General features: G+C 37.0%; 2 protein-coding genes across 3 annotated transcripts; one reads left to right on the top strand and one right to left on the bottom strand.

Moving 5' to 3' along the window:
• Positions 1-4,307: 4,307 nt before the first annotated feature.
• On the bottom strand, positions 4,308-10,689 carry gba3 (glucosidase, beta, acid 3). 2 transcript variants are annotated; one of them, XM_065288919.2, is made up of 5 exons: positions 10,450-10,665; positions 7,803-8,027; positions 6,619-7,418; positions 6,269-6,392; positions 4,308-6,045 (listed from the first exon to the last, which is right to left on the bottom strand). In XM_065288919.2, the coding sequence occupies exons 1-5, from the start codon at positions 10,535-10,537 to the stop codon at positions 5,834-5,836; spliced, it is 1,449 nt and encodes a 482-aa protein (XP_065144991.1). In that variant the 5' UTR covers positions 10,538-10,665; the 3' UTR covers positions 4,308-5,833. The 2 variants fall into 2 exon arrangements, with proteins under 2 accessions (XP_065144991.1, XP_065144993.1); XM_065288921.2 differs by having other exon boundaries at positions 4,309-6,045; positions 10,475-10,689.
• A 1,405-nt stretch (positions 10,690-12,094) lies between these two features.
• Positions 12,095-60,289, top strand: adgra3 (adhesion G protein-coupled receptor A3). The gene is made up of 19 exons (XM_065288916.2): positions 12,095-13,163; positions 22,870-22,941; positions 27,501-27,572; positions 34,011-34,082; positions 37,894-37,965; positions 38,411-38,571; positions 41,971-42,184; positions 42,607-42,771; positions 43,617-43,818; positions 44,054-44,203; positions 46,411-46,572; positions 48,181-48,381; positions 48,610-48,817; positions 49,729-49,937; positions 51,038-51,162; positions 51,365-51,488; positions 51,662-51,807; positions 54,540-54,635; positions 58,455-60,289. The coding sequence occupies exons 1-19, from the start codon at positions 12,943-12,945 to the stop codon at positions 59,932-59,934; spliced, it is 4,152 nt and encodes a 1,383-aa protein (XP_065144988.1). The 5' UTR covers positions 12,095-12,942; the 3' UTR covers positions 59,935-60,289.
• The last annotated feature ends 659 nt before the right edge of the window (positions 60,290-60,948 follow it).

Below are 60,948 nucleotides of genomic sequence, written 5' to 3' on the forward strand. Positions count from 1 at the left end.
TGACTGCATTTTGATAAAAGCTAATATAAAAGGGAAATTGAAACAAAAGTAGCCCCTCTTGAGAATAGTTCAAGATCACAACTATGTTTAGACATTAGAAACTAGATCACAAACTACAAAGCAAATGTTGTGTATTATGAGGCTAAAGAGACAAAACACATTTATACATTTTAAAGGTATAAGAGATAAGTAATATCTTTTACAAAAACTCATTGACTCATGGGCTCTATTCATCAGACGTTCTGTCAGGCAGGCGCCACATGTTGTCCTTGCCAAAGTACCAAACAGCAGCAGCTGGCATTCTCAACGGCTCCATCACCATCCCGTCCACCAATCCATCACGTTTGAAGAAGAGAGGCTGTAATTCACACTCAACCCAATATCTATTTTTAAGGTTTAGCCACACAGTCTTCCATCTACCACAGAGTTCCCAAACCAGCATGGTATCCATCTCTTATCTGCCACGGAGGGGGGCCGTAGGACAACCTCTTCCGGCATGGCATCAGTCCCAGTGTCCCACTTACTGCCATCAGTCACTGTCTGAGCTGATAGCTCCATGTGTCAGCCGTATGAATGACTGTCGCTTACCTGTACAGACCTGCATGCCAATAGAGTTGGAGGGAATAGTGGTCCCGTTCATGTAGGCCTATGTGACATCGTCAATGATGGGGACCTTATAAAACAATAATCATTTAGGCTGTAAAGTATTTGTTTTACTCCATAGGAGGGTGAATATGAGAATTTGGGTGTTCAGAATGATAAAAATGAGGACATTTATACGGCCAATATTAATCTTATTCCCACTTTAAAACAGATGAATTCGGATGTTTGGGAATTGTTCTCGGACTATTGCTTCGCCCAGTAATCTTTGCAGCCTTTTAGTTTAAAGCTGATGGGGGGTTTAGTGTTTAAAAAAGGATCCTATACAAACAAAGGCCCTGCCGTATCAATTGAGAATATAATCCTATCATTATTTGGGCAGCAGGGAAACCTCTTTCAGCCACTTAGTTGATGACAGTTCTCAGTGAGTGCCTATTATTCAGGACTAAATGGAAGTGAAAATGTACATGCCACAATGAACCGGCTGTTGAAAGTACAGTCGCCTTGCCAGCAGAAATGGCAAATCCCTTGTAATTGTGCCATTAGGGTTCCCATTCACTTCAACCCAAATCGTCCGCAGTCAGTTGATTGGCAGTAGAAGACAAGTTACTTTCTTTGGTGTCTACAGTTTTATCTTGTATTTTTTCTTGAACATATCCTTCTGTAAAGTGTGCTAGCCTTCAATTTACCTCTGAATGCTACCGTAATTCACATGACAATCTGAAAGGTTTTAGCCGTAGGTTAAGGCTGTTAACTGCATCAAAGTTAAAGGGCAAATAAAATCCAAACGGTCACAGTCGCCATTAAGTATTTAAGTGTTATTGCGTGAAAGTATATATATCGCTGCCATACCAATGGTACCATTATAGTACCAATAGTGCCATAACAACAGCTATAAAAAAGAAAACCAATTTTTGTGAATGCTTACTGACCGAATGTTTGCTTCTGTTGACATATCAATTTCTTTATATAGAGTTTCTAATAATAAATAGGGGAGAATGGGGACATTTGCAACACTTATTTTCCTTCAGTTTTTCAGAGGCTGTTTGAATTGGAAAGTCAAAATTTAATGTATTAAACCTAGATCACTATGCTACCAACCCACAATGCTGTAGCATGTTAAATTGTAATAATATACATACAACATATAGTTATATAGACAAAATTAAATGTTGCAACTAGCCCATGTAAGGGAGAGTCATCAAAATGTAATAAAAAAAATTGAATTTTTGTTATTTTAGTAGGGTCTTCACAAAGTTAATCTGGCTGTGTAAAGACAAAGACTAATAGGAAAAAAAAACTTTTTTTTGTTAATTATTAAAATAAATGTGAACCTTTGAGTAGGGATCCACAGAGGCAGAAATAAACAGGTCAGAATATGTGATATGAAATGATGTTTAATGTTTTTATAATTTTATATTTATCAACAGAACTTTCTTTAGTCAATTTATATTGAAACTGGTAAGTTCATAACCATATTACCCAGGTTAATCCACCAACTGTGCACATTTGATAAGGTTTGCTAAAGTATACATGCTGGACACATAAATTGTTGGAAAAAAAATGTATGACTGGTCAAACAGAACTGAATTATTTAAGAATAACTTGAATTATTTAACACTCAAATAGTATAATTATTGTTTGAATGAAAACATCCAGACACCAAGAACTTAAAGTTTTGGTGACATCAGACCTTGTTTTAATATTGGCATATAATACTTAGTTTTTGCTACACTGTTTCTTTTTGAAAGTTTTTAGCAGAGGTCTGTGGTGCTCCATCTAGTCATTAGACTTTAATAATATTGACTTAGATGGTTTCATCAGACGCACGTGTGCTGACGCAATATACGTCTGGATCCGAACATTACTTCAGGTTTCGTTTTTTTAATGTTACTAAACTGATCTTTTGAACAAATGCCTCGTCGAAAATAACAAATGTTTTGGTTTCCTATGTAATCTGCGTGTTATTTTTTTGCTTGTAATATAAACAAACTAAGTTTAAATTGCTTTGTTGTTATTTATTCTTAGCGGAGTTTACTGGAAGTTACGTTCGGACCACGACAGCCGCTTGTTTATGTTGTTACTGCTGAAACCGTCTATACATCCCAGAATTCAATAGGCTTAGATAGATTAATTATTATCTGGTGATAGGCTATTATATAATGTGATTTTAAGAGTTGATATAAGTGATACGTGACCCTGAACTACGTTAGGGTCAATTTTTTTATACATCATTTGAAAGTTGAATAAATAAGCTTTCCATTCATGTACGGTTAGGACAATAGCACCTTATTTGGCCGAGATACAACTATTTAAAATTGTCAAATCTATAGGTGCAAAAAAATCTAAATATTGAGAAAATCACATTTAAAGTTGTCCAAATAAAGTCCTTAGCAACTGCATCCACTCACAACATTAAAATTTTTATATATACTTACAGTAGGAAATTTACTAAATATCTTTATGAAACACGATCTTTACTTAATATCTAAATGATTTTTGGCATAAAAGAATAATCGAAATTAAAACATGTAGAAACTAATGCATAAAATTACATCCTAATGCAAACCCGAATCTAACCCCGACCCCAAGCGACAATGATTTAAAAATAGGAAAAAGCAATGTGAAAAAAATATATAAAATGACACGATAAAGAAAGTCGTCCCACAGACACGAAAAACTATTTATAGAAATTTGTGCGGTGGCCCGAAAAACAGCGGAAAATCGAGTCAATAACACAAATACATTAATCAAATATTTTGTGACTGTAACATGAACTGCCGTGAGATATGGTAGAACCATGCTACTTATTACCGAATTTAATCTCTGCAATCCTAATCTGTCATTTATCTTAATGAAACACTTTAAAACGGAGTCATTTGTTTACTACTGTGGTTATATCTTAAGACTTTCTTTATCTCCCAGAATATGTGTTTCTAACTTTAGGACTGTCTTTAAATACCCTGCTGGGCTTCTTCCAGTAGTGGATACTATCAATCATCACTTATAGTCCAGGCAAAATAGCGTTTTACGACAGACTAATTGTAAAATAATTTTTTTCACCATAGATCATTTCTATGAGGTGTCCAGAACAACATACTAAAAGTCCTAAGAAATCCTAGTTGAGGAAATATGTTAATTTCTCATCAATCCGAAATGTGTGTCAATAAGGCCATACTACAGTACAACCCAATGGGGCTATTTTTTTCCTTTACTCCTATCAAAATGAAACTTTACACAATGAAAGTACCCATGAAAAGTAAATTTTTTTGTATTACAAGTTGCTTTGAAAATTAAATTTAATATGCAAATAAGCTATACACTAATCGAATATGCCCAAAATACACCCAAAAGTAACTTTTTGGTATTACAAGTTTCTTTTGAAATGAATTTGAATATCCACATGAGCTTTACACTTATTTAATATGTCCTAATTTGCATAGGCAGAAACATCATTCATATGATAAATATATCGGCCCAATGTTCATCCAATCATCCTGCTGCTTTTAGACTGGCCTCTAACCTGAAAACTGCCTGGCTTGGTAGTTCCTGCCAGCTGTATAACCCCCACCGGTATAATCTTCAGGGTCACGGAGGAACACAAGCCTCCCCACCACAACAAGGTAGCAACAGAAGGGGAGGCCTTTTTCGTGTTTTACAGACAATGAGAACTGCAGGAAGCTGTGCTAGGATGAAGTCCAGAGTTTTGAATAGAATTGATTTGGAAATAGTTAAGTAGCAACTAAATTATTCAGTTAATTTATATTAGGCTAATGAGTTCCCTTGCTGCTGAATATTTCATAAACTCTGTCCAAATGTAACAAGTTGGGTCAAATTAAAAATGTGCCTCTATTAATTTGTCATCTGTACAATTGTCCGTCATTGAAAATGATGGAATGTTACAATAAATTAGACAAATGACTCAGTAGCAACTTTGTGTATGACATAATTTTTTTTGTGAATTCTTTTATATGATTTTTAACTTGTAACATTATTTATTTTCAAACTTTATTGGTTAGACTTCCTACTCGGGTTAATACATCACACATTGATTTAAAACAACAAAAATTAAAATCACTTACATATCTATTAAAAATCTAAGATTACATTTACATTTATACATTGGGCAAACGCTATCCAAAGTAACTTACAGTGCATTCGAAGTACACTTTACAGTATATCCATGATCATTACACTACTCAATGCTCCTCCAACTAGGCATGGGCCAGTATAAGATTCTGGCGGTATGATAACCTTTAGCCAAAATACCATGGTTTCATGGCGTTGCGGTATTGCCATGGCAACACTAAAATGTGTTATTTTCAAATGCCAGATAAAAATAAAGCCTTTAAATTATAATATGCTTTCAAAAAATATATAATATTTTCGTAATGTATATTAAATGTAAACATCAAATCAATCACATGACTTAATGATATATTGAATTTTGTATAAACAAAGCTCATACCTTAAAAACGATATCACAGAACTTTTTATTGGTTTTGAAACCTTGACTGTTTAAAACCTCGGTATACCTTGAGACCGGTAACTGACCCACGCCTACCTCCAACTGAGTGATGTTTCATCTCAAGCTGCGTTTCAATATTGCTACCAGAATGCCATATATGATATTTTGAGGCCCATGAAGAATGGCTAAAGTGTCTCTTTTTGAAGATTTGTGATCTCATATTTCACTTTATGAATTTATGGAGGCCAGCTATAACCTAGTAGATGTACCAATAAAGAGATTAAGCGGTCTTCAGTCATTTCCTCACATGGCAGTTTGTGGCGGCGATTAGGTTTAGCATAACCCCATTTCCGATAGTAATTACACGGGCAATCTACCTAAAGCATAATTCTGCATGACCATTACATTGGTTGGTGTAAGATTACATTATTTTATCATGCACATTCTCATTTTGCAATGATAAATATGTCCGTGCAATGCCTACAGACACTGTAGGAGTCATGTTACACATTTGTAAACAATGCACAAGGCAATAAACCACCACAACATGATACTCCGGCAATACCAAATTTTGACCACATAGAGGCAGTACAGACCAACAAAACAGACACCAGAAGCTTCATGCTTCTGTGATGATGTAAATTTCTTCATAGTGTTCTTTGATCATCATCATCACAGTTACAAAATACAATAATTATACTTTTTAAATTAAAACCATTGCATTTTTTTCACCATTGTTTCATTGATTTCGTTTCTAAATGTGTACTAAACTAACTTTGATTTGGTCTGTGAGTGATGTTTGGATATCACAGCAGCATACTCCCTTCCAGAGCGGTAAAATGTGCGCTTTAGCTCAGGTGTGGAGAAATCCACGTGAAACAGACCAAAGCGCAGACGAAAGCCTTCTGCCCACTCAAAGTTGTCCAGTAGAGACCAGGCAAAATATCCCTTTACGTTCACTCCTTCTTGACTGATAGCTGGTAAACAGACACATCATCCAGATCATTCTTAGCCTGGAGCTCCATTCAGTTTTTTCAGTATTTCATGTACATCTATATATAAAATGCCATTAGTTTGCATCTCAAGGCTGTAGGATACACATAATGTTACCAGTTAAGTTGCAGGAACGCTGTGAATGTTTAACTTAATATTAATATTAACCCAACAAAAATGTATTAGTGTTGCATAATCATACAATACCTTTGCCTACTTCCTGCAGTGTGTCCTGATAAAAAGTACACCGGTCATCATCTTCTTTTTGAACCGGCCCACTCTGCGAAAAGCCATTTTCGGTGATATAGATGGGCAGACTGGTATAAGTGTCCTGTAAAAAAAGCAAATATAAATAGTTTGATTAATGTACATTTTATATTGTATGCATTTTGCAGATGCTTTTATCCAAAGCGACTTTCAGCACATTACAAGGTATACAATTTTTTGTCTTCCCTGGCTTCGAACCAATGATCTTTGGTGTCACTACAGTAGCACATTTCGGCAATCACTCTAAATAATCTCAAACTGTATGTCAATCCATTTGACCTTTGAAGTACCTTTATATATTTTAACAACTTCCGCAATCCGTCAGGGACAACAGCCAGCCAGTAGATCCCACTTATGGGCCATGAGGGATCAGTAACACCTTCTGCTCCTTCGTCACCAGTAAAACTGAGCTCACGAGCACCATTCAGATTTTTCACTTTTCGAGACGTGTAGTAGTTCAGTGCAAAGAAATCAGCTGTTCCCAGCGGAGACGGCTCGTCTTTAGAGAACCGAGGGAGCCGTGGGCCCTGGTTGTATCCCAATTCCAAACTCCTAGCCTCAATCCTGGACTTCATGGATTCTGGGTAATCTCCCGTGCCAAACACAGGGCACGCAAACCAACCCAAAGAGAAGGCCAAGTATCGCTCTGTGGCTGCGACATCTTTAGGACAGCCAGGATCCAATGGTTCTGCCCAGTCGCTATTAAGGGCGATAGATACTTGCCCTCCTTGTAAATGTCTAAAATCTGAATTATAACTATGCCAGGACTTGGCGTGGGCCCGCAGCATGTTATGACCCACCAAGTAGGCTGATATTCCTGGCTCTTTGATCCCAGGAGCAAAGATGCCATCCTCATGGCCTAGTTTGGCATAAACATAGGGCTCGTTTACTGTGATCCAAAGTTTAACTCTGTCCCCAAAAGTCTTAAAGCAAAACCTGGCATAATTTTCAAAGATGTCTGCAATGTCTGTTGATTGCCATCCTCCACAGTCCTCTAAGGCTTGAGGTAAGTCGAAGTGACACAACGTGACCATAGGGGTGACATCACTAGCGATCAAATTATCGATGACTTTGTTGTAGTATTCCACGCCTAAAATTGAAAGAAATTAAGGTCAAATACATAGTAAAGTAACTATAAAATGTTTTAACAAAATGTCAGAAGAGTGTTCCAACTATTTACGCATTTTATTTTCTAATTCTTTTAATTCTGTTTTACTTCATTATTTTTTTTATTTTACTGTCTATCTTATTTTCTTGTACATCTTCCAATACATTGTTGCAAACAAGACCTATATAAGCATTAATTACTTTTTACTTAAACACTTCTATAATCTTTTTAACAAAGTTTGCGACTTATAAAAGTGACTTCTACAGAATCATCAATCGTTTGCACAAATGTAAATGTAAAATGAGACTTTGGCTTTGGTATTTGACTTTCTGGACCCCACACACAGTGCAGTTTCACAAGGAGCACCTTTCAGATTGACATGATTTGTGGTGCCGTCAGGAAGGATCCGTGCCCAGGATATAGACAGACGATAATGTGTTAGTCCAAGCTGCAGGATACATTTTAGGTCCTCTTCCCAAAGTTGATAGCTGTTGCAGGCTACATCACCAGTCTGGTCTTCAAACACCTTTCCTTTAGCATGACAGAATGTGTCCCATGTGCTCGGCCCTTTACCATCCATATTCCAGCCCCCTGTAAGATAGTTAAAAACTAAATGGAGCTTTTTGGAAATTGCTGACCTTGGGAATTTGAATACTGTTGTCTGACCATGTAACAATCCATACAATCACAGTATCTAACCTTAACAAAAATAACTGTGGGTAGTACCATATTACTGAATGATTACCACGTTCATAAACCTTGGTATTTTAATGGTACTTCAATATAAAAAAAAAATGGAATCAACAACAAAAAATCCAATTTATTACATAAGTACTAAATAAATTAAATATTTACTCAAAAATAAATGATTGAATAAATAAATGAAACATTTATTTATAAACTAAATGAGGTTAATGTTTGTGAACAAACTTAATGTTGGCTCGAGAAAGCCTGATCTAAAAGTTCAAAAATAGTATAAAGTTTGATGAAAAGTAGATAGAGAGAAAGAGAGAGAGCGAGAGAGACCTATTATGTGTTTGTATGTGTTGTGTGCATGTGTGCGTAAGGGCTTCACAATTAATTAAAATTTGTGCTCCATTTGTGCTCATTTCTGTGCGTTTCGCCAGTATGTTTGGGCACCAAATACAGTGGTCAATCAGAGATTTTGCAATTGAGAAGTTGACGTGTCCTTTAGGCATAAAAGTTAACACACAAAGTTAAATCTAATGCTACGTACACATCCAAACGCGGGGCATCGTGTTACTCGCTCTAGATTACTCGCAGGATTCAAATTTTTTGGTCGAGTTGAATATTTTCAACATGGGCGAAGACGCGTTTGAGGTGAATAGCGTGTGTTTTTCGTGGTAAACGCGCCACCCATATCGCCCCACGCGAGGACGCGTCTGATCGCATCTTTGCATTGACTTTGTATGTAATCTACTCGCGCAAATCGTTGAACTCGCGTCTGGTGTAAACCCACAGTAAGTAATCTAGAGCGAGTAACGCTATGCCCTTCGTTTGGGGTGTACGTAGCATAAGGGGTTGTGCACACCAAAACTTTTAAACGCGGCTGAAAATGCCTGGAGGACACCGAATGCCAGCTGTTCTTCAGCTGAGTGCTTTGGTAGCTCTGATTCTTCAGCTGTGAGCCAGTTAGGTTGCGGTGGTAATGTCCCACCCATCCTACGCTGTGATTGGAAGGCTGTGTGAGAACTGACATTGACGAGCGGAGCTTTTCACTCAAAGTTGAATATTTTTTAACTATCAGCGCTGAGCGCGGAAAAACCGTCGAGCACCGGTTTCCAGCACGGAAGAAAACCGCAAGCTGCAAGCTTATTTGAAAAACGCAGAGCTTCCATTGGAAACAACTGAAAACATGCGCCTGCCGCGGGCGTAAAAGCTTTGGTGTGCACGCCCCCTAAGAGTTGACAGCTGAAATTTAAAACAAACATTCAACCCGAAGATTCTATGAATGTAAGTCTATAGCATTTTTTAAGACGTTTGAAAGTCCGGTTTAGGAGAACCGATCCCTTAGAAAAAATAAAGAAACCAAATTCAGACCAGTTTTTCAGATTTGTGCAAAGTTGGTAGCTGTAGCTTGAAAGCTCTAAGGTAATGTTGTGCACACCAAATTGTTTATGGCGGCGGCCGGCATATGTATTTGAATTGTTTCCAATGGAAGCGCTGCACTTTTTAAAAACACCAGTAGCTGGTGCGTTTTGTCCACGCTGAGCACCGAGAGTTGAAAAATATTCAACTTTGGGTAAAAAGCTCAGCTCGTCAATGTCACTTCTCACTCGGCCATACAATCACAGTGGATCAGGGGTGGGACAAATATGAATACAACCAACCGGCGCATTGTTCAACGACTGATAAACAAAGCAGAAGTATCATAGCAACAAAAGTTGAAAAAAGTTGGCAAGAGCCTACAGTAGGCGTCCGCCTGCCATTTTCAGCCGCGTTTGGTGTGCACGCCCCTTAAGAGGAGTTACAATTGATCATTTTACTACCAGAAGAATAATGATAAAAAGTTGAAGAGAAACAACAGTATGTTGGTTTTCAAGAGCCAACATAATAATTTATTTTAAACTGAATGAACACATCAAGATATTATTTCTAAACTAATTAATAAGTTGAAATACCAGGGAACTTTTGGCTAGTTAAATTTACTTTAATATTTACTGTAGCACAATGTAGTAAAATTCATAGATAGTAACAGTGTTTTAAATCTCACCAAATTATAAAGTTCAGGATTTACTACAGTTTTTCAATTTACTATAGTTAATCCTACGGAATACTGTAGTAACGTTATACATTAATATTAATGATATACTACAGCATACGATTTACAACAGTAAACTATAGTAAATACCAAAGTATATTACAGTATTGTATTGTATTGTGGGATTGGCTATTTTGATTCTTATTTATTCCACATTACTAATAAACATGACAACCGCGATGTTATCTCACAGTTAACCTTAGTTATCTAACTAAGTACAGTAAACCATACCTTTGATCACGAGCATACATTTTACCTTCAATTTGATATGCAGATGTCGAAGCTCCCCATGCAAAGTCGCTTGGAAATGCGCTAACATCCAGAGCAGACATGTTTAAACGAATGATTGTTTAATGAAAGCTACACAATGTTAACTCACTGTTAAACTGAATTAATAAGCACTAATAATATTATCCTGTTTCTCTATCTTCTGCATCGACTTTCGAAAAGTTCCGCTTTATGTAATGCGACGTGTACGTCATCACGCACTGCGCGTGATGTCACTACGCAACCTCCACGATGTGGTGTTGCTAAATTTAAATGTTTCGGGAATGATTTATGAAGGGTGTTGAGAGACTGTGGGAAATTAAAATCTTTGGTGATGAAGGTTCATGTTTATTGGTGACGAATTGGATGTTGTTTTTATACAGATAAGTAAACATGTGGTTTTAGGCACAACTAAAAAATAGAAAACATGAATGAAAACCAAATAGCCCAAGGTTGAAAGACCTTTGACTTTAATCTGTATGAGGAAGACTGATGCTACCATACAAAACCAAAACATCTCCACTCGACTTACTGTCACAACACACAATGTATTGTTCTATGAAGGGAGCCAGACTACAGCTTTTTTACTACTCCCAACCAGTCTTAACTTGTTTGTAGTGCCGTGTGAAGAGTCCCTTTTGTGAGGGCCACAAAAACAAATGAGAACAATGGCTCAATGATCCTTCAGTATTGTGTTGCAGAACCTTAAAAGAAAAAAACTTTAATGCAGAAACTGCAGAAATTGATCAGTTTCTGTATACATTTATTTATTTTGCTAAAAAAGCTTAATTTTTTTAAGTTTATTCAATTGTGACTCACTTGCAATGTGCCCTGCAATGTATTTGTAAAATGTATTTGCAAAACGCCACATATCTTTTAGTGATTATATAGTCAATAAATGCCTGTAATTTAAATGTATGGAAATTAGAAAATGTTTAAATATTATTATTAAGAAACATATCATAAAATAAGAAAATATTTTCAATATTTTTGAAAAAGTGTTTTCATGCCAAACCCAAGACTGTGGTCACATCTTGACATTTTATGTTATACCTTTCTGTTAATAATAAACCCTCATTAGAACTTAATTAAACTATAGACTCAAGAAAGGTCATTTACAAGAGGCGGCAACAGCCTATATTTTTCCTTAGCTGAAATGTTGAACTCAGGTGATTTAATAACACATCCAGGAAAGCTGAATCATAGTTAATTGGAATTCCCTGCAGCAGATGCTCTTTTACTGCAAAGTAGAAAACAGCACTGCTTAAAGATACAAGAGCAAGTATGTAGAAAAATAAAATGTAAACATAAAATAGAATAAGACATATTAAAAGAAAGAAAGGAACAATAATAGTGTATATTTATCATCATCATTATCAGAAAAAAATCCACCAAGAAAAATGTAAAATTTAAGCAAAGTATTAAGATATTTTTATTCTTGTAAATAAAAAGATACCAAAATGTTAAAGATTGTGGTTACTGGTGGAAATAGGAACATATGCCTCGAAGCGAAGAGTTTAATTCACATTTCATAAAATGACACACTTCCCAAAGGTAATAGCAGCAGCAGGCACTGGAGTTGAGACCAAACCAGGGGTGACGTCACGGGAGGAAATGGAACCTGAAGCCTCGGGCTCACAGTCACAGAACATGCTACACTTCTCTATGGACTGAACATATTCACGGTTTTACGCTCTCACAGACTTCCAGGATCCACTTTTCCATTTGGAGTACACTTTCAGCCTGTATCTCTGGAAGAACGTCCTTTCTGTCCCGATTGGTGACTGCATTGAAGCGCATATGGAACAATCTCAAAGTAGAGCGCAACTTTTCGCCTTCAGTTTCCAAATTGCTTTTATTGTTTGGCTTGTGGATATATAACACAGATTTGTTTTAGAGACGTGTAAAATAACTACCGCATTTAACCGTGTCGCGAGTCACGTTTTCTTGCGGAGCCTGTCGTACCGAGTGCAATAAGAAAAGTTTACAACCGAATTTGCTTAAGTTTGTGAGACTGTTATCTCTCGGGATGGCTGCAGCTTATTCAAATGGAGAGGCGAGATTTCCACACTAACTGGCAACAAAGAAAATGTAACGACTTTGAGAGGCATTATATATATCAGTTGTTCTTTCGCGCGAAACGCTGAAAACTTGCCTTGAAAAGCTGGAGACGGAATGGAGCGCGAGCTTTTGGAAAACAAAGACCGCGACCGTGGGACTGTTTAATGTGGATTTGACGATAAATCGCTTTGGTAACATTTTGTCGACGCCTTGTCGAGGTCAGTATTTTGACTATGACTTAAAACTGTCGTCTCGCGTCTCTGACTGTTTATGGCCAATAATAACTGGCACGCATATCGAAAGGTTGTGTTTTGATAAGGACGCCGAACGGAATTCTGGGATATTTATATGCAAATCGAATTCACAATCGCTTGTAAATTTTAAGAGAAAGGAGTAATGTCGGTTGGCGCTCTTTGCGTCCTGCTCTTGGCTTTCGTGCTGTTTGGAGGCGTGAACGCTTTGGGATCATCTGAATGTAAATCATATGATGAGCGCTCCAGAAGCGCTGGGAAAAGCCCTCCGTCCGGGGCCACGCTGGACAGGAAGGTGGTCTGCAGTAATTTGGAGCTCCATCAGGTGCCACCCACTGAATCATTCCCTAACAGGACAGTCTCACTGTAAGTCAACACTCATCTAACATGCTTATACACATTTTAATAGTTTACAAATACTCTTATGAACCATTTTTGGGCATTTTACAGTAATATTTAATGATGTTCTACTGGTTCCCATCTGCCTGATAAACTCCCCCCAATTGTACTCAACCTTTAGAGACCCACAGGGACCATTAAAGTTTCCTTTAAAAGCAATAAAACTATTCATTCATTCTAACAGAAAGTTTTAACTAAATGTTTTTAACCACAATATGAAATGTCAGATGTCAAATAGCCATGCAAGGTTTAAAAAAAATAATAATTATTTTTTCAGTTAAGTAAGCACTGATTTCAGAATTGTCACATCCGTAAAAGAGAAATGGGACATCCATAACATTGTTTATCCTCATAAATGCTCAAAAAAAAAAAAAAAAAAAAAATTCTGCAGGGTTACCAAAAAATTGGTACATAGGCTATATACCAATATTTAAATATGGTGTGAGTTGTTAATTGATGTTTATGAATGCATATCTGAACCCATAGTTTGTTAAAATGCAATGCAGTAACTCACTATATTTCACTCGCTTGTGGTGGATATTTGACATTTAAAAATAATGCTGTTAATGTAAATTTTTGTGTTAAAGGGGTTTGTCACCATAAAATCAGGTTTATACAGACACTGCCTGCTTGTCTTGGTTTTCATTCCAACTAGGGATGCATAACGATTAATCGCAATTAATCTAGAGCAGAATAAAAGTTTTTGTTTACATCATATATGTGTGTGTGAACTGTGTATAATAATTATGTATATATTATGTATATATATAAATTTTAAGTAAATAGATATATTTATATATTAAGTATTTATATTTAAATATAATATAAATTATACATAAATATACAAATGTATATGCACATGTAAACATTTCTTAAATATGTACATGCACGTGTGTGCATTTATCTAGACAAAGTTATTATACACCGTTCACACACATATGATGTAAACAAAACTTTTAAACTGCTATAAATTAATCTGAATTAATTGTTATGCATCCCTAATTCAGACTGTATGTCAGGGGTCATAAAGGTGTATATACTGTACATGTAGTACAGTGTGATACAAGTCTTTCATATGAACATTGCAAGCAAAACAGCATCAGTTTTAAAAAGTGGCTTAGCTTCCTTTTGTGCTCTGTGTGTGGCTGTTTGTTCAGCATTATCAGGGTCTAAATGAAAAGCTGTCCACGTGATGGTGTCTTTCAGAGATGGACGTCAGGCATGTCCAAATGCCTGAATGCTACTTTCGTCTTTCTTCATGCGGACGTGCAGAGTACGCACTGAAGACAGGAAAGAGTGGAAGCAGAGACTTTGACCTGGGGGAAATAAACAGCGATAGCATACACCGGTGATAGATTTAGTGCTGCTGTTTTAAAACGCTTTCAGACTGTAATGTACACTTTAAACATGATCTTGGATTGAGAATACGGACAGTCATTGTTATGGTTTACTTGTGTTTCTCAATAGTGGGAAACCTTTGAAGTTTGTAAGTTGGTCTACGTGAGTCAGAAGGGTAATTAAAAATCAGCAGTGTCAGTTTATTTGGTCTGTATACAGGAAGTCTTAACATTACAATGGGCAATCTAAACATATACTTGTCTCAGTTACAGTAAGGAAAGAGGCACATGGGCGTAGCATGTTTACAAAAAAGCTTTTCAGGGACAGCTGACTATAGTTCTGTTTTTTTGGATGAAGTTTTTTGGTTTCTCCTGTGAAGGGCTTGCCAGTAGACATATGGTGAATGAATGTGGCATTTCTGGACCTACTGGACACTCTCTTTGACCCTAAAAAATCAATTACCTTCTGGAGCCTGGTACAGGAATCCCTTTACCCCACACATGCATGTGGGGTTGGCAGGTTTATGTTTAGAAAGTGTTCCCATATAGTAAACCTCTTGAACTTTAACTGGCAAGTAAGACAGTTGTCAATAGTTTAAGAAAAACTGATGAAAGAAATGGCATTCATTCCCTGCAGGGTTTTAGGATCTGCTCATTTAAGATGTGTAGGATCTCCTAAAATTACTGTCAGCCTCCAATTTTGAGTATAAAAGCTTTTCCTCTGGGTTAGAAAAGTGACCTGTGCTGGATGGAAGTTGACACTGGTGCAGTTTAGTTTTCTTTCTGTAATATTTTGGCATTACTGCTTATGAATGGTTTAATGACTGCTGCTGTTTCCTGTAGTGCTTTAGGAAAGTTAAATACTTGGGTAAAGATTTTGTATCTTAGTATCTGTTGTAAAAGGATATTGTGTGTGTGCAGCTGTCTTTTTATGTGAGCTCAGTTGTAGAGCTTGTGTTTCTCATAGGGAACTGTTGAAAGCTACACCTGGATGAAGTTGTTCTCCCCAAAGCACACCTGGTAACTGTAGAAAGACAGCTTGGGATTGATATTCCTAGTTTAAAGTAATGAAGAAACCTTTCTAGCTGGTTTAATAATAAAAGGACGGAAGATAACGATATGGAAAAATTAAAGGAATAGTCCATTTTCTTATAAGAAAAATCCAGATAATTTACTCACCACCATGTCATCCAAAATGTTGATGTCTTTCTTTGTTCAGTCGAGAAGAAATTATGTTTTTTGAGGAAAACATTCCAGGATTTTTCTCATTTTAATGGACTTTAATGGACACCAACACTTAACTCAACACGTAACAGTTTTTCTCAAAGTTTCAAAGGACTCTAATTGATCCCAAACGAGGCATAAGGGTCTTGTCTAGCGAAACGATTTTCATTTTTGACAATGATTTTGGATGACATGGTGGTGAGTAAATTATCTGGATTTTTCTTTTAAGAAAATTGACATTTTTTAAGAAAATGGAAAATGGTTTTGGTGCACCTTTAAAAAAGATATAATAGTCTTCACAAAACATTTAGCCTCAAATGTGTTTGTGAATGTTGTGCTCTTAATAACATGTCTTTGTCGACACTTGCTATTTTCTTTATGAAGGCATATATTGGGAATTGGGATTATAGAGTTTTATTGTGAATGATTTTAAATAGACGATGCACTGCAGGTATTTTTGCTTAATGTGTCTTATTAGACATACATTTTATTTTCAAATATTACAACTTTAGGGGGCTAGTTTCCCAGACAGGTTTTATATTAATCCAGGGATAGGCCTTAGTTATAATGGGCCATTTAAGTAGCTTTAACAACATACCTGGCAAAAAAAACATTACTGGGGTGTACATCTGGGACAAACCAATAGCATTGATATATGTTAAGATATGTCAGTGCAAGATGTTTTTAAATTAAGGCAGCTCAAACATGCATTTTAGTCTGCGACTAGGATAAGCCCTGTCTGGGAAACCGCCCCTATATCAGTCCAAGTTTTTATTCAATATTAAAGCGACCGACACTTTAAATTTAAATCAAATCCATAACCACACATCTTCACTTTATAGTGGTGTTATTAGTAGTTTGGTTACTGGGTCATTTAAGATAAGGTTGTATCTTCACCATCTGTCTCCAGCATTAGGAGACCTACGGGTGCCAGACGCTAATTTGACTGTTTACAGTCCTGTAACGTCCTGTCTACTGATGAATGATTTAAACAAGTGGTTATCACAGGTATGCAATCAGGGAATGGCTATTTATTTAATGTGGTCTACACCCCCATAAAAATCACCTGACCATTTACATGTCAAACCTGAGTAATAAGCTAGCTCTTTTTGTAGACCGCTTCTAAAAATAATGTAAGTAAGTGTTGAGTAAAACCTTGTAGAAGCTGTTTAACCATCCAATCTTAAGCCATTTCATGGTATAGTCACAAAACTTTTCATTTATTTATTTGTGTTATTTGTTCATGGACACGATTTTCCTTGACAATGGTAATGTATAGAAATTCGTGCTGAGTGACACGAAAAAAAAAACACATTCGTGCTCAGTAAAAAAATAGTGTAGATGAGCATGAATAAATAAATCCAATATATCAAAATGCCTTGAGGTTGGTTTAAGTACTGTAATTGCGATTTATTATTGACAATTAATAGTTTATATTGAAGTTTTGAAATGTTTTATAACTTTCTGTGAAGCAGATGCATGGTAATTTCTAAACATCCAAAACTAAATATTATAATAAATAACACATAATTATGGGAGTTAAAAAATTAATGGCTAAAGGACATATCAAGTTATCAATTTTCAAATCTCTGAATCCCCATTGTATTTGGTGCCCAAACATACTGCCGAAACGGAGTACAAATGGACAGCTGTAATTTAGTCTTTTGGCGATTATGTACTTGCTTCACCCGTAATTGTAATCCCGAGTAGCTTTTTTATTAATTCTGCAGCCCTAGATGAAGGTCATGTGTGTCAGTTGTTGTTATTATGAGAAATATTCAGACAATGAGAGATGCAAAAACATGCAGCTAGGTTCATGAATTTCTGTCATTCTTATCTTATCTTGACTATTCAGAGTCACAAGGCAGCGTGTGTGAATGATTCTTCTCTACAAATGTCAGTTGTTCTCAGACATTTATCATCATCGGGAATTTAGTTCTGAATGTCAAAATGAAGGTTGCCCAGAATTAAAATATAAAGAAACGCACATGCAATTGACTGTGATATGAGGAAAACCTCAGATATAGTAGTTCACAGTTTGAATGAGCATCTATGACACTTAAAACTCTCACATAAATGTTATCTACCAGGAGCATTCAAAATAAATTCACTATTTGTTCAATACTGGATTGTATTACATCTAATTATGTAAGGAGCCTGTTGTATTCTGTTGATGCTTACTTTGCTTTACTTAACCAAGTAAATCCAAATGCATTCTTACAGTTTTTAGAAAAAAAGAATCTTACGTATTTAGTTTGGTTTTTAATTAAACCCAACTCTTGCCATGAACAGCCATAGAATCTGGCATGGTGTTAAAAAAAGAAAATGGGAGGATTAAAGTTGTTGTTTTATTGTAATGTCTACACTTTATTCAGCTGTTGTCTAGTGGGTGAATTCAACAAAATATTTTGTTTCACATTTACTCACTATAATGTTGTTACAAACTCTGATGAACACGAAGGAAGATATTTTGAGAAATGTCCGTAATCTAACCATCCATGAGCCCCATTTACTTCCATATTATTCTTTTTTCCTACTATGGATTTGGTTACAAACATTCTTCAAAATATCTTCCTTCTTGTTCATCAGAACAAAGACATTTATACAGGTTGTACCAAAATGAGAGTGAGTAGATTAAGACAGAAATTTCATTTTGGGGTATACTATCTCTTTAAGACTCTGTTTTGGAAGTATAAATACATTTTGTTTCCGTCGAATACCATTAAGAATCATTATATTTATGATTTCCTTATTATAATCTCTACCACGTGTATTTAGTAATAAATTTAGCTCTCTAAAAACAGTGTACTAACTTTGTTTTATAAGCAGGACTGGTCCCATTGAAGTACTAAAATAAACCAATCTATGGAGCAAGCTGTATTTACAACATGAAGCTGCATTCACAACCCATTTTCTTTGTAATGCGATATATTTAAGTGTTAAACAGGAAGTTTGAGGAGAAGAAAATGCAAGACGGGACTTGATTTTATCCCTTTTGAAATTAATTGGATTGTGAAGTGTCTGTTACATAGAGTTTTTGTCCGGTTTTGAAGGTCTACTACTCATCTGAAACACTGTTGGAACGTTTTGGATGAAACTGAAGTCGCCTCGGTGATCATCTAAAAGAGAAAGTGGTTTCAATGGCGAATTATTACATTTCGTTGAAAGATTACAAAGATGAGCATTTTATTTTCTTTGGAATAATGTGCAGATTAATGCACAATAAGACCAGGAATGTTTATTAAAAAAGTTAAATGGGGTGAACTTGATTTAGTGTTGACTCAGGTTTTGCAAATGTGTCTTCTCAGTGCTGTGGCAGACCTGAAATACCTCTTCCTTAATGCTCAGCACATCTGGAGTTTGAAGATGTACATTCTGCTAAAGTGAGGAAAGCTTAGGAACTGTTTGTGTTTGGAAATCCAGGAAAAATGGAGGCTGTCTCAGCAGGCCAAGCTTGTAATAAAGTCACCCCTCAACAGCCCATAATAACAATCTGCATGAGACCTGTGGATAAGGGGTTGTGAGCGCAAGCGACCGCATCCGGTGAAACCGTACTTAAGTTACAACAGCCAAACAAAAATGGTTGTGGTGTTTCATCTGAAAAGGACATGACTGTTAACCGCTGATTTACAAAATGGAGGAGACATGCAGGAGATATTACCCTTATGTTTTGGCTTTGAAAAACAAAAACAAACATAAAAACATTAAAACTATTTACGAAAATAGTGAAATGATACACCACCACCTGACTTTATAGATAATTGTTTTGTTTTTGTTTCACAATACCACCGTGAGATGGCCCTGAAAATGCGAAAAGCACCAAAGCCAAGTTCAGTAATGTGATGTTTTTTTTTTTATTGATTTGTTACAGCTGTTTGCGCTCTTGTATATCAGATGTAAGATGGCAAAGACTGTGTTTAGTGCCACGACAGTTTATCAAAACAAATTTTTGGGTACGTGCCTGAGCCAGCAGAGTTCTTCTCTGTTGATTATCATCTCAGCCAAAGATTATAGATATAACAAGATTGAGCACTGCCATTACTATAAATGATGGAAGTGCAATGCTCAATATGGCCGATGTGGTGCCAGAAGTCCTGCCTTTCAGTAAAAAGAGACAATTATCAATTGATAAAGACTGCTGATTCTCTGGGGGAAAGTCTTGTAAGTCATTAGTCAACCTGGCTGTGTGCATGCACAGTAGCTGAATAGACCTTAAAAAAGGTGTTTTTAGCACACTTTGAGCTTAAAGCCCTGGGTATAGACGGGTATAGTTTCAGCAGTAACAACATAAACAAACGGCTTTTGTGGATCACAAGTAACTTCCGGTAAACTCTGCTAAGAATCAATAACAACAAAGTCCTTTTAGAGGCTGTTTACACTTGGCATTAACATGCGTTTTCGTCGATCGATCACAAGTGGACAACGTTAATGCCAGGTGTAAACGGTGTTCAAAACGTTTTGAGCTCGTCCACTTTTGACCACTTTCAACCACATCCAGACGTAGTCGAAACCACTTTCGACCGGATCGCTTTGGAGTTGCGGAACGCATGTGGTTGAATGTGTTCGAACAGCCACACACGACTGTCTTCTCTCCGCCCATTTATCTAATCTGAGGTATTAAACACAAGTTTTACGTCTTTTTTTGACTTCTGGCGTGGACATACGGTGAACAGCGCTATTTTTAGCCTCTCATTGATAAAACTAAAGTGTCTGATCTCTGTAGTTTTGTTTTGAAAGCGTGTGAAAGTTGCGCGATCTTATTTCATCAATTGCGCTGAAAATTCAGAGAAAGCTCTTACATACACACGTACAAAACACTGTGCAGCATGTTTACTAGCTAAACTAGCAGTGGACTCCGACACAATATTAGTTTGCGTCCATATAAACTCATAATTACTCCCGCTCTGGTTTGAATGACAGCAGAGAGACTCGCCCACCGTCTCACAGACCACCCCCTCACAGTATTCAAGACAGATGCGATCGTAAGTGGAAAAAAGAGACGGATTTAAATACCAGGTGTAAACGTAATGTGTCTCTCGTCCACTTGTGATCCGATCGATGAAAACACATCTTAATACCAAGTGTAAACAGCCCCTTAGAGTAGTTTATTTCTGATAACAAGCTAAATAAACAACAAGTAGATTACCTTAGTTGATATTTCATAGCTAAAGCGTATAAAAAATGACACTGAGCTAACGTTGCTGTGTGAAATGTGTACTAATGTATACAATGTTAACTACAAACTTGCTGCCAAACCTCCCATTACATAGTGGTGATTCATGATCGCCATCTCCCCCTGTCTTTAGGAAACCAAAACATTTGTTATTTTTGACAAGTTATTTGTTCCAGATTTCATTTTAGCCACTAGTCAGACCATTAAACAAACAGAAACCGGAAGTAAAGTTCCTACCAGACGCATAACCGCGACAACACACGTGCGTCTAAAGTCTGTTTTTATCCATGTGCACAGCCTTGCAAAGCATAGTTGATTTGACTCGTACAGGGCGCTCATGTGCGCTGCATGCGTATTGCAACAAATTACAAAACCTTTTGTGGCCTACATACCCACACGTACACAGTGTACAGAAGGTTTTAAATATCAGACGATACTGGTATTCTTCTGATGATGAGAATTGCGTCACACGCACTGTACACAGACCCTCGTCTACGCGTACACAATTGACTATACTTCGGCCTTAAGAAACAAAAGTTTTAAAACAGTTTAATTGTTGTTCGTCAATATGTTGTTTAATTGTAAGTGCAGCATGTTGTTTTAGAGATAATGGCTTTTCCCATTCGAGATAGGATTTTAGCCTGCATGACTGAAATAACTCCCTGGAAGGGTTGCAAACATGAATGCCCAGTGGCATGACCTCACTAATGGCGCTTTTCCATTGCATAGTACCCCACGGTTTAGTTTAGTTTGGGTCGGGTCAGCTTACTTTTGGGAGCTTTTCCATTGGGTGCAGTACGTAGTACCCGATACTTTTTTTCGTACCACCTCGGTTGCTGATACCAAACGTGACGCGAAAACACTGTAGGTCACTGATTGGTCTGAGAGAAGCGTCATCGCTATAATGTAAATATTAGCTTTAGCTTACTGCTAGCTTGCGCTGTCTCAAGCAAACATGTTGTTATCTGTGTTCTGCTATAAGTTTCCATACACCCTTTTAGCGATGAAAAACATCCACAGGTTGAGAATCCGGGACACCATAACAGTTTTTTCCAGACTTGCAGTTTGTGGCGGCACATTCGCGATGAGCACGTCCGCATTATTATGCTTAAATGCAACTTGAATGAGGCTCAACGGAGCACCGTCGAATGACGCCACGGGTCGGGTGTTTGAACAGAAACTGTCATGTGAGACAGAGGTAGTTATAAACGCGATGTGCAAACATCTATTTGTGGTGGCCAATTTTAATTTCGTGGCAGACTGAGAAATAGATGAATGTATGGGAATGTACAACAACGCTCTCACTTGTGTCACAGCAGTAGGCAGCGTAAATATAACGACACGCCTATAATCCCTCCCACTCAGAAGTGATACTAAACTCGATGGAAAAGCTAACCACACCAAAGTGAGGTGAACTGACCCGACCCAAACTAAACTAAACCGTGGGGTACTATGCAATGGAAAAGCGCCATAAAGGGACAATGTCTCAGATAGTTAGTGATAAGCTTGGGTGGTTGCATAAAGTGTGTTTTTCTGAACTAATGTATAGGACTAACTAAGCAGTAACTAAAAAGGATCTGTATATTACATAAGTGAATTAATTGGTTAATTATCCATTTGTCAAATCAGCCAAATCATAAAGAAATGTCAAATCATAAAGAAAATGCACTCGTTGTTGTGATTGGCTACCGTTTTTTAACGGTATTGCAAGTCATTTTGTAAGAAAAATGCTTGTTTGAACGTACAAGAACAAAAACAGTTTGTGCTACTTTATGAGCAAATCCAACAAGCAAATAGTCCAGGGATATAATTAAGCATGCTGTTAATTAAACTTAAGCATTTCCTTTTTTTCTGCTGTAAATGCTTTAAAACATGAACATTATAGGGTTTTGTATACATACATTTCCTTATTTTTAATATATACTTATTTTTTTCACAGGATTTTGAGCAACAACAAAATAAGGGAACTTCTGAATGGCTCTTTCATCGGTTTGTCATCACTGGAAAGATTGTAAGTTCAAATTGTACCTTTTGTTCCTATTTTGTTCCATTGTACGATATTGAAGAAAAATGTGTTATGTGATAACTTTCTAAATAATGTGATATACCGTGTGCAAAACGATAATGCTTTAAGTTTGTAAATCAACTTAAATTACATTCAAATGAAATTAATATTACCAGCATACATCTTTCTAGGAAAAGAAAGCATCAGTCTATCTGCATCAAGCTACAAGTTTGATTATTTGTAACTTTTTGAAGCGTTAAGTCATTGCAAACCACTGCAAAATATTGCGATGTGCATGTTTGCGATATTTCTATGTGTATTGCAGCTCTATTGCTTCCATTTCTGCAACATAGAAAACTTGTAGCACAGTGTTACCAAAGTGAAAGGAAACATTGATGTTATTTATCTTTTGTGGTATGAGTGAAGCCCATCAGGCTTTTGGAGACCTCATACCGAGGGACAGTTCAAGTGAAAGTTAATTATAGCCGTTGCCTGCAGCGAACAATTGCCTTATCTTGGCATCGGCTTACTGCCCTGCGCTTCCGCTGGGGATACAGTGTCGCTCAATGTAACAGTGCTGGTCAGATGTTTAAGCCCACCCAGCTACGACCACTAAATTTAGATCCTGTACATTGAGGAGCTGTATTTACAGTTGCTCTCTATGTGTGCACTTTCACATACAAATATGTAGATTTCTGTGTGCAGTTTTTAAAAACCCTTCTTTAAAAGTTAGGCTTTTCAAGATCCCAAAATGCTGTTGTCATGTAAACAAACAGCCAAAAGCATAAAAACGTTCCTGGTTTTGGTTGAAAATGTTGTAGTATAAATGGCCCCTTAGTTCAGAGGATAAAGGCTAAACCCTTGTCTTTCTAACACATACAAGTGTAAACATCTTTGATCTTCACATGCTTTGAAAGCCTGAGGAATTCATCTTTAACGTTGACAGCATGGCAGCTCTTCTGTTACTGGGGTCTTTAGCTACAGGCGTTTTTACCTAGCAGTGAATCTCCCTGTGTGCCTTCTCTGGCTTTGTTTCCACTGCTAGGCCGGTAGCACCGCTTTTGTCATTCTAATGAACTGAGCTGAAACCGAATGTGTGAATCAGCAGTCTGTTTCATGCATTATTCTGTGCATTGTTGTGACTTTTTGTCACTGCCTGTGTCTTTGACTGCATATGTATACGCTTTTGAAGACAGGAGAATCGGTGAAGCCAAAAATGTTTTGCTTCACGGCCTTATAAAGGAATACTTAGGAATACTTATGTTTGGGTTGAAATTTTACTACACTTACATTTTGAGAATGTCAAATGCATTTTTAAGGTCTGTCTTCATGGATTCTGAGAAGGTGTTGAAATGAACGTGCTTTTCCCTTTTTTTTTGCTTCCCCCCCCTTCACACTTGTGTATGATGGTTGTGAGCGGAGCTTCTGGAGTTCATGTTTGCCTTTCCACTTTAGAGGACTGCCCACTGTGTGCTAAAACATTCAGTGGTTTCTCTTGGTAGTTTTGAAGAAAATGTATTCTCATAGTATGGAAACCTTTTCTATCTCTAATACAAAGCAAGTCAAAAATAATTTCCTTGCATGACAAAAATAAATCTGTCGGTATTCTAATAAATAGTTAGTATACAAAAGTCTAAAACTATTGCATTTTTTCCCCAGTTGATGTTTAGTTGCTGTTAAAGGTGCAGTGTGTAGATTGTATTAGCATCTAGAGGTGAGATTGTGAATTGCAACCAACGACTCAGTCTACAGTTCACCCCTCCCTTTCGAAACGCATAGAGAAGCTACAGTAGTCGCCACAGGACAAACATGTCATCGAAAGACAGTGGTTTTCAAACTGGGGGCCATGAGATGGTGCCAGGGGGGCCCCAGTTTTATGACATTTTATAAAATACATTAATTTATCATGAATTCTGTGTAATTAAACCTAAAAAAAAATAAGGCTACTAACCAAAAGCTACTTTTTTGTATATATTTTTTATTTTATTAAAATGTTGAATTTTAGAACAGTTTTTTGTCACAAATTTTCTTTGGGGGCCGCGAAGGAATGCACCGTACACAAGGGGTGCCGCACGCTGAAAAAGTTTGGGAATCACTGGTCTAAGACAGTGTAGTGACAAAATGCTTTGTAGAACAGTTTGTCCGTTTAGGGCTACTGTAAAAAACATGCCGGCCAGAAATGGCAACTTTCATGTAAAGGGACCCACGGTGTTTGAACAAAACGACTCATTCTAAGGTAATAAAAACAATACAGTCCATTATGTAAGGTCTTTATACACCACTGATAATATAGTTATGTATATTATATTGCATTTCTGTTCTTGGTAAAAGTTACACACTGCACCTTTAAGTAAAAATTGGTACATTTGAAATATTTATCTTTAAATGTTTTTATTGATTTGATCTAATTTGGTGTAATAATTTTCTTAAAACTTTGTTTTGAAATGATAGTTATATTATCATAATGGTATCTATCCCTAACATCTTGACAGCTTTTGAAAAGGTGTTTTTTTTACCATAACAAATCTATTTTCAATGTATTAAAATTGTAACATTTACTATCTTTTAAAGGTTGTGTAGCAGATTTATGCTACAATTTAAAGATTTAAATTTTTACGTTTTTTTTACGATGTACTGTGGCACAATGAAATTCTTGTTTTTGCTACCTCACAATAACATAGGGTAGAAGGGCAACAAACATGAAATGACAATAAAAAGTACATAAAAATAGAAAATATCCAAAAAGTAAAAAAAAAAATTAAAAGTAAAAATGTAAAGCAAGTTTTGCTATAAAAAGTAAGAAGAGATAAAAAGAGATTAAACTTAATACTTAATACAGTATAAAACAATTTACAACATAAATAACATGGGATTGGTGCACATGTGTTTATTTTGTGTTTTGTGTGGTGATCTCTAACTCTAAATGTTAAACAACTTTAAAGGGGACATATCATGAAAATCAGACTTTCCCCGGTTTAAGTGCTATAATTGGGTCCCTATCAACCTAGAAAATGTGAAAAGATCAACCCCAATTACTTAGTTTTGATAAACCATTCTCTGCAAGCATGTGAAAACTTGGGTCATTAAAATCCGGCTCCCCTTGTGATGTCAGAAGGGGGATTTTATTATAATAATACTGCCCCTTAATCTTGCCATTTATTGCAGATATCAGCTCATTTGCATTTAAAAGGACACACCCAAAAACTGCTAATTCTATATGGTATTTTTAAGTATAATCGTCACATACAATTTTGGGGACACAAAATATTTATTTGACATCTTTAAAAAGTCATGTGAAATGTCACCTTTTAAATATTCTGTTTTTATTTCAACATTTTATATGTAGCTGTTAAAGCAGCTGTATGTAACGTTGAGTTCTAGTGGTTGAACATGGTACTGCAGTCTAAATTCAAAATTGGAGACGTTTTTCCTCTGCCCCCGTTTTGGGTTGCCAGACACATACAGAAGTGCACGGACAATGGAAAGCATACATTTATTTTCGAATTTTTACGTTTGCAGTGTTTTTTGTTTTCTGCAAATTTATAAAGCCGCTCATGAGGAACTCATTTCGGAGGTCGCGTTTATGGGTCAGTGTGGTCTCATTAAGGCAACCAAGGCGTCGAAATACACTATTGGATAAATTGGCAGTAGGCAGGATCACGCAGACCAAAACAAAAAAAGACATTCTGACACGATAGGTGCATTTGAAAAAGAGAATAACTGGCTACAGCGTTGTTTTTTTAGAGAAACACATACGTAAACATGTTTCCTAAAACAACATATATTAGTTTTTTTTTTTTTATTACCGTTAAAAACCTACATACAGCTTCTTTAAATAAAGATGATGTAGCGGGTTTACCAAACAAGTCCTAAAAATCATTAGTATCAAACAGGTCTACCTTTGCTGTCTTGCCATATTGTGTATTCTGTGCTTCTCTTTTCCTCTCTCAAACCACAAATGGCACGACATCAAAGAAGCTCACAGGGTTTGCCAGCCTTTGACGCGGGTACTCTGTGATGACTGTTTTGAACAGGGCTAGACTAGTGCAGGTGTGGGCTCCGGGTATCTGTGACAACAGCCTTTGAACTTTCAAACATTGGAGTCCATCTCTTATGTGGCTTTTTGGGATTGTTGCACTTAAATTTTATTTTGTTTTGTGAATTGATTCCTAACTCTAAACGCTAAATGTAGACATATAATACAGCGTTCATGCTTCCTAACCCACAGTAATTCTTTGAACTGGTATATAAAATAGTGCAGTACTAAATTGACATGTTTTGCATTGAATTGCTCATGAGTGTTTGATCTCAATTCGTATGTTACGTTGCACTAAATACGAATGATTTAGTAGTCTGTGCTTGCTCGTGGCTGTTAGCTATGGCTTGTCAAAACATCAGAAGGTTTTTGTGTTAACCCACTGGCATGTTTTCTGGGTTTTGAATAACCTGTTATTATAGGGTTGGGTTGATTTATTTTTAGTACATGTCAGAATTGCGCCTTTGAATTAACCATAAACGTTTTATGTTTTTATAAGTTCAGCATCTAAATCTGTTTCTATTCGCAGGGACATCAAGAACAACATAATCACACATATCGAACCAGGAGCCTTCTATGGACTGTTTGCCCTCAAACGATTGTAAGTATCATGATATCTCACTGTGCCACCAAACATCATTGCCAGGATGTAACTGTAAATGTCTGATTTAGATAAAAAGCAGTTTTCCCTCGTGTGCAAGCTCACAAGTTCTTCAGTCCAAATGGACGATTTCCAGACAGTACTCCGCACGGCATGCCTGATGCTATCTACTTTAACACATGCCAGTAGAAAGGAGGGTGGAGAGTTTGTTCTTTATAATGTGTAGTGTCTGAAGTACATTGTGTTTTTGTGTTGAATTTTTGGTTATATATGTTCTCTATGCACATACTAGCGCTATCGTTTAGTATAACTCACTCCTTGCCAGTATAAACTGCTCTTTGGCTGGAGAAATAGAGAAGTATGCAGCACCATTGGAAAAAATGTCTATCATTTTACCAAGCATGCACAAGATGAATATTTCACTTTTTATAATCAGTGTTTTTTCCAACATTTTGCCTCTGGGGTCACTGTGACGATGCTAAACTTAATGTTATTGATCTTTTGAATATTATTTAAATGACTACTGAGATTTTGAATCACTGAGATATAATAGCCAATTAGTAATCAATTAGGAAATTAAAATTCAATACAGTTTAAAATAGAAATTGAATTTTAGTGAGTAAGTGAAGATTTTCCATGTTGTAAAGAGTGCTGGCATTAAGATGCTTTCTGGTATCCTCATATCGAGTTACCTTTTTCTTTCAGACTAAAGGGTAAATCAAAATGATTTTCTATGGTTGTTAACAACATGCCAAATAGTACAGTCTACAGATGAGTAGTTGTACAGAAGATTCCTTTAAGAGCTTTTTTGGCAGTACTTTGTGAAAAACAGTAGGAAATATTTAGGGTATCTGTTAGAGCTCTGCTAACATGAGTCACATGAGGCTGTGGACGCTTCACACCAGACTCTATGGCACAAAAATCTTCACCCTGTATGTCTAACTTTAGAGTTCAATGTCACACACATTGGCCCTCATTTATCATTCTTGCGTAGAAACGGGCGTATATGTTGGCGTAAGATTATGCTTACACTCATCTCACCGCCTGATTTATGAAGCTGTGCGTACCTCTGAAATTCAGGTGTAAGCAATACCTGAACTTCATAAATGCCGCGGCTGAAAACGATCGTCATTAGAATAACAAGCCCATATAAATTCAAGTCTCCACCTCCCCCACGCCCTCATTTTAGGACATTGACACATGGAAGACGGCAAAGAAGAGAAACCAGAGGAAGTGGAAAGAATCAAAAAATTTTTATTTGGAAGTTTAAAGAGCGGGATTAAAGACACATTAATAATTGCATGACGTTTTGTAATATTTGTATTATTATTTTTATTATTAATGATGCTTAATTGATATTTAGAAGAATAATTATTTATTATTATTATTATTATTATTATTATTACTATTATTATTTACTGTTGCCTACATCTAAATTATATGTCTGCTTAATGGTTCGGTTAAGTTTTTTTAAAATAATATTTTAAAATGATTTTTAAAACTTTTGTAGTGTGTTTTTCTGTATTTACATACAGTTGTTTGTTAGCTAAGATCCAGTTTGATACAGAGCTCCGTATATAATCAGGGATGTGATTTTTCCGGATTAATCCGGAATTCCGGATTTTCCGACCTGAAAATGTGACCTACGTGAATCATGCAGATATGTAAAAAAAAAATAATAAGGGGGGAGGGGGGTATCTCACAGCCGTCGCCATGGTAACCCGGGACGGAACCACCATCGCCGTCCCCGCGCAACAGGGCCACACCGGTGGCAGATGACATGCATTTTCCTTCCTTTCCAAGTATCAACAAGGACGTGTTTCTGACCGTTCGCAAATGGCGGATGGCGAAGTATGATTGTATTCACCAATCAGACCCGATCGTTTCTCTCCTCTCTTCTCCTCATTTGCGACGTTTGGCTGTCACTCGCGTGACGCGAAACAAAGCGGCAAACATATACACGTCGGTTTACTTGGTGGATTTGGAGCAGCAATTTTCACAGAAATGAGAGGAAAAATGAGCGCCATTGCAGAAAATCCTGGTGGCGACTGAGAGAGGGACGATGCAACAATATTGGTTCCGAAAAAAGGCAAGGAAATAAGTTACCTCATCGAGCCTGGTTTAACCTAACTGAGCATTACTTTCGTGCATGAAACCTGAACGACGAACACGGAGGGGCGGGAATCGCGGGACGGAGTGGAGTCTAGAGTGATGTTTCTTCAGGCTCCGGCGTGAATATAAATGACAGACATTTCAACCGCGTTTTCATCACTGCGTTTTCTCTTCTAAAGTTCGGTAAAAACACATAAATGTCTTAAAATCTTGTTTAAGAATCTGTTTTATAATGAGAATCTCTCTTTCAGCGCGCCTCTGTGTGTGTGTTTGCGCCGCGTGACTGCCGATTTTAATCTGACAGAGTTCGTCACTGTACATTAAAAATCCCACACGAACATTACAGCGTTAATGCAAGGATTAAGATTGATTTTATATATAACAGATAATCTAGATACATTTACCCTAATAAGTTTTTAAAAACATGGTAATGTTTTAATGTTTTGCTTTAGTGTTTTAATGTCAGACAATCATTGAAATGAGGGGAAAATGAAGAGAAAGGCAGCAGATATAGCATCCTTCTTCAGAAAGAGTAGCAAGAAGCAGCCAAACAAATCTTAGTAAAATACATTAAAGTAGCCTTCAAAATTCACATGCTTTTCTGGTCTCTAGTTTTTTCAGCAATGGGAGATATAAATTCTGGTTTCAAAGTAAATTTCAAAAGTTTTATTTGATTAAATAGTTTAAAACATGGAGGTTGAATTATGACTATAAATTGTATGTTAATCTCAATTCATTTTAATAAAAATTTGTATGCAATGCAGGGTCTTTGCAATTGTATGTTATACATTATTCTGATTAACACACTATAATACTTAAAAGTATTTTAAGGTTGGATGATAGAGATTTTATATGCCACCCCAGAGTAACTGCTGGCCCCTGCCTGGCCACCCCTATGAAAAATCCCTGGCTCCGCCACTGATTAGCAAAACACATAAATACATTATATTATAAATCTTTACCCGGACAAGTGACTTTTGTGCATGGACAAGTGAAACACAAATTTACTTGTCCGAAGGACAAGTTCCTCAAAAAGTTAATGTCAAGCCCTGATAAACATATTACAACAATTTACGATTAACTAAGAATAATAGTAAACTTCATTATTGTTTATATTGTGACTCTTGATGAGTCTTGATGACGTATGCAGCTTAGAAATGCGACCTCCGGAAGGCTGCAGATTTAGGATTGAGAAACGGCCTCTGTATCATCGTTTGTTTCAAAGGTTTCGTGTGTTTAAAGTTTTAAGGTTGACCAGTTTGATTAAAATAAATAGCACCTGCACTTTTTTGTACAATTACTTCTATTTATTAGTGTCAACCTTCTATTGTTCATGTTTAACAGCTAACAAAGTTACTCATCTACAGGGGTCTAAAATTAGAAAAAGAGACCTTTAAGACACTTTATTATAACTAATGGTCCTGTGTAGCACATTTTACAGATATTTGTATTAAAAAAATACTCTGGTAAAAATATAAGTACTGATTTAACTTCTTACTCAAGTAAAAGTATCAAAGTACAGGCTTGGAAATTTACTTAAAGTATAAAATTAAAAGTAGCCATGCCTTTAGTTCTTTATAAGCCATTGCCTACATTTTATTTGGATGTCGAGAAAATAGGACTTCTTTTGACATGAACATTTGCATGTTGCACATTTAGCTGTTAAAGTTGTGTAAACATGCAAAACAAAAATAAGTTAAAACATATTTTTTTATCATGGTTGTTGATATAGAGAGAGGTGGTGATGGAGCAGTGGACAAGACACTTGCTTTTGATTCCCACTGTTACACATCCACCAAATAAGTTGTTATGTGTCATACTGTACAAAAAAGTTGCATGTTGCACATCTAGCTGTAAAATAAATTAAAATGTGTTTTTTTTGTTCAAATAAGTTGTTATGGGTCCTACTTTACTATCCGTATAGATCCACCACCAGTTTGATTGGCGTGTGTGTGTGGGGGGGTCTCAATATATTTTCCTGCTTTTTTGTCCTTAGCCAATCACATGCCTGATAATTCAAATTAACAATTTGTTTCCACGACATCCACATGTTTTACTAGGCTAATTCATAATTTGATGTAATAATAATTGTAATAGTAATTACGAAATATTATAATAATTAATTCCAAGGAACAAACTGTTGAATATTGGGAATGAATTTTATATTTATGGCCATACTTTAGACTAAATCGGAAAAAGAAGTGTCCATAATGTAGCATAAAAGATAATTCGTGGCCATGATTTTGTCCACATGTCATCATGATCGGATTTATGGCTCCATTCAACACAAGCATTTTACCTTACCTATTCATGTGTAGCTATTTATTTATCATCGAATAGTATGTAACTAGCTTACCTTTTGATGCATTATTACCATGTTTTCGTAGCACATCCTTTTGCTTTCTTGCAATTTGCCGCTTCAGATTCTAGGAATATTTGCTAACTTTTACAGTCTCTCCGCACTTCCTTTCAATGTTTTCTTCCTGTCCAATCTTAACTTTGATTTTTACTTTACATTTATGTATAAGGCTTGAATTCCAAAACTTATTGCTAGACGTTTTTACAGATTCTCGAACTAGCAAATTATCAAAGGGCGTTCTGGGTTCAACGAGCGGTGCTGAGCGAGCGGAGAGAGGCGCTTTGATGGTATTATTACCGCACCGCTCAAGGCTACGCTCCGCTCCGCTCACATGCTTTGCCCTGAAACGTCAGGTAAAGCGCCCAGGCTCTCAACTGAAGGAATACATATGCCTACAAATCAAATGCTTTGGTAAAGTCTCACAAATTAAACATTGAAGTACATGTTGCATAAAAGTAAACACTGAAGTTTATAATTACTATGTTTTAGTTTTTTTTACAGTGGGTCATAATATATCATATATTTTAGTTTGTCAGTGCGTTTTGTGGTGTTAGCAATTGTTTGCGCATTTCTGCACTAACTCAAAATGTGCGTACACCACCTCCTGAGCTGGCGTAGGATTTGAGCGTGCCGTACGCCAACGTCCATATTGATAAATCTCGAAGTCACCGTGGTTTTGGGTGTACGTCAGGTGTACGCTGGAAATTTGGTGTACGTACTTTTGATAAATGAGGGCCATTATGTTCTCAAAGTTTGATATAAAAATCATAATGTACCAAAAAATAATTTCAAATAATGTTTTGTCTATAAAATCCAGGCTAAAGTCTCATAATCTACACTGTTAAACATTTCTGTAGAAACTACAGTATTGCTTGCAGCTGTTTTTTCAAAGTTAAATAAACATTAAACATTAACAAGTCTTTATCTATACAGAATAAAACTAAAATAACAGCCTAATGCAAAGTATTCTGGGAACCAAAAACACAAAAAAGTTTGATGAGGATTTCTTGTTCCCAGAATGCTTTGCATGAGGCTGTTATTTTATAGTTTAATTCTGTAAAGACAAAGGCTGCGTCTGAAATCGCGTACTGTGACTTGTAGATGACTTGTGACTTGTACTGTGACTTGAATTAGATGAAGTACCTACTCCTTGACCGTTAAACAGTATGTACTATATAGTATGAATGAATTCGGACGTACTACAATCGCCATGTTGATACATCACATGACAAACGTCGTCATAACAAGTTAGTCGTTAACTGGAATTACGATCTAATTGCTTTTGAATAGAGCCGCATTACCGCTTTTGGACATTTTTGAATAAAACAACGCCTCTCTTTCTTCTTTGTTGGATAACTCCTCTCCCGGGGGGCTTGCCGGAACTAGTCAGTCATCCGGGTACTTTCACCTACTGTTTGAATTGAGACATACTACTCTCCTCTCCTACTGTTTTTTTTTTTCGCCTACTACTGTACATATAGTATGAAAGGTGGTTTCGGTCGCAGCCAAAGACTTGTTCATTTAACTTTGAACAAACTGTTGCCAGTAAATAAAATCGAGTTTAAATCTACAGTAAGTTACTGGCAAACAGCTGCTTAACTACAGCTAGTTTTTACAGTAAAAATTATGAGATTAAAAGGTTTTGAATTTAATTTCACTTTTATTTCATTGATTTCAATCTTTGACAGGACCTTACTCAGTCAATGATAAAAATATCAAGGTTATATTTTTTTCACACAAAGTTCTTTACATTACGTAGGATGATTATATGTAGAAAACAGTAGTTCCTAAATCACAAATAATAACTTTAGCTGGGTTTTAAACACTAAAACACTGTTGTTAAATTCTTCATATTTTGCCATGTTATGAGCATAACCAACCAAGTAAACAGACTATATGATATTACCAGTATATGAATGAGTTTAAAGTTAAACATAACACGTTGCCTTATCTTTCATATTTCACAGAGACCTGTCTAAAAACCTGATTGGCTGCCTGCATCTGGATGTATTTAAAGGTCTTTCAAACCTTGTTAAACTGTAAGTCATGTTTTTATTTCTGCTGTGAATTGATGGTTTTCTTATGGTGCAGCATAGTAAAAAATAAGTATTTCCGAGATCCAAAATTAACTCTTGCCAAGAAGCAAATGTGAGTACAAATGACTTTGACAAGTTAATAACACTAAACACAGTACATGGTTTATATTGAACTGTAAGAATGAGATTGCTGATGTATGTGAAGCGATTGATTCATTTCCAAGACATACAAATTGTTCAGGTAAAGAAAACATCTGTTATGACTTTACAGTGAAAACATCTCTAGTACTCCAGTAATAACTGTTGCATGAAGACACCAACTAGTTAAACAGTTACAGTCATATGCAAAGAAATTATTATAATGCCATTGTCGAAAAAGTCGAAAAATTAAATAAAAATGATGTTTATGGCTGTAAGTATGGCCAGTTCATTTTCTCCATTTACCCTCTATTGTCAGATGTGGCAAAAAGTTCATTTTGGATCTTTATATAATTGGACGTTTATTTAATTATGAAATTGATGATAATTGTGCTTTTTCATGTTTAAATAAGAAACTTTATTTTACTGACACTATTTATAAGGTGCAGTAAAAAGGACAAAAATTTCAGTGGTGGGGTTTGACTCAGTTTCATTAACCTAATTACCCTTCACAGAATGCAAAACTCATAACAGGTGTTGTTAGATGGGCCTGTTATCATTCGCTTCCCATGGGTTCAGAAACAGCTGCAGATTATATTAGTGCATGTCAACTTCACCAGTTAAAGGTGGAGATTATAACCGATCCAATCATTTTAATTATGACAACAATTAGGGCAGATTTCACCCCAAACAGAAGTGAAGTCAAGGGTATAAAGAGGAAAATTAAAAACATAAACTATTTGTCATGAGGCTTTAAGTTAAATATGGTAATAAATATCACTTGAAAATAAGTAGGACCAGAGGTTTCTCTTAGGAAAATTAACAATGGTTTTATTATAGTTGAAATGTAGTGACCCCATTTTTTTTTTTTTTTTTGCAAATTGATTACAATTTGTATAACCACGGTTTTACTACAAATTCCACTGTTAAACTATGGGTCCTTTGTGTTAACCATGAAGTTGATTTGTAGTAAAACCATAGTTACCACAAAGTCTCACCAAAATAACCATAGTTTAAAGGAATACTCCAGCCAAATACTAAAATTATCCGATGATTTACTTACGGTACATTCACACGGGGCGTAAGCGTTAACGCTTAACGCAAGGCTTGTCTGAAGCGTGGCCAACAGCCAATCACTGTGGCCGTAACACAAACTCCGGTCTTCCATAAGACGTAATTGGCTGGCTCTGCCTAGGTTATTTGCATAAGGCGATATGATTGGCTGACGCATGCGTTGCCGCTTGAAAAATTGAGAAATGTTCAACTTCTGCCGCGAGCAACGGCACTGACGCGGCGCAGACGGATCCACATTTCCGTTCGCCAACGCTTGACGTCACCCAATAAAAGTGAATGGGAAGCGTCAACGCTTACGCCCCGTGTGAATGCGCCGTTACCCTCAAGCAATCCGAGATACACATGTCCATCATCTTTTAGACCAGTGGTCTCCAACATGGTTTGCCCGCATGGAGTCTGTGAGCTATCCGCCAAAGCACATTCTATTAATAGCCTTAATTTTATCTATTACATATTGTTTTATATTAGCTTGGCTTTTTTATGCATGTTAACATTTTAAACAATAAAACATATCAACAAGTAATATAAAATAAAATCAACAAATAAAACAAACAGTTTTGAGTAGACTACTTATATATAAAAAAGTAGCATTCCAGATGAAGAGTTTCGTTGCAAAACGAGATAACTCCGTTTTATCAAAACATGTTTATTATTATGTTATCATGTTATTATTTTGTTTTATGGTGCTACTTAGCTGTATTTTTTAAGTTATGAAGGTTTAAATCAAAACAAACCAACTGCAGTTGAATTGATATTAATTGGAATGCACAACCAAAAAACAAGGTTTCCTAAAAATAAAAATAAAAAAACTGAGTTATCTCGTTTTGCAATGAAACTCTTCAGATTGTTTAACCCAGTGGTTCTCAAACTGGGGTCCGGGGCCCCCGGGAGGCCGCGAGATGGTGCCAGAGGGGCCCCAGTTTTATGACATTTTACAAAATACATATATTTATCATGAATTCTGTGTAATTAAACCTTAAAAAATAAGGCTACTAACCAACAGCACTACTTTGTATAATTTAATATGTTTTGATTAATTAAGATGTTACCTTTTAGAACAAATTTGTCATACATTTTCTTTGGGGGGCTGTGAAGAAATGCACTGTACACAAGGGGGGCCGCACACTGAAAAAGTTTGAGAACCACTGGTTTAACCAATTGTGGTAGCCCTGGCTCACAAAAGGTTGGAGACCCCTGTTTCAGACGAACACATTTGGAGTTATAAATGTGTAGTAAATGTTTTGCTCTTCCAAGCTTTATAATTGTAGAAAACAGAGATCAGGGAACAACTTCTGACTTTAATCCCCAAAAAAGTCCATTCTTACTTCACAGAAGTAATCCACATGACTTCAAGGGGTTAATAAAGGTCTTCTGTGGGAAATCAATGGGATTTTGTAAGAAAAATATCCATATTTCAAACTTTATAAGCCATAGTAATGGTAATGATGCCATCTTGGACTCACGCGATTCATAAGAGAGTTTTAGCGTAGTGAGCGTTGGTTGCCATGGGTACATTGCGCAGTGACTCCTGAATTGCATGAGTCCAAGATGGTGTCGTAACCGGATGCTAGTTTGAAATGTGGATATTTTTCTTACAAAATCACATTAATTACCTGCGGAAGACCTTTATTAAACCCTTGAAGTCGGATTACTTATGTGAATTATGAATGCACTTTTTGGGGGTTTAAAGCAACACCAAAGAGTTTTTTTTACCTTAAAATCCACAAAAGTTTCAGTGGTTCATCCACTCAAAACAGGGTGAATGGCACTTTCACATTCGCTTTGCAGCTCTCTATCGGCAGACCTACAATCCAATCAGAGCCAGCTATGCTGCAGTATTTACGACAGTGCTAATGAACAATTACACTTCTAACCTGTAGGGGGAGCAAAGAGCAATAACTCTTTAGTGTTGCTTTAAAGTTTTGGGGGTTTAATGTTTTTACCATTATAAAGCTTAGGCGAGCAAGGACATTTACTAAAATAACTACAAATGTATTCGTCTGACAGATGATGGACATGTGTATCTCGGATTGCTTAACTCTTTCCCTGCCAGCGTTTTATTTTTTAAAGTTCCAAATTCGAATTGCCGGAAAAACTCGTCATTTGCTGGGAAAGGTTTAAGGGTGAGTAAATCATTGGGTAATCTTGATATTTGGCTGGGGTATTGCTTTACGATGATGTTTGTAGCAAAACTATAACAATCAGTCTGCTAAAAACCACGGATACTTGTTTAAGGGTTGGCAAAAGCAGTCAGTTGGTTTTTATTTTGTGTGGTGTGTGAAGTTTGTTGCGTATGTGTGTTGGGTTATATACTGTATGTTCTCCATGCTTATACTATTACTGTCATTTATTTTAACTTTACACCAGATAACAGTCAAGAATGTTTTCTAGAAATTTCACATAGTGGTTCTTCAAGCTCAACACACTGTACAGCAAGCATTAACTGTGTTCATTATTTAGCGAAACTGCATTTTTTTGTATTAATATATAGGATCCAAACTATGCACAAATGCAAATACCATACATATATTTAATATGTGTTAACTTGTAATAAATGTCTATTTAACATTGTACATTTGAATTATTTGTCTTTTTGTTACAGAAATCTTTCAGAGAACAAGTTTTCTTCGCTCTCACAAGGGATTTTTGATAGCCTTACGTCTTTGAAAATACTGTAAGTGGAATTGTATTCAAAACTCAAACGGCCCAATGCAACACATAAAGCACAATCAGATATCCATTATATTCTAAGCTCCAGTTCTCTCAAAAGTTTGCGTTAGCAATGCATCATGGGTAAGACCTGGGCTAGTGGGCAATAACTGTTTGATAGCTTTTATGTCTCAACATTAAATTAGCTTTCCAAACAATCCTTTTGGAAGTACTCCCTGGGTGTAAAAGTGTGACAGCTAGCCCTGGTCTCCCCGCTTTATAACTTAAATGTATGGTATCATCATTGTTATGTCTTTAAACACGGTGATCCTGGAAAAGGTAAATGTAATTTATCAAATGACCCTCATATCTCTTTGCAGGAAGGAACTTGTTTATGATCTTTAGGCTTTGATGTGGTTGGTGGTGTTTTTGCGATCATACTGTAACATACCATGTATACATGTGTTTAGGGAGTTTGATAGCCCTTATCTCCTGTGTGACTGTAACTTGCAATGGTTGGTGGTCTGGATCAAAGAAAAGGGGGTGGGAGTGAAGGAAACCCGCTGCTCATTCCCTCGTTCCCTGCAGGGGCAACTTATAACCACCATCAAACCTCTAACACTCACCTGTGGTAAGAATACACAGACATGCACATACACATTTGCTTTTATCATGGTGGGAACTTTCTGTTATTTTGTACTGAGGTAATGATATAATCTATACCATAAGACTGACAGAAAACTTTTGTGTTTCTACATTTTACAAGATACTATCTAATATGTTTACTAAGCCATTTTTCTTGTTTGGATCATTGGCCCAAGCTTTAAAGAGTTTAAGGCTATGTTTACACGACAACTTCCGTCCTTCAGATGAGACGTTAAACCGAGGTCCTGAGTCTCTGTGGTCATTAACTCTTTCACCGCCAGCGTTTTTAAAAAAAGTTGCCAGCCAGCGCCAGCGTTTTTCATGATTTTCACCAAAGTTTAATGACTTCCAGAAAATGTTCTTCTTTAAATATATAAACATACAATATACCAAAAGAAAGAACAGACCCTCTGCTTTCAAACAAAAAAAAAAACGTTTCATCCTACCTTTAGTGGTTCTTTTGCAATCAGCTTTTGAATATGGGTAGGTTTTTGCAAAAACACCATATTTTGAGCAAAAAGCAGAGATAATTCCATTTTTGTGACGGACTTTTCATAGAGATCCCATTCAGAGCGATCTTTAAAACAGACACGGACATGCAGCAGCTTGCCATAGGGCAATACTTCCGGTTTAAAAAAGTTGCGGAAGGGCGCCACCTGGTGGATAATAGCGGTATTGCGGAAAGACGGAAAATCTCGTCATTGGCGGGGAAGCGTTTTCTCTTAATTGACGAGATATCTCGTCAATGGCGGGGAAAGAGTTAAAAATCCCAGGATGTTTTTCGAAAAAGGGTAGGGGTGTGCCCCGGCATCCTGGCCAAACTTGCCCATTGGCCTGCTAATCATCCCCATATATACTAATTGGCTACATCACTCTGTCTCCTCTCCACTAATAAGTTGGTGTGTGGTGAGCGTTCTGGCGCAATATGGCTGCTGTCGCATCATGCAGGTCGATGCTGCACATTGGTGGTGGCGGCTGAGGAAAATCCCCCTTTCATATGTAAAGCGCTTTGAGTTTTGCAGAAAAGCGCTATATAAATGTAACAAATTATTATTATTAATTATTAACTATGTTTTTCTTTGCGTGTTTGAAGAAAATCACGTACACACGCCAATGCCGTCTTTGCAAATAAACACTACACGCTTGCGCACGTACACATTTGTCTACGGAGAGATAAATCTGAAAAATTAAGGTGGAGAAAGCATCAAGCAGTTTTATTTAGAGGACTCTGGAGTATAAAGTCACAATTTTCTACAATTTGTTAAGAGAAGCATTAATAAACTAGTATCTTTAGCAGCACAAACACAGTCCAGTAGGTTCCCTTTTTTTTTTATTGTACTCACGCATGCCTATAGAGTGAATCACAAAAGTTGTTATAAAAAACTTGCAAAGTCTTCAAACATTTGCGTTTTTTGGACCCCAAAAAGATGTCTTGTATGTTAACTCTTTCCCCGCCATTGACAAGTTATTTCCTCGGTTATAAATGACTGGGTTATCTCGTCGATTAAAAGAAAACTTTTGCATAAAAAAGTGTTCCCGATGAGGTTTTATGTTAATCTGTATCAGAGCGATCAGAGCTTCCCAAACTTCAGAGTGGTAAGGACCCCAAAAATAGAGCAAAAGCTCCATGACCTCCTCCCCAATTGTTATATTACATATATTTTTAATAAAGCAGATTGTCTCTAGCACAAAATTATCCTCATTTATTAACCAGTTTTTTTATGAATCTCATGTGAATTATGAGAACTAAGAGAAATATTTTTTATATTCTGGTGAAAGATGACATAAACATTCTTTACAAATATAATTAAATCCATAACTCTACATACTTTCTGCATACTATTTACAATTATAATGCAAAGTGTGTAACATAAGCTATATAGTTCACAAACCTATTGCAATGAATTAAATAACTATGTTAAAAAAAAAAATCTAAAGCAATTTACAGGCAATGTATCTTACAGAACCCCTAAGGGGATATGGAGAAAAAATTAAATAAAGTTTAGTCTCATGTGCGCACAAGAAACTATCGAGTTTAGTTTCACATGCGCACATGAAACTATCGCTTGCTCGCAAAACTAAACTTTAAAAACAAATTCTGCACATTAAGGTTTCGCGTGAGCACATGAAACTAAAACTTTCGATTTTTTTACTCCAATGTCACCTTAGGAGCTCGGTAGTATCTCACCTCACTAGAATGGAATTTTTATTTTTTATATGATTTGTTTTTTGAATTGGGAGGAAAAAATCACATTTCAGAACAATATTAGAATATTTAAATTATTTTAATATTTTGATTTAACCTAGCCAAGGCCCCCCTGCAGTAACGCGATGGCCCACTGGGGGGCCGCAGCACACAGTTTGGAAAGCACTTCCCTAGATGTCGCTTTTACCCAATTTATAAAAAAATTGAAGCCAAAAAACTATTGTGTTTATGTTTTGATAATCGTATTAAATCTGATCTTTAACAAAATTTCTTCACAAAAATGCAATTATTTCAGATTTTTTCAAAAAATGTATTTTTAAATAAAAATACTGATATTTAAGAGTTTATAAGAAGAGAAAAAATATAGATAGGATGAATTGGTTTTGTTCGGTTTTGTTTGTTTGTTTATAATTTTGATATAGATTTTTAGACGAATATTTTCCTGGAAGGCATTTTGTGAAACTTTTGTGAAAATCACAAAAAATGCTAGTTGGCAACTTTTAAAAAAATGGCTGGCAGGGAATCAGTTACCAGCCTGTGCTTTCAACCGTGCACGTATGTTCGCATACACGTAAAAACAAACTATACTCCGGGCTAAGACTGTAAGTTTAGGTCACTTTGAGGACATTACACATGCCAACAAATACATGCAACACACTGCTACCTCCCTTACAGCTCCTTTATGCCAACAGACTGCCTAGAATAACTGAGATAAGCAGTCGATTTCATCATCTTTTGGTGACGTTGTGAAATACGAAGTCTGATAAGTGTAGCTAGGTGTAAAATCCGTGATTTACAACATGGTGCAGAGCCTTATCAATTTTGTAGCGAAGAACTTTAATAGTACAATAACCCCAATCGAGTGTCCCAAAACCTAGAGATTTCTTGTTTTGTGACCAATACAGTTGCTCTGACAATCACTAAAAACTCAGAGACAATAAAAGCTCCTCCACCTTGGTTGAGGCCTCATATTTATGTTGATCTTGGACTTGCTTTCTAACCAGAGACTGTGCAAGAACAGTGAAAGCGCTCTCAGATCACTTGTAAATTGTAAAATCAACACGTAGCAATTGACTGTGGCTCACCGCAGTATTTTTCCATGAACCTGAAGTTGATGAAACATTTTCTTTCTAACATTTTCTTTCTGTTGTCTCTCTGTTTTATCCATTTCATGATCAGATGCTCCCCTTGAGCTTCCCTCCTTCCAAATGACGCCGTCCCAACACCAGATCGTCTTCCAGGGCGACAGCCTGCCGTTTCAATGCATGGCCTCTTATGTGGACGAGGACATGCAGGTTCTGTGGTATCAGGATGGGAAGATGGTGGAACCCGATGCCACTCAGGGAATCTACATAGAGAAACGCATGGTGCAGAACTGCTCGCTGATCGCCAGGTAATGGAAACCAGCTGCGATGAGGATTAAATCCAATACTGTTTCTGCACACTAGAAATGCATAAATCACTAACCTTAAATGGTGTTTGCCTTGGAGCATGAGTTGCATATGCCAGAAATACGAAATGACAGATGATCTACCAACATTGTGCAGGAAACTCCCAGAATTTAATGAGGGAAATTTGACCAAGTGACAGTCGAAATATATGTACAGTTCATCAAACAGATACTACATCCTAAGCCTTGAGCGTTTTATGCACTTATATATTATACCGTTGTAGTGCTTGAATACATTTGATGTGCTAAAGCTACTACTATGGTTTGCATTTATGTCATTTGTAAAAGTTTAATCTAAAGTTTAATTTTGCTAATTGAATAACACAAACATTGGATTTGAGTGCACTGGTTTTGTCTTGGCACAGCGCTCTGACCATCTCCAACATCCAGCTGGGATTCACAGGCAACTGGGAGTGTTGCGTGCGTACCAGTCGTGGAAACAACACTAGGAGGGTTCGCATTGTGGTTTTGGAGAGTTCTGCCAAGTACTGCCTGCCGGACCGGGTGTCAAACAACAAGGGGGAGTATAGGTGAGTCTAGTTAATGCATAATCAGATGGATTTTGGTGTATATTTGCTCAGATGCAAAAGCCACTAATCGGCACCTTGGTCAAAAATTAGATACTCGTGTTGACTGAAAGCTCTCGGCCGTTTTTTACTTTAATCGAATACTTAAGCTCAAATCCTGGCCTTAGGCTATTCAGAAATGTTGGCTTCATTTGTTTCAAGGAACTTTTCAATACAGTGCAGTTACTTTTATCTGAAATAAGTCTGTGATGAACATGTCTTCATATCCTTATGTCATAATAATAATAAAGCTAACATTATTTTTTTACCTATAATATTATATTACCATATAATATTGCAATTACATGGTTATTATATTTGACATATGATGATATATTGTTAAGAGAGGTAGAAACTCCCAAGCCTCTGGCATTAGTAAAGGTGTTAAAAGTCTGATCACTCACCAAGTATCATTTTCCTCAGTTTTTATGTGTCTCTGGTTGGTAAGTTGTATTGAACTCAGTATAAATACAATCAGCATATTTCTGTCGATTATTTCATTGACTGATGAGTATGTACTAATGCTACTGTACATATATGTATATAAATCACAGGTGTTTATTATCAAAACACATAATTTGTCCTCCTTTATTATTGTTTAGTTCTTTGCTGCCCTCTGGTGGTGATAGATCTGCTGTGTTATAATTGAAAAGTGAAACAGGGCTTACAGTAGTTGTTCAGGCTTGCACATGTTGTACATTTATACGTGGGTATACAGATTTGCACAACTGCCTATTGCTGTTTCCTATTTCCTATAGAGGCAAAAAGTAATTTGTTGCATTAACCCACTTATTATTGTTATTTTGTAGATGGCCCCGTACACTGGCTGGGATTACGGCATACCTGCCCTGTAAACGTCAAGTGACCGGTGCAAGCATCTATTCTGGCAGCTTGGTGGAGGAGCGGCGGGCGTGGAGACGCTGTGACCGGAGCGGTCAGTGGGGAGAGGAGGATTACTCTCGCTGTGAATATACCAAAGATGTCACACGTGTGCTTTACATCATCAATCAGGTAGACAGTTGCTTTAGGATTTTATTATTTATTATTATATATATATATATTTATTATTATTATTATTATTATTATTATTATTATTATTATTATTATTATTATTATAAAATATGTAATATGTAATATATTTTTTACTACTTCACTGTTTCATTTTATTATACAGTTACTTTAGTTCAGGTTGGTAGCGGTTTAAAATATCATGTGACATACAGTATTTGATTTTTCTTGTGTTCAGATGCCGCTGAATCTTACCAATGCGGTTCAGACAGCACAGCAGCTGTTGGCTTACACGGCAGAGGCGCCCAACTTCACAGACAAGGTGGATGTGATCTTTGTAGCAGAGATGATTGAGAAAATTGGCAAGTTTGCTGAGAAATACAAAGAAGTAAGTCATCATGTTGAGAAAATCTGATGTTGTTTAAGTTTTCTGTATTAGGATTAACAACTAATCATTACAGTGCTGGTGTATTAGCAGGTGTGTTTACAGAATATTTCTCCCTTTACATATACTAGAATAAGGTTAATATATAGACTAGTCCGGAGGTGTCAAACTCAAGGCCCGCACCCCATCGTTTTATGTGGCGAGAGGTTACAGATTATTTTATTGTTATTATAAGTTTTTATTTTTACGGGGTATTTCCTGCATTGAGTTTTTGTCCCGCCAAAGTATTTTTTTAATAATTTAATGAAATTAAGGAGTGATAAATGTCTCTCTCTGCTAATGTCTGAATCGCGAACTAATGAAGCAATTAATTTAAATGAACAATTGAAACTGCTGATCTGTACAGCATTGAACTCATTACACATCTGTCAATCAGTCACTCAAAGCCAGGTAAAAAAATCACAGCTTCTTTGCAAAGAGGGCAAGAAATTATGACAGCGAGAGTGACAGGTATTGGTATCCGAAAATTCCTCTTATTTTATTACCTGCGCAATGAAGGATAACAAAGAAATTTAAGAGTATGCACACATACAACATGTGTTTTTGTTACCACATTTATTTCAATAATAACTTGTAGAATAGTTGCACACTTAAATACATTTTGTCATTATTTTTCCTGGGCTTCTACTTTCAAAGCTAGGTATTAATTGAGTTATTAACAAAACCAGTAGTAATCAAATGCAATGTAATAAAAGAGTTGATGCATTCATATAGTATTACAAATACAACCGGCCCTTTGAGAGCAACCGTAATGCTGATGTGGTCTGGGATGAAATTGAGTTTGACACCCCTGGACTAGTCCAATAAAAGCAATTTTAAGGTTTTTAGTATAGGTTCATAGCTGTGCAGGATTTAGGATAGTGTCAACTTCTTCTTACAATCTTCTCAATAGGCACTTCATGCTTTATATTTGCATATTTTGTGAAAATATTCTGTTAAATATGCATTCATTTAATATCAGCAATTAATGGCATATTGTATTTTCTATATATCAGCCATCGGTCACCATGCATTCTTGATAATAGTGTTGTCATTAACCATTTACAGAACCAAATCAGTTGACCATTAAAAGAAATTATCCCTTAAAATGACACAAAAGCAGTCAGTATTTGTTGCTGATATTTTTTTGCATCTTCAAAGCATTATATAAAATACTTTATTTTGGCCGTGAGAAACAGGTTTACTTTAAAGCTTTTTCACACAGAAATCTGTGATCAACTTCTCTTTTGCAAGCACTGCTGAAGTCATAGTTAGCAGACAAGTCACAAAATCAGATCTTTTAAACAAGCATCACTGTTCCCCATTTTTTTCTGTATTATGAACAAAGCGGCTTTTACAGTTTAATCTGTAAGGAGAGTAGGACAGAAAGAGGAGCAGATAGGATCAGAATGGAGGGGTTTGGACGCGGGGCCGCAGAGGAACGTGGAGTCTATTTTTCAGTGTCAGGTTTCACCTCGCTCATGTTGTTGAGGGGGAAATGTTATCATGTAACACCTGCACATCATTCAGCATCTAATATATTACCAGGACACATTAACCTTCTGTACTTATGCTGCAAAAAAAAAAAAAAACTGGAGAAATATGTGCTGCTTGTCTTGCTAAACTGGACATCACATTTCTAGGGTGCTGAGGTTATCAGTTTGATTTTTAGCAAAGTTTCTGGGCTAAGTGTAATATTTAAAGTTATGGTATCCATAACCCTCAGTAGAAGAAATTATAAAATAAAACTTGTATCATTGGTTACGTTGAAATTTAAGCCTAGTAAACTTATGATAGAGGGAACAAGGATCTGTCTATTTAAACATCCCGAATCCTTATCTTTTATTTTATAAACAACATATGCATTGTGTTCCTGCAGTGTGGGAATCCACTAAATCCCATTTAACTTGATGATCTCTGAGTCTGAAGTTTTCTTCCATTCCTTATGACTGTTTACATTCTTGACCATGCACGTATGTGTGCAGTTGTGAAATGAAGTCATGAGGTTTTCCATCTGGGGTAGGAGTCTAACAAAAATATCCTTTGTGTACCTGTGCCTGTTTGCTCGTGTGTGCATTGCCTGATTGTGGATCTAATGTACGCCCCGAGGATTCACAATGTTCTTTGGGTGGGTGTGCATGCATTGTCTCTAACCGCATTTTCTCCCTCAGCTGGGAGATGTGATGGTGGATATCTCCAGTAATTTGATGCTGGCTGATGAGCGAGTGTTATGGATGGCTCAGAGAGAGGCCAGGGCTTGTTCTCGTATCGTCGAGTGTCTACAGAGAATTCCTGTTCTCAGGCTGAGCAATGGAGCGCTGGCTTATTCAACTGTGAGTATTACAAAATTCAGGTTTTTAGACAAAAATTATGAATGATTTGCAAAGATTGTATGAAAAAGACATATAACAACCCCCAAAAAGTATTTAGACACTTACCACGCTTAAATGGCTAGAAATTTTTATCTCTTTTTTAACGATTTTTAGAAAAAAATGAATCTTAAAGGAAAACACCACCTTTTTAAAAAAATTTACCATGTTTTACCTCAAATTAGACAAATTATTACATACCTGTCTTTTTTCAATGTGTACACTTAATCTTTGTACAGCGCGTTGTGAATGTGTTAGCATTTAGCCTAGCCCCATTTATTCATTAGGATCCAAACAGGGGTAAATTTAGCAACCACCAAACACTTCCATGTTTTCCCTATTTAAAGACTGTTACATGAGTACTTACACGAGGGAGTATGGTGACACAAAAGAAAACGTGGCACCAAGGTCGAAGTGCTGCAAACTTAGTGCTCTTCCGCCATACAATATATCTCGCATATTTTTATTTGCTTAAAAAAATCGCCACTTTTTGTGGCGTGTAACTACTCATATAACAGTTTCTAAATAGGAGAAACATTAAAGTGTTTGGTGGTTTCTAATTTAATCCCTGTTTGAATCTTAAGGAATGAATGGGGCTAGGCTAAATGCTGTTTTTATTCTCTTATTAATGTGACATCACACAAACAAAGCCCCGCCCATGGCCCCTGACTGACTGGTTAATTTTACTCAAAAGCTTTTCCAAATGTTTTTGTTAGCATGATGTAGCGGTAGTGCGGCTAAATCTACTATTATCTCAGATTGTATTCACAGGAATCACATACAATTTTAACCAAAAGCGCTCACTGTTTCTTGGTAAGGGAGTGATGAACTGTAGCTCATTTGCATTTAAAGGTACACACATGAAAACAGCGCTTTATTGCTCCCACCCAAATAGGGGCATTTTGGACATGCTATGCCAAATGATCTGTGGGGTATTTTAAGTGGAAATCTTATAGGCACACCTGAGACTTATATTACATCTTTTAAAAATGGGCATTATATGTGCCCTTCACTGCAAAAACAATTTCTTAGTATTTTTGTCTTGGTTTCAGTATAAATATCTAACAATTCTTTATTTAAGATGCATTTTCTTGATGAACCAAATGGCTTTAAAAAAAAAACAAGTTTTTAGACTAAAGAAATTACATTTAAGTAAATTTGTGCTTAAAACAAGCAAAAAAATCTATCAATGTGGTAAGAAAGAAATCTTGAAATAACTTTTTTCTTAAACACTTAATTCAAGAAAAATTTCCTTACCCTATTGGCAGATATTTTTGCTTGTTTTAAGCACAAATTCACTTAAATTCTTAATTTTTTTAGACTTATTTTCTTAAGCAATTTTGCTCATCAAGAAAATGCATCTAAATGTAAGAAATTTTTGATATTTGTACTAAAAACAAGACAAAAATACTAACTAAGAAAGTCGTCTTTGTTCAGTGTTTAATATGTTTACATATAATTTTTTACACTTTATCTTTTGTAGCCCTTTGACATTTTACATAATAGAATAAGAAGGCCCATCTATTCATCCGGATGAAAGCCATTCATAATTTTTCTTCTGTGCTTCAACAGAACTCTCATAACATTGCTTTGGAGTCTCATGCCATCAAAGCCAGCAGTTTCAATGGAATGACCTGCACGCTGTTCCAGAAATTTTCGCCGGACCGCGCGGTCATGGCCCACTTTAACCCAAGAGACCCTGACGTCAACCCAGAGCGTCAACTTAGCTTCAAATGCAACGTCACCAGCAACCTATCAGCTCTCGCTCTCAAAGTAAGTCACGAACATCAGCCGGTCCCCTCAGGGGCTTCCTGTTGTGCGTCAACGTGTGGCGTGATTTCCAAGTTGTGCAGCATGGTACGGTTTTGTAGTTGGTTTGTCAGAGAGCGTGAGATGAGCAATTCCTCAAATGGTGAACTCCAATAATGCCATAATCTTGTGAAGGAGAGAATATATCCATCATGTTTTGACAGTAACGTTATTGCATCTCCATATCTCCAGAACACCATAGTGGAGGCGTCACTCCAGCTTCCTCCGTCTCTCTTCTCATCGCTCGGAAACTTGGGTCAGGCGGAAGAGACCGTTTATAAGCTCCACCTACTGGCTTTTCGCAACGGCAAACTGTTCCCGCCCACTGGTAACTCCACACTTCTGAGCGACAGCAGCAAGAGGAGAAGTGTCGTCACCCCGGTCATCCTCACGAAGATTGGTAACAACACTGATTAAAATTAAACAAATTATAATTTTACTCATTTTCTCATAATTTACTTTATAATCCCATCTTAGGTTTATGTTTTCAGTAGTTTGAGCTTTTTTAGGAAATTATACATCACATATTTATGTCATCACACAGTATGTCAGTAACTTGAGATCTTATTTGTTCTCACATGTCTTGTGACAAAACAAGCATATTACAACTAGACACAAGAATTATTATATTCGGGTGTACTATTCCTTTCTTATACAATGCAAAAAGCCAAAACCTATCTCTTTTATGCGAGCTTAAAGGGGACAGAGAATAAAAAACCATTTTTACCTTGTCTTTATTGAATAATGGTAGTCTACCCGCATTCACAAACATACATAAAGTGCTAGACATGCTAAACATCTCAGTCTCATAGAAATTCCTCTTTTAGAAATGTCAGCCAGAAAACGGCCCAATCTGAAAAACTGATGCTTATGACATCACAGGCATCTCACTGCTCCTCCACTTTAAAATAATTGGCTACATTTTTTGAGTGGCAGCAAAGTCAGCCAATGAGTAATGAGATTGCAAGTTAAGCCAGTAGGGGGAGCCAAATAGGTGCAAAACCACTTGTTTAAAATCCCCCACCCTAATAGAGCTATCTGAGAGAGATTTTTAGGAAGCTTCTAAGGCATAACAGACCCAAAAAAAAAAAAAAATTGTCTACATGTCACATCACAGAACAAGGATAAATACCCCGTTCAATCATTCTATGTCACCTTTAAAGCACCACAGATGAACAAATCCTGCTTTTTTACTCTCTATACATTTCAAATTAGTTGAATGTGAAATCTCTCAGGTATTCGAAGTATTCCTCTACACATTTGTTGCCTTTGTGATTTGTGAACTGATTGAAGCATTTTCCTGTTCTTCAGAGGGCATCCCACTGAGGAACCTGCAGAGTCCAGTGAACGTGACAGTGAGACGGTTCCTGCAGGGATCCGATGCTGTTCCCGCCTGCTGGAATTTTAGTCTTCTGGGAGGACAGGGAGGCTGGCAGAGCGACAGCTGTCGGATCACCCATCACGATGACAACTTCACCACAATGTCCTGCGATTCACTTAATAACTATGCTTTACTGATGGTAAGACAAGTCTACTATAGATCATTACAGTTATGGTGAACATCTGAACATCCACTTCAAACCTATAGGCTTTTTCAAAGCTATCATGATTTTGAAAAGTGATGTCATGCGTTGCTGAACTGAATTGTGGATCCGTCGGTGCCGCGTCACTACCTTTGCTCGCGGCAGAAGTTGAACATTTCCCAACCGGGTGCGCCTCATAAGTCTTGAAAAGTGAAGCCGCTGGCTCTTTGATCGCACCCTGGTGGCTGGCTACAGTACAAGTCATAAACCTTACCCTCTTCATTCAAACGAATGGGACTCTGCTCTAAATAAATAAAAATATTTACACTTACAATGAAAGTTTCTGAAAGATGGTCACTTCGTTACGTTCCCATAGCAACAGGGGACATGGTAGCGCTTGTGTGAAGTAAATGCAACATTTTTCAACTTTCTACTGAGATGAGATGTATGTGACTTTTTGCTACGAAAATGCAGGGATTATGAAATCATACAAGCCCTGCATATTTTGAGCGCAAAAATCTGCAATTTATGTGGCGAAAGAATGATGAAAAAATGCTGCCCCCGCATAATATGTGGACTATGGCTGATGTGCATTTAATCATGCGATCACATTATCGCGTTTTTCTGAAGGGACTGAGATTTAAAGCAACATGAGGGCTTGTGGATGATCTATACACTTACATGTATATGCGTGTATGTGTGCGAGTACAGTATAGCATGATGATTTTGGATGCAACACATCACAATAGTTGTGTAAGGATGCTATCTATGTGTATTTCTAAGGAGAAATACTGTCACTTTACTAAGCTAACAGCCGGAAGTAACAATAAGGATGTGCAGGATTATTAAAGGATTTTAGTGTTCCCGTCAACCTCTTGTCATGTAATTACTTTGGATTTCAGGGCTTTTTGTAGCGGTGGATTGATTTCCTGTGTAATTTTGTTCTGATTTTCGTTCGTGTTTGACATAAACCATAAGTCTTTGACAATAAAACTGTTTGTAATTAGATATTTGCATCCAACACTCACCACCGTGTAGCTTTCAGAATAACACAAATCCATTTCAAGATGTAATCTTCTGGTACTTGTGTCTTACAGGATCTTAACAGGACCGGGTACGACGCGTACAGCTTTAAACCTCTTCACCCGGTTATCTACGCCGCGGCTGTCGTACTGGTGGTCTGTCTGCTGTCTGTCATTGTCAGTTACATCTACCACCACAAGTAAGCGCTGAAACGTTGCCTCTTTATACAAGCAAGGGGAATAATAAATGAGTCTCATTAAATATAAGAGAAGACCAATTTGTTACAACAAACGCCAGATGGAGTTACAAGACACTTTGGTTAAAGCTAATTTGTCATGATGTCAGATGAAATGACAGATGTGTATTGATGAAATAGGTGCTCGTGTTTTGATGTTTTGCAGGTCGGTGCGGATCAGTGAGAAGTGTTGGCACATGCTGGTTAACCTCTGCTTGCATGTTCTCCTCACATGTGTTGTGTTTGTGGGCGGCATCAACCAAACGTACAACGCAAGTGTTTGCCAAGCGGTACGTGCCACTTGCTTTTTCATCCTTATACTCTTTGTATGGTTTGGAAGGCATACTTGCATTAAACATTTATGGTTTGGTGATGTTGAATGTTGTGGTTGTTGAAACACATTACTTATTTTTGTAAAAAAAAAGTATGTTTTATAACCTTGGATGTATGTGATGTTGTAAAGGTGGGGATACTGCTGCATTACTCCACACTGGCGACGGCTTTGTGGTCTGGAGTAACCGCACGCAACATCTATAAGCAGGTGACCCGGAAAGCCAAAGACTACGAAGAGCTGGACGAACCCCCACCTCCACCAAGGCCGATGCTGAGGTATCCATGATATCTTCAAGACAAAGTTTATGAATTATATGAATTAGGGGTGTCAAGTCGATTTAAATTTTTTTATCTAGTTTCATTGCATGGTTGTCATGAGTTAACTCGTGATTAATCACACATTTTTATCTGTTCTGCATTTACCTTAATTTAACACTTTTTAAGTTTTTAATACTTAAATCAACACAGGTGTGGACAAATATGGATGCTTTATGCAAATGTATATATATATATTATTAGTGAAAGAGTCAGCAAAGTAATTTTTGAGAAAAATCCAGTAAAAAAAGGATTAGTCCATTTTCTTTAAAAAAAATCTAGATAATTTACTCACCACCATGTCAACCAAAATGTTAATCTTTGTTTAGTCAAAAAAAATTTTTTTCTCATTTTAATGGACTTTAATGGACCCCAACACTGAACAGTTTTAATGCAGTTTAAAATTGCAGTGTCAAAGGACTCTAAACGATCCCAAACGAGGCATAAGGGTCTTATCTAGCGAAACGATTGTCATTTTTGGCAATAAGAATAAAAATATGTGCTTTTAAACCACAACTTCTCGTCTTCCTCCGGTCCTGTAACGCGCCAGCGCGACCTCACGTAATACGTCATCACGTCAAGAGGTCACGGATGACGTATAGAAACTACACCCCAGTGTTTCTACAAGTCATGAAACTACAAGTGTGGAGAAAGAGGACCGTTCCAACGTTGTTGTATGTCGGATGATACTAATTCATGTCTTTGTGTCAGTTTATTGTTTAAAATGGTCTGCAAATGTGCATTTCATATATGTAACACTTGACCTTTCCACAGCATTACGCAATTACGTGAGGTCGCGCTGACTTGTCACACAGCCGCAGGAAGAAGAAAAGTTGTGGATTGAAAGTGCATATTTTTATTTTTATTGCCAAAAATGACAATCGTTTTGCTAGATAAGACCCTTATGCCTCGTTTGAGAACGTATAGAGTCCTTTGGACTGAAATTTTAAACTGCATTAAAACTGTTAAGTATTGGGGTCCATTAAAGTCCATTAAAATGAGAAAAATCCTGGAATGTTTTCCTAAAAAAAAACATAATTTCTTCCTGACTGAACAAAGAAAGACATCAACATTTTGGATGACACGGTGGTGATTAAATTATCTGGATTTTTTTAAAGAAAATACACAAAAGTATTTGGCACACAAAAGTAGAGCTGCCTAATAATAAGTCACGACTATTCGTTTGCAGAATAAATTTTTTTTTTTTACATAATTATTATATAATTACATAATATATATAATTTTAAGGAAAAAATATATTGATATAATTATTTATTATTTATTTATTAATATAAATATTTTATACAAATGTACAAATGTTTATACACATGCAAATATTTATTAAATATATACATGCATGTGTGTGCATTTTTTATATATATACATAATTATTATACACATTACACACACATTTACACACACAATATCAGTATATGTTTAACTTTTTTTTTTTTGATCGACATTGAGACACTATGTGCATGCTTCAGCTGTGTCAGTCAGCACTAGGTCGTTTTCAAGTCTTGTTGCTCTCAATAACTCTTTAAACATCAATCAGGTCCCGAACTTTATCTTTCTTAGTGAGATATTAACATCAAGCAAGTACTAATTCCTGCATGCAACCAAAATCTCAGATGCCCAAGTGGATAGACACGCATCCTTTGTATTAGTTAAGCATTTAGGACGGTACACATTTAATGTCTAAGGCTGCATCTCAATTTATCCAACAACAGGCTAGGCCAAGGGTCAAACAGAAATTGTCTGTTGCATTAATTATAATTAATGAATTAATAATAATTAGTTACATTTATATAGCGCTTTTCTGCAGCACTCAAAGCGCTTGACATTTGAAAGGGGGTCCTATTCTATTTATGCGTTAATAAAATTAGTGTCGTTAAAATGAATTTATTTTAATGCATTATTAATACGTTATTTTGTCAGCTCTAGAATAGGGACCCTGCACCACAGAACCAATCACAAGTCACACGGATATAAAGTAGCGATAGCCAACAATACATTCTATAGGTCTAAAATAAATTATCGACTTTTTTTGCAAAAATCATTAGGATATTAAGTAAAGATTTTGTTCTATAAAGATATTTTGTAAATTTCCTACCGTAAATATATAAATAATATTTATCATCAATAATATGTGTTGCTAAGGACTTCATTTGGACAACTTTAAACGTTTTTTTGTAGCCTTGGATTCCAGATTTTCAAATAGTTGTATCTTGGCAAAATCTGTTTTATCCTAACAAACCATACATCTACTGAAAGCTTATTTATTCACTTTTCAGATGATATATATTGATCATCAATTTCCAAAAATGTCTCCTTTTGTGGTCCAGGATCATAAACCATAAACCAAATGTAATACAATATGATTGCACTAGTTGTACTGGCTTTACTTTGTCCTGGTTTTAAGATTTCCAAGAAAGTATTGTGTGGTGACGCATGAATAGACACTTTTTTTGGACAGATGTGAGATTCATCCTTGCTTTGCTTTAGAGACAAGACCATATGCTTTTGAATTCGGTTCACCTTCTGTTCACTAGATGTCAGTAAAGAGAAAACAACTTTTCTCAGTTTATTAATCATGGTTTATTAATAATAAGTGCTTTCCTTTTAAATGAAAATATTTGTGTCATCTAAATGTAAAGTTTGCTCTAACTCAGACTATTTTTTTTTTTTTACAGATTTTACTTAATCGGTGGCGGGATACCAATTATTGTCTGTGGAATAACAGCTGCTGCTAACATTAAAAACTATGGCAACCAACCCAGTGCACCTTAGTAAGTATTATTAACTCATACTGTTATATCCAAGTCTTTTTTTTTTTTTGAAGATGCACTGATAGTATTTTATTTTCTAAAATGAAAATAACACATTTTGTATGATTTATCAAACCTTGGCTTTTTAATACATTTATGTAAGATTAGCTGAAATGTATTGATATTGAGGATCCTATAACTGCATTTCTATAAACGGCACATGTCAAGAGGCTCATGAAACGTACAGCCTGTGTCTGCCTCAGGCCACTTTCTAAATCCCCAAGTGAACACTTCTGTCATTTCATAGTCTCTGTGCCGTGAGAAATTGCTGTTGCTATCGATGGAGCCTAATGCCCACGCTTTGCAAAGTGCAGAATAATACTTTATGGAGGAGAATAGTTTAGGTGCTCTGAAGTTGTGCGCTAACCTAATTATGGTGTGCTATTTTGGGTAGAAGTCTCTCTACCTTGTGCCTGCTAGCTTCCCATTTTTCTCTCTCACTTGTGGCAGCTGTTTGGATTTTAAAACGGCACGGTTTCATTTAAAACTCCAAATCATTTGAGATCATCGCAGCTTAATTCATCTCAAAATAGAAGATGCTCCAAAGTGACATAAAGCCCTTGATGATGATTATAATCGATACGTACTTCTTACTTAGATCAATAAAGGCTGGTATTTGAGTATTGAGTTGGATTTATTTATTTATAATGTTAACCATTTGAATGTGTTCAACCAGTGGCGGCCAGTGACTTCTTTTTTCAAAGGTGCGCGATGCGATGTTCGTCACAACATGTACGCAGCCCGTCATGTGTGTGGTTCGTCATTTCAAAATATGTGTTCGGTGCATCGAGTGATCCTATGTGCATCACGTGTTTTGTCAAAATAAATGCTTGCTGCAGATGTGTCTAAAGGGTTTATGATAAAAGAGACACAGCAGGCACTTATTTTGACAAAACACGTAATGCACATGGTTCACATGATGCAACACACACATATTTTGAAAACACGAGCAACACACATGACACTCCATACACATATTTTGAATTTGCGCCCCTCAAATGAGCAGTCACGAGCCGCCACTGTGTAAAGCGTTTGTGCCTCAGTCTGTAAAAATCCAGGTAAAGTAATTTTTGTGATTTAGGTACTCTTTTCTACATTAAAGGGATCGTTTGGCCAAAAATGATATTAAACCCATGATTTACTCACCCCCAAGCTGTTCGAATTGCATATGTCCATCGTTTTTCAGACAAACACATTTTCGGATGTTTTAGAAAATGTTTTAGATCTTTCAGTTGATTAAATGTAATGTTACGGGGTCCACGACCTTCAAGTCCAAAAAAAGTGGCGTCCATCCTTCACAAATTAAATCCAAACGGCTCCAGGATGATAAACAAAGGTCTTCTGAGGGTAATCCGCGCGGTGTTGTTGTAGAAATATCAATATTTAAAACTTTATTAACGAAAATAAATACCTTCCGTTAGCGCCCCCATCTTAGTCGCGTCCGCATTCAGGATGAGAGCTTACGCAGCCTACAGAGGCTACTCTGCTGCTGCTCTGTGCCCCCGACCTCCGAATTTGTCATACGTCACTAAGAAAAGTGCGTACACTACGCTAATACTCTCTCCTGAATACAGAGGAGTCTAAGATGGCGGCGCTACCGGAAGGTATTTATTTTCGTTAATAAAGTTTTAAATATGGATATTTCTACAACAACACAGCGCGGATTACGCTCAGAAGACCTTTGTTTATCATCCTGGAGCCGTTTGGATTTTTTTGGACTTGAAGGTCGTGGACTATTGGTGGACCCCGTAACATTACATTTAATCAACTGAAAGATCTAAAACATTTGATAAAATATCCGAAAATGTGTTTGTCTGAAAAACAATGGACATATGCAACTCGGACAGCTTGGGGGTGAGTAAATCATGGGTTTAATATCATTTTTGGCCGAACTATCCCTTTAACTCTTTCACCGCCAGCGTTTTTAAAAAAAGTTGCCAGCCAGCGCCAGCATTTTTCATGATTTTCACCAAAGTTTAATGCCTTCCAGAAAATGTTCTTCTTTAAATATATAAACATACAATATACCAAATGAAAGAACAGACCCTCTGCTTTCAAAAAAAAAAAAAAAAACGTTTCATCCTACCTTTAGTGGTTCTTTTGTAATCAGCTTTTGAATATGGGTAGGTTTTTGCAAAAACACCATATTTTGAGCAAAAAGCAGAGATAATTCCATTTTTATGACGGACTTTTCATAGAGATCCCATTCAGAGCGATCTTTAAAACAGACACGGACATGCAGTAGCTTGCCATAGGGCAATACTTCCGGTTTAAAAAAGTTGCGGAAGCGGTATTGCGGAAAGACGGAAAATCTCGTCATTGGCGGGGAAGTGTTTTCTCTTAATTGACGAGATATCTCGTCAATGGCGGGGAAAGAGTTAAGGTATCCTACATAATGTAAAGAACAATCTGTGAAAAATAACCTTGATTTATTTAATACTGACTAAGGTAGGTCATGTCAAAGATTGAAATCAATAGTAAAGAGGACATTTTTGAAATATGGAATTTTTAAAGGTTGAAAGTCAGGAAATTTTATATTTTTTTGTCCAAATCATGGAATATCAAATATTTTAGTTTGTTGCTTTAATACATACAGCATTTTCATTTATGAAAATGTAATCCTCTTGTTAACTCGGGATGTAAGGAATACCATTTCCTGGTCCAATCCTCCGCTCACTACAATTTAACCCCCTGTTTATCGGCACTGTTTATTAATTTCACGCATTTAAGCTACATTTTATAAACTCACGGTGTACACTACATTATCCAGGCTTACGACATCCCAGACATAGGTCATGGAAATTTAACTTGTTAGTCAGTGAAAGTCATTTGAAAGAAATTTAACATTTGACTTTGAGTGGGAACCCTGAATGAAACCACTTGAGTCCTTGAAATGTTTTGCAAACATTTGTTTTATTGACAAAAAGAATCGCCGGTGCAGCACAGATGTCTATTTAACAGTTATTTAAAGGGGAGAATGAAAAACCATTTTTACCTCGTCTTTGTTGAATAATGGTAGTCTACCCGCATTCACGAACATACAAAAAGTGCTAGACATGCTAAACATCTCAGTCTCATAGAAATTCCTCTTTTAGAAATGTCAGCCAGAAAACGGCCCAATCTGAAAAACTGATGCTTATGACATCACATGCATATCACTGCCCCTCCACTTTAAAATAATTGGCTACATTTTTTGAATGGCAGCAAAGTCAGCCAATCAGTAATGAGATTGCAAGTTAAGCCAGTAGGGGGAGCCAAATAGGTGCAAAACCACTTGTTTAAAATCCCCCACCCTAATATAGCTTTCTGAGAGAGGTTTTTAGGAAGCTTCTAAGGCATTACAGACCCAAACAAAAATTATTTTGTCTACATGTCACATCACAGAACAAAGATAAATACTCCATTCAATCATTCTATGTCACCTTTAATAAAGGTGCACAACAATGACTAATGTTTCGATGCACAACTACAGTCAGGACTCTGATGAAGATGTAGTTGTACATCGAAACGTTAGTCATTGTTGAGCACCTTTATTAAATTATTTCTAAATAGACATCTGTACTGCACCAGCGATTCCTTTTGTCATTGTTTTTCCGTCCTTCTCTGGTTGCACCGGATTGTTGTGGATTACAGAAGCGTATATAACTCTCCCTTTCGTTTGTATACTTGCTTTATTGAATTATTGCAGATGTAATTTCAGTTATGTAATGTGAACTTGAAATAATTGAGTTATTTTGGTATTTGGGTATTTAGGAATAATGTTTTGTTTTTTGTTCACAGCTGTTGGATGGCATGGGAGCCCAGTCTTGCTTTTTACGGAACGGCAGCTTTTATCATTTTTGTGGACTGCATGTACTTCCTCAGCATCCTCATTCAGCTCCGTCGACACCCCGAGCGGCGCTTCGAACTCAAGGAGCTGTCTGAAGAACAGCAGCGTCTTTCTGTCGCCGAAGTGACTGAAGTTACCCCCGGCCAACTGGAGTCCTCATCTCTGGGTGCCACGCAGCAGATACCGATGTCTGCGCTGGAGAACGAACATACGTTTGCGGCCCAGCTCCTCGGCGTCGCGGGATCACTGGCGCTTTATGCGTCGCTGTGGGTGTTTGGAGCCTTTGCCGTGTCCCAGGAGCATCCAGCTGATCTGGTGTTTACCTGCTTGTTTGGAGCTGCAGCTCTGGCCCTTGGGGCATTTCTTGTGACTCACCACTGCGTGAATCGACAAGACATGCGCCATCATTGGTCACGGGCTTGTTGCTTGGGCCAACGTAACTATGCTGTACAAGTTGACTCTTTACTTGTGCCTCTCCCGGATGCCAGCGGATCCACATTGCCACCCAGAGAAAACGGAGAGGGAGCCAAATGTCCGGCCAGCAGTGCAGAATCTTCCTGCACCAATAAGAGCGCGCCAAGTTTGCCCAACTCCGCCCAGGGCTGTAAACTGACCAATCTGCAAGTAGAAGCCGCCCAGTGCAGAGCGGCCCCTGTGGCAGCCAATGGGGCCGCCTTGTTGGACAACAGCCTGACTGAACATTCAGTGGACAATGAGATAAAGATGCACGTCGCACCTGTTGAAGTCCAATATCGGCCCAGTTCGGTCAACAACAACAACAACCTCCCAGCAACAGGCAGCCTTAATGGACACTCTGGGCGACATCACAAAAACAGGTCGAGGGCGCATCGTGCAAGCAGGTTAACTGTTTTGCGCGAGTACTCTTACGACGTCCCCACCAGCGTTGAGGGTAGCGTGCAAAGCGTCCCACACAAGCGCCACCACCATCACGACAGCATACATGCGCGCAACAGTCGACGCGCAGCATACCTGGCTTACCGTGAGCGCCAGCAAAGCCAGTTACAACAGGACAGCAGTGATGCCAGCACCAGTTTACCCCGCCGTTCGCGGCACCTCGATAAGGGGGCCAGAAAAGGTGGAGGCCTCTGTTTGAGCAATGGCCTAACAAACAGTTTGGGCAACGGCCTGAGTAACGGTTTTGGGCACGGGCTCAGCAGCACCTTAGGTAATGGAGGCGGAATGGGATCGGGGGCGGGATCAGGGACTGATGTCACCAGCCAAACTATTGACTGTCCAAAACAGCCCCTCCCAGTTGAACTCGAGGTCCAGCCAAAGTCTTACGGGTTGAATTTGGCGTGCCAAAGCGGACCTGCCAAAGACTCGGAGAGGGTGCAGAATTTGTCACCTTTGAACGTGGAGAGTTCTGCAAATATTAAAACCGGCTTGTGGAAACATGAAACTACTGTGTAGCAAGATTTCCTCTACTTCAGACTTTTATCCATGTAACTGTGAATTTTATTATTTTTAATCCTAACGGTACAGTTTGTAAAAATAGTTTTTATGCCTTTTAATTGTTTATATTCGTAATTCGCAAAAAATATGTTTTCCACATGGCTGTGAATCACGGTAGTAGATGGACAAATGACCTATTTTTGTATCATTTTAGCCCATTTTGTATTTCATTCTTACAATTTGTGATATGGTGTGATGTGCTGCCACCCTATAAAGATATACTGAGTTAGTCTTCTAATGTGTTTTCACATAAAAAGAAAGATTGTGTTCAGTTGCAGTTGTCAACTAATAAAAAAAACCCTTTCACAGCCCACTTCATCTCATATCTGAGTTTAAAAGCGAGTTCAAACCCTCCTCATCCGAGATCTTCCTCTAGGCTTTGCGGTTTCAAATAATTGGGAGCACATCGAGACTTCAGACTCTAATTGAGGTGCAGGTCGAAATATCTATCGGTGTTTTTCCCACACTGGTGAAACCGGTTCGATGGACAGTGTCAAAAAATTCAGGGCCACCGTCTCCAGAGCGTTCACCCACGCTGTGATTGATGGCTGACTTTCAGGTCGGGCCGCCTGTCATCATTAGCAATGACGGGAATATAATTGCCGCAGTTCTGGCTCACCTTTCCTCCCCTATTCTTGTCTAACTTGCCACGAGTCTGTCTAGCTGTTTTAAACCGGGCAGCACAGGATGGCGTTTGTGTGAGGGAAAAATAAAATAATGCTTTATTCACAAACACATGTAGCTAAGAATACTCGATCAACATGCAACTTTCAGTCTGTGTTCTTTAAAAAACAAAACTTTGTTGATGCTAATGAAGTCCATCGGTGCTTCTCTCTGTTAAATTTGGCCACATTTCAATAGTTTTCAACGCAATGAAGAAAATTGAAATGATTGCTTTAATAACAAGCTACGGTTTTAGAAGTCATTTTCTTGCTATGGTACGAGTGCCTGTATAACAGTGGTTCTCAAATT

Source organism: Paramisgurnus dabryanus, chromosome 2 (genome assembly GCF_030506205.2).
Source record: "Paramisgurnus dabryanus chromosome 2, PD_genome_1.1, whole genome shotgun sequence".
In the NCBI taxonomy this organism is placed as follows: Eukaryota; Metazoa; Chordata; class Actinopteri; order Cypriniformes; family Cobitidae; genus Paramisgurnus; species Paramisgurnus dabryanus.

Coding starts and splice junctions, on each gene's coding strand:
- gba3 (XM_065288919.2), bottom strand. CDS start 10,537: ATGTTAGCGCATTTCCAAGCGACTTTGCATGGGGAGCTTCGACATCTG. Junction 8,028..10,449: donor ATGTATGCTCGTGATCAAAG/GTATGGTTTACT, acceptor ACTATCTTACAG/GGGGCTGGAATATGGATGGT. Junction 6,393..6,618: donor AGTTGTTAAAATATATAAAG/GTACTTCAAAGG, acceptor CTTTTTTTACAG/GACACTTATACCAGTCTGCC.
- adgra3 (XM_065288916.2), top strand. CDS start 12,943: ATGTCGGTTGGCGCTCTTTGCGTCCTGCTCTTGGCTTTCGTGCTGTTT. Junction 34,083..37,893: donor CTTTCAAACCTTGTTAAACT/GTAAGTCATGTT, acceptor TTTTTGTTACAG/AAATCTTTCAGAGAACAAGT. Junction 46,573..48,180: donor GAGCGCTGGCTTATTCAACT/GTGAGTATTACA, acceptor GTGCTTCAACAG/AACTCTCATAACATTGCTTT.